This window comes from Opisthocomus hoazin, chromosome 18 (assembly GCF_030867145.1).
Source record: "Opisthocomus hoazin isolate bOpiHoa1 chromosome 18, bOpiHoa1.hap1, whole genome shotgun sequence".
NCBI classification, from domain to species: Eukaryota; Metazoa; Chordata; class Aves; order Opisthocomiformes; family Opisthocomidae; genus Opisthocomus; species Opisthocomus hoazin.
This window is the reverse complement of record NC_134431.1, coordinates 76,119-137,066: the sequence shown is the minus strand read 5'-3', so window position 1 is coordinate 137,066 and position 60,948 is coordinate 76,119. Positions and strand designations below refer to the sequence as shown.

Below are 60,948 nucleotides of genomic sequence, written 5' to 3'. Positions count from 1 at the left end.
CTGCAGGATGGCTGCTTCCTCCCTTCGAGTCCCATTGGCCATTTCACTCCTGGTGAGGGCAAGAGTCAGTGCTTGTGCCTTCTCTCTCCATTTGAACTTCTCTGCTTTCAGTCTGCTTCAAAATAGCAATCGGGCACTCCAATTCTTCCCCCTTTGCTTTCTGCTCATCTTCCAGTTCTTGGGTTAGCTCCTTCTGCTTTGCAAAGAACGGTCTCTCTCCTGGAGAACTCTCCCCTTCTCTGCTTCCTCTTTCTCCCAGTTCTGGAGTCTCTGGATTTGTTTCTGTAGGGTCTCCCTGTCATCTTTCTATCACAAAGCTGATGCTAACCATTTCAGGAGTTCACTCTGCCTCCTCAGTTCTTGTTCTCTCCCTGTCAGAGTCTCCTCTAAATACCTGACTGTCTCTCTGGTACTCGATCTCTTCATCCTTCTTTGTCAGAGTCTGCTGGCCATGCTGGAGATCTTCCCAAAGAGCCCTGATTTCTTCTTCTAGCTCTTTTTACTGTTCTCTCTCTATTTCCAGTTCTCTTTTCATATGACCAAGATCCATCTGCAGATTTCTCACTTGTGATGCACTGTGTTGTTCTAGCATTATTATTTTCCCCTCCTGGAATTTGATCTCCCAGTCTCTCTCCTCCAGCACTTTGCTCATCTTGCTGACGGCACTCCTCTGCATTTCTCGCTCCTTCTCCAGGGCTTGGGTCTGCTCTTGCTGGGATCTGATCTCCTGGTCTCTCTCTTCCAGGTCTTTGCTCATTTTGTGTACAGCAATCCTTTGTTCTTCTTGCTGCTTCTCCAAATCCCGTATCTCTTCTTGCTGGGATTCTATCTTCTGTTTTTTCTCTGCTATGTCCTTAATAGCCTGATTGAGAGTAGTTTTATGCATTTCTTTCTGCTTTTCCAGCACTCTCATCTGTTCCTGGTACAATGTCCTTTCTCTCTCTCCATTCTGAGGGTGACGGAGCACTGGAACAGGCTGCCCAGGGAGGTTGTGGAGTCTCCTTCTCTGGAGATATTCCAGCCCCGCCTGGACAAGGTCCTGTGCAGCCTGCTCTGGGTGACCCTGCTTTGTCAGGGGGGTTGGACTAGAGGACCCACAGAGGTCCCTTCCAAACCCTACCATTCTGTGATTCTGTGAGAGTCTCCTGCAAAGCTTTTCCCTATACGGCCTCATCCTGTTCATGCTGCAAAACAGCAAGAAAAAGATTCAATCATTCCATCTCGATAGGTTTACTGTTCGTACTAGATTTGACCTCCTTCTTCAGTGGTGGTCAAGGGCTGCCCCCTCTCTCCCTGCCTCTCAGGATGTTGTAGACCTTTCCTGCACCACCCTTTTGGCTGCATCTTTCCCAGCTTCCTCAGCCAGTCCTGTCTTCCTTTTTGCCCTTCTCTGAACCTCTTCTGGCTCTAGTGTGTTCTTCTGGAGCAGCCACCAGAGCTGCAGCCAGGATTTAAAGTCCAGACGGGGAGCATGATTTAGGCAGTGGTGCGATGATGTTCTCTCTGTTAGCAAGGAAGGGAGGAGAGAACCACCCCAACATTTGATTTCCCGTTTTTGGCGTGGGTTTTTCTGACCTCTACTGTGTAGTTTTCATGGCACCATCCTCTAGCACCCCACTGTCCCCTCTTGAGGGAGTAAGGGTCAGATCACAGGCGCCGTGCACGAGGCCGGGAGCGTCTCGCCACGCTCCACCCTGACAGCAGGGGTGACAGCGTGATACGGGGTCAGGGTAACAGCCCTGCTGAGTGGGGGTGCGAGGCTCCCCCGGCTCTGCACGGGCGCAGCGGCGGGGTGTGAGCGGAGGGGGGGTGGAGGAGGAGGAGGAGGAGGGCATTCCCAGGCTGGGGGCAAAAGCGAGACTGACTGCTGTCGGTGTGTTTGATCGTTCGGTTCAGTGACACCTGGCAAAGCAAGGCTTCATCACAATCCAAACACAACTTATCAATGGGATAAAGGATCTTGCAATAATTGGAGGTTTTCTTAATGCTTTTTGCGAACTTAAGGACTGTGCCCAACTGAACAGGTCAGAGGGTGAAAGCCCACCAGGAGATATTGCGATTCAATGTAAAGTTTGTAAATGTTTGGAGATGGCACAGAGGTCGTGTTCACTTTGCCGAGATGTGTTAATGCAGGTGCAGCCGGCGGTAGAAATCAGCGCGCAGACGCCGCCTCGTTGCAGGGTAAGCACATCAAGTACCAGACGATTTTGTCCCGCTGTTGGAGTAAAGAAGAATTTTCCTGTGGCGAGGCTGAAGTGGCGTCTGCTGTGCCACTGTCTGTGGCTCCCGCGGCAGCGGGTGGATTCTAAAGAGCTCTTTCTAGTTCGTGTGCCCCGAGTCCGGGAATTCAGGTTCTGGATGAAGGTCTCCATGCGGAATTGCGGGGGGTTTCTCCTCTGGCCATGACATGAAGAGGGGCAGGGTCAGATCTACGTGTGGGGCAGTGGCTGTGCTACCCCCCCTCCCGCTGAGGGAATGCCTGCAGGCAGAGGCACTGTGAGACAGACGCCAGACCTTTAACGAACTGAGAACGAACAGAGATGTGGGACAGGGCCCCACAACTGCCCTGCCAACCTACCGACAGCGGTCGGGGGGGCAGCGGGCACGTTGTCCGCCGGCGTCCCTCAGGGTTCTGGCCCGTTCGGTGGGCGCAGTGTTGCTGCCAGATGCCCTCCGCTTGCTGCTGCCCCTTTGCTGCCCACTGCTGCCCCTTTGCTGCCCGCTGTCTCCCGCCGCCGCTCCATCCCCGTCCAGCTTCTCCTCCGCAGGGTGTTCAAGCGTTTCACCACCCGGCGCACCCCCATCTTCCTCCTCTGCTTAGGTGGGACGCTGTCCCGCGGGGAGGTCTCCTGCGCCTCAGGGGTGCCAGCTGGCGCGGGGCACTTGGCCTGCTCACTGCCCACCTTGCCCGCCCTGGGCACCACATGGCAGGAGATGATGCCCGGCGGCAGCATCAGGCGGGTCAGAGCCACCCGGGGCTGCCCCCGCAGAGCCTCCTCCAGCGGGTCGGCCGTGCGGGGCCGATGGCGACGAGGGGCAGCCGCGGGGCTCGGCAGAGCACTCTGCCGAGGACCCTCCAGGGCACTCTCTGGAGGACCCTCTGGACGACTCCTCACGGGACTCCTCTCCACAGGAGACTCCAAGGGACCCTCAGGCAGCCCGGTGGGGAGGACCGCTGCCCCCCGGCCCTGCTCCCGCTGGGGTCCGGCCAGGGGGACATCGCCACCCCCGAGAACGGGTCGGCGTCCCCCAGCATTGCCCCCGCCACTTGACCCTCGAAGCGATCACCTTCTGCCCCATGCTAGCAGAGGCTGGGGGGCTGGTTGAGGAAGGCGCTCAAGTGGGGGCTGTGGGGTGCGCTGGGGACACTGGGGACGGTGTCCATGGTGTCGAGCCAGGCGAGTGCGTCAGAGATGTCCACAGTGAATGTCGGCTCGTCCGGAAACTGCAGGTTGTCCCCTGCCAGCTTGGGAAAGGCCTCGGCGAAGGTGTTCGGCCCCAGGTCGGGCAGCTCCAGGGACTTCTCCGTGCCTGCCAAGATGCCCACCCCTGCTGAAACAGCAACCCCAACCGCTTGGCCCCGGGGCAATGCGAGCTTTCCCGGGCACGGGACGCCCGCCTGCAGGCTCTGCCATGCCCTCCACACTCACCGTGGGGCTCTGTCTGGGTTCCGCCGGCTGGCGGGGGGGGCCAGCGTGGCCCAGGGGGGGCTGGTGCCGGGGACGCTGTCCTTGATGGCCACTGCGTCGTTGCCCGAGGCCTCCAGCGGCTCCCAGGTGCTGCTGGGCAGGGTGTGGAGCACAGGGAGGTCCTGCACGCAGTGCTGAGCTGTGGGGTACCGGCGCTCCCCGTGGCCACAGCCCATGGCCCCAGCTCCAGGCCTGGGGTCTGTTTCTGTGGTTTTTATCTCATGCCTTTTCCAGCAGACAGTGTGGTTCAGTTTGGCTGTTGGAAGGACCAGTGACTTTGCTGAACAGAAGCAAGTCTTTCACTACCTTCATTTCTAACAAACATATTTTGAGAGCACCAAGAAATTATTAACATCATACAATGACAGAAGTTCATATTTCTGCATGTGGGAGAGGAATTCCTCTTTAAAGTAAAATTTACTGAGAAGAAAAATACGCTATGTGAAAGATGCTGCTGTCTTTTTTGCAGACAGTAACATTATCGGCTTATTCATTTACTGGCTACAAATAGTCATCTGACGGCAGTCTTGTTTCTTTTCCATTCCCCAGATACATTTTAATGTTATTAATGTAGACGTGTACACATTTTTGTATAAAAACTGTTGCTGTGGCTTCCCTAAGGACCAGTTATGGTGTATTTGTCTCCAGTCCCAGCCACTGCAAACCCTGTCGAGTGTAATGGACTAGTTCGACCAAGCTGCTGTTCAATGCCAGAGCGCACGTCGCTGTGCTGAGTTCAGCAAAGAACTCTGGAAAAAGAGGAGGGAGAGCAAAAACATTTGGTTGGTTCTGCACAACAGGCACGTTTGACAGGCGAGGGGGCCGCCAGGAGCAACAACAGCGTCACGCTGTCCGTCGCCAAGTGCCGTTACACATTGTCGATGCAGAGAGCCCAGCACTATCAGAAGGCCGGGAAGCGTAACAAGCACACGAGGCAGGGCACGTGAGAGGAGAATGCATTCACACACGTGTACACGCACTGAACCGGCTCCCCAGGTGCTGGCTTTAAAAGGACGTCGAGACGCCGTGGTAGGTGGGCAAAAGTTTGGGTTTTCACAGCCCAGTCCCCGCCGCAGGCTTCCGCCAGGTGTGAAGCAAGCCAAATTCGAGTGTCTTCCCGAGCGATGCCCAGAAACACACAGAGCTGTCGTGGGACTGGTGCCTTTCCATCATCCGTCCTCAAGCCTTGGAGACATCATGATTTCTCAGCTGAACAGGTTTAAAAATTTGTACAACTTGCCAGGCCTATGTGAGTATTTACTGTTCCTCTGCACAGATCCACTCCCTTGGGAGTACTGACTACCCCAGCCATCGTTCCCCTACATTACAACAGCAACACAGAGCAGGTTTTTAATTCAGCCTTGGCTGAAGCAAGCTTGTGCTCAGGCTGCCTCCCACACGTTTCCCTCCATGACTCCTTCCTCTGGCTTAACAGCAGCATCCACCACTCCTTCTGTGTGACAGTCTTTTAGCAGCCTTGTGAGGACAGAATCCAAAACACTACACATGCAGTGCTGCTGCGAGCACAGATTTGCTCAGAGAACAGCCAACAACTGGAGGTACTTTATTCAAAGGGGACTTGCAAAGCCTTTTGAATTTCAGCAGCTGCCTCATTAGCGTGAGTATTTTTACAGCCTTCCAAAAACTGAGCCAGGCACATCGTGCCTATTCTCTTTTGCAAGTTTGCCAACAGATGGTGGCAATATATCCCTTTGCCCACAGTAGCTCACAAAACTTTGTGTTTTGTGACAAATGTCACTGCAAATGCCACATGGGATGGCAGGTTACAGACTGAACTGCACATACTTTAGGGCTTTTGCTTATTCACCACTGCTTGTACTACAGGACAATACATTTTTAACAATAAAACTGTAAAATAAAAAAAGTAGCAGCAATTTTAGGAAATGCTGCTGGCAGGTACTGGTCACGTGCCCAGCAAGGACTGGAGTTCAAATGCTCCTCAGCTTCTCTGTTACGTAGCACAGCCAGCTTCACTGTTCGCAAGGCAAAAATACCTGGAAGTCTGACAATCAAACTAAACTACAAGGCTACAGGCCAAAAAGCTGTTCTTAAAGAAGGTGAACCAACTCAGAAAAGCTAAGCGCCCCAAAGGGAAAAACAAACAGCAAAAAACCTCCTGTGCTTCCTGCGTTACCATGAAGCAAGGTGGCAGCTTTCCTGCACTTGATACCCTCATGCCTTAGCTCTTTGACATTTGAGGATGCCAAGACAACCTTTTAATTGGAACACTCATCAATATATCACCATCAAGTATCTCGGCCAATATGCCATAGCTGTCTATTTCAATATATTTCACGCTTTGATCTTTATGTCTGGTGTTTGCTACACCGAGTGTTCGGATTTAAGCAAGTACATACACAGAACGACAACATGTAAGACAGAAAAGCCAGAGGGCACAAACTTACCCTTATTCTCCCTGGCCAGTGCATCAGCCTGTTCCCACAGAGCGCATGCAGAGAGGATGCCAGCAGTGATGTTGACGTAGGAAGAGGTGATACTTGGGATGTTACAGGGGATGGTGTTCCCACCACAGTTGTTAGCATTCCATCCCGGCTGAGAACTCACAGAACTGGCCGGAGAGGGCTTTGGGGAAGACATGCCCGTGGTTCTGCAGAAGAAAGAAACACCATCATGAACGTTTAACGTCAAAATCTTGCCGCCAGACGATCTTATAGCAGGAGCTCTCTAGTACAATCCAGGCCTGCAGTGTGGAGTGGAGTGTGGAAAACTGAGACGTGTTCAGCTGTGTAACAAGTAATGGTCCTTGGAGTGCCAGGCCAAGATTTTTGAAGTGATTTGCAACCTAAGAACTTCTCTTGGCAATAGAAATTGCGGGACCAGACATCAGAAAGGGCCACCAATCCACCTTCCAAAATCTACACCTACCTGTGGAAGCTTTCACCAGATTAGCATAGTGTTTTTTCCTCATGACTTACAGTTCAGGCATGATGAAACTCCCCACCTATGGAAGATGGAGCTTTCTGACAGCGGCTCAAAGCAGCCAGGTCAGCCTACACAAACTCATTTAGAGCTCTAGGGAAGCTAAATGCGCTCAGCTGCCTGCCTTCCAGGTGCAGGCAGGCTTCATCACATCACTTGACCCCTCCACCTCAGCCAACCTAATTTTAGTCACTGGTATGAGAGGGCTTCCACCACACTCGCAGGAGACCATTTACTTCCCAATACACTATCCTGTGTAAGGTGGCAAAAAAATAACTGGAATTACAGCATCGCTACTAAAGACCAAACAACCCTCTCTCCAACGCAGAGTTTAGGAGGGGCAGACGGGGGCCGGGTAGCTGTATGCCACATGCGATTACCACGGCACACAGAAAAACTCTTCCTTACTCTTTGTCATTAAAACACAGGCCCAGTCTGCTGGGCGTCGGTTCAAACTGCTATGTGACAGCTTCCCCTCTACTTTTGCTGCCCCATACACAGCAACACTGCTGCAGATACATTGAAAGGACAACACGCTCAGTAACTCACCAGTTAGAAGAATGAGTTTCTTTTGCTTAATTGGTGACTCAGCTAAAGAGACAAATATTGAAGTATCACCTCAAAGTTATGCTACCACAGGGTGAAGGCATAATCCTACTGGGCGGCGGCCAGGGAGATGGGGATGGTATCCCGTTAAGTCTCAAGGGATCGCTAACAGAACACAGACGGCACCGACAGGGGCTCTGAAACAGCACAGTGACAATACCTTTCTTGCTCCTCTGACCTGCTTCTCTAGTGGAAAACTACTTTGCTTGGTACACGGTAACTCTGGACCTCGTAACAAAAGAAAAAACCCTTTCCAAAGAGAAAAGACAGGAAAGAGAGAGCAGAAACATACTCATGCCCCCTAACAGTATGATTTCAGGTGACAAGAAAGAGCAAGTGGTGAGGCACTCTCAAACGCAGCTTGCACTCAAATACTCCAGCTACTGTTTTCACTCACACCCTTACAGGCTCATTACAAAGTATGTATTTTTAAATCTTACCTTGCAATGTATGGAGAAGGTGCCTGTGTTGCTCTGGAAGAACTCTGCAGCGAGGAACAGAACCCTTGTTAGGTTTGGGCTGTCCAGCTGGCAGCTTAGCAATAGGCGTGCCCTACCTTGAAGTGGTCATGCAGGATCCTGGAACACTCCATTGCAGTGTCTCTTTTGTAACGAAACGTTGCCATGTGCAGAATGGACTGGGAGCGCATGCTGTGAACAGAAACACACCCAAGCATCAGTGTTGACACTCGCTGCTACCTGCCAAGCAGCCATCAGCCTTGTGGGACAGAGGCAGGCACACCCCAACTGTACTGAAAAGTCGGGAAAGCTCAGAACTTCTTCTCCTTCCGCTCATCTTAAAAAAAGACTCTGTGAAAACATCACAAGGGGAAAAAAAAAAAAACAAGGAAGGACCATGTCTGCTCTTTTATATAAACAGGTGCCCAACCTCTTCATAGGTGCCACAGGCTGAGGAAGCTCCGGTCCAGAAGTGCCTCAGCTATGTTCAGCTACAGCTTCACTTACACGGCTCAAACACTGGCTTCTGGTTTTGATATTGTGGGTTTTTTCCTTGCAGAACTCTATTCCCATTTAAATAATTTGTTTGCCTCTGAAAGCAATGGGCCTTTCGCTCTATCAAGTCAGACTCTGAAGGTGCAGGAAAAAGTTACGCACCATAACACGGCAAAGGCTTTTTCACGTGAAGATGCTGAGGAGTCCATAAAGGATTTCAATGTCATGATGAATCTAAGGAAACAAAATAACAGAATCTTGTCAGCCATCAGTGCTCTGGAGTCCCACTGTTTATGAAACAACAGTCCACACTGTTATCTCAAACATCGGTCCTAAGGTCAGGAAACCTGCCCTGAGTTCTTAGTCCTCACCCAGAGTGCTTTGTAGGCTTTTGAGCAGAGGACTCTGTCTCAAAATACCTTGTTTTCCATGCAGCGGGAACAGATGTGGCCCCTGATGCGACTCACTCTCCTCTTACACTGATTAATGGGCAACATCCCTACAAGTAGATGCCTCCTGTGGACCACCAGTGAGCCTGGGGCCCAGAAAAGGTATCCCCACTACTGAAGATAAACTAGTAATTCAGTTATTTCTGGACAAGACAGACATCTTAGTGGAAATGTTTCTTTTGGCAAAAAAACAAACAAGCAAATCTCTGTTTTGAAAACAAAGCAACATCATCATCTTGGAAATACAGTCCATCAAGACCAGAATGCAAACAATACATTTCAAAAAGTTCGAAGTCTACCACAAAAAAAAAACCCTGACAGCTTTTTCAGCTCTAAGGCAAGAAGTCAAACCAGCTCTTGAAAACACTCATGTAACCTGTTATTTCAATATGAATAAACTAATACCTGTCTCTCTTCTACCCAATCCATGGTCCCTTGGGTTGCACTGCCTGTGTACGTCATTCTGTCTACATACATCTTCAAGGGCTGTGAAACTAAATGAGGAAGGTTGCTAAAAGAAGCCCCAATAAAGGGTACAGGTAGAAAGACACATGGGAGAAACCAGTAAAACCTGCCTTCAATCAAGCTGCAAACCTTTGGGGCACTAACTGTTCTTCCACACGCTATACTGTTGCTTCACTTTTTTAAACTGAAATATTACTGAACTCACATGCAAAAGCAACTTCAGATCTGGATAAAGTAAAAACTCCTTCACGTCCTTGATTGTCATAATCAGTGTCCTCTGGTGTACCTCAGCTGCAAGGCTCAGATGCAGAGGAGGATGTGGTGCCTACTTCTCCTGACAAGCAATGCTGAAACATTTCGAAGGATTTTTCTCTGGTGCCTTGGGATGGTCTATCTGTCTCGTTCTTGTACAGTGACCTCAACTCTGCTCCACGGTGGGAATCCAGAGCTGCAGCAGCTGCAAATGCGCAGTGCAACTAACCCTTCCCCTCCAGACGTCCTGCCTAACCATGTCACTTTGAAAACTGCTTACTGGATGAGATCTATGGTGCCGCTGAATACGCTGTAAGTTGATTTTGGTGCTGCTGAATCCGATTCCAAGGCGATCCCATACTCAATGAAGGAAAGGGCAGCATCTAGGTACTGAAAGGCCCTTCCAGTCTTGTCGGTCTATTGGGAAGAAAATTCTCATTTTTAGACTAAGATGAAACCTGCTTCTCTCAGGGGTACCTGGATTCCTTTTTCGTCTCTAGTTAGGCAGGATCTGAAGAAAGAAAAAGATGCAAGCCAGGCCTCTGGGGGATAATTCAGGGGTTCTCAGCAGAACCCCCAGTGTGGTCCCAGTCATCCCAGCTTTGTGTGCTCTGGCTATTTTTATCTCTTCCTCTCGCTCAGTATTTTCCTTGAGTAATTTGTTATCTTCACGTTTTTTGGACATTATTGTCTGGTCTTGGAGGCCTGCCTTGTGAGAGGCAGGTGAGGCTTTGCTGCTACACTATTTCCTCAGTCCATTTTCACAGGTCAATGGCAAGCAGTGAATGTACATTATCCAACTGAGTCATAATCAGCAAAAAAATATGTTCATTCATGCACACTGTTAAAACTGCACCTAGCAGAGAAAGCCAGTTACATCTGCAAAGGACACTTCCAAGTCTTGCTCACCAGCAACATAATTACCCTCAGGATCCTGATGTTTCAGAGAAAACTGTCGTAAAACTAACTGTTCCACCTGTCTTCCAAGGTCTTTGTGACAGCTCTGCAAAGCCAGCAGGGTCTTCTAACCTCAGACAACATCAGTTCTGAATCCTGTTCTTTAGGTATCTTTATAATGAAGGGAAATGTCTGAACATTTGGCAAATAAGGACAGCCGCCCCACATATGCCTTGAACATATGCCAGGTATGGAGTACAGAAGTAACGTCAGCCAGTGCATCTTAGTCATATGCATGCAGGTATCACATCCAAATGCGAGAGCTGGTTAACGTTTCTGGCTCCGGGCCAAGGCTTACCGTTGCATCAGCTTTGTGCTTCAGCCTCTTGGCCTCTTCTATGTAGTATTCCACTGGATCCTGTCTGAATTGGGGACAGGGAGAGGAAAAACAGAGAAAAAGGGTAGGGTAATTATCGATTTTTCTTCATATCTAGAGGATGTTGCGAGTCCAAATATCCTGTTTTGGTAAGTCTGTTACAGCCTTATCAAACACATTACAACTATGATAGTCACTAAATGAATGTTGTCTGGATGTTCACAAATACACAGCAGCTGAATGCACAGAAAAACTGAATTCATTTCTTAAAAAGTGTATGTTGGAATAACATTGAAAACTTACATTTCCAGATAAAAAAACAGTGGAGGTTAGGCTACTATGAGGCCAGGTTGACTTCTTCACTCCCATGGGAAAATAGTAGTTGTGGGATCTCCTATCATTCCACAAGTACAATACTACAAATATGTTTTGATTGAAACATACAGTCAACTTTGCAGTACCACACACTCACCTCAAACCAAAAGAGCTTGCATTCAAGTTATCTGCTTACAAGAGGTATGGCCACCAATGCTTCTACAGGTCTTGGTCTCAATCAACATAAAAATGACAATAAAGTTGGAACACGCACGTTTCTGTGCACTGGGATAATCTAGTCACCAGGCAAATGGCACACAGCCACCTGTGCACTAACAAAACAGAGAAGTGGAGAGTCACGCCTTCTCAGAAAAAGTCAGTTGCCAGCCCAGCACCTCGTCACAGAGGAGTTCGCCGCTTGTCAAGAATCAGACAAATCAAAACCCATCACTTGTAGACAGGCACAAGACACACCTCCTTGCAGAGTTACAAAGCACCTGATTTCTAGAGTAGTTTTCCTCAAACTAAGAACTCTCGTAATGAGACCTTTGCTTTGTGGTGGGTGGGCTAAGTCCCAGACACGAGAAGGCAGTACAGACATCTCTCCCTCACTCTTTCCTCCCAGAAGTAGTGCTCATTAACAAGCAGAAACCAGGGTGGCTGTAGGGCCAGCCTTGCCTGGTGTTTTCAGAAAGTGCAGACACGGGGTGTAAAACAAAAACTTACTCTTCAAACTTCAGTTGAGGTCTCCTTGGCTTGGAGGTACCATTTGGGAAAGAAGGCACTGGGAAAGGATCTGTGACATCCCCTGCAGATCCCTGAAAAACCACAGAGCAGAGATGAAGCTGCTTAGAGAGATACATCTAAATCAATGCCAAAGCCTGGCTTTCCTAAATCGCAAGAGAAAATGTTTATTTTCCCCAGGCAATAGTCTATTCTCCAGGCTCTCCCTCTATGGCTAAGATAGCAGCAAGGCTGCAAGCAGCACATTTTTCATGGCCACTAGCCAAGGCAGGAACACATATTCATTCACACTTATTTCCAGCATAGCCACACAGCAATTGCTTTTTCTCCATTACTATCTACATTCTCAGGAAAAAGCAAGCAGTTAGAAGCCAGCTAATAGAGCATGCAAAGTCACAGAATCACAGAATCACAGAATCACAGAATGGTCAGGGTTGGCAGGGACCTCTGTGGGTCACCCAATCCAACCCCCTGCCAAAGCAGGGTCACCCAGAGCAGGCTGCACAGGACCGCATCCAGGAGGGTCTTGAATATCTCCAGAGAAGGAGACTCCACAGCCTCCCTGGGCAGCCTGGGCCAGGGCTCCATCACCCTCAGAGTGAAGAAGTTCTTCCTCGTGTTCAGCTGGAGCTTCCTCTGCTTCAGTTTGTGCCCATTTCCCCTCGTCCTGTCGCTGGGCACCGCTGGAAAGAGTTTGGCCCCATCTATCTGACACCCACCCTTGAGATATTTATAAACATTTATTAGGTCCCCTCGCAGTCTTCTCTTCTCCAGGCTGAACAAGCCCAGTCTGGCTTAACAAACACACACACCCCAACATCCTAGACCACACACACCCAGTAACAGCAATATAACTGAATTTTAGAACCCAAAAATGCAACAATCCAGCTGCAAGGATCATTAACAATTTTGTAAGAAAGTTATAAAGCCTTGTACCCAGGTTATAGACAAAACCACAGGTTGCTTGTTTCGTATCTTGAAGCAATCCAATCTTTCTTTGCTAAACACATTGGATTTTTTACTTCCAGTTGCCTACAGTCAGAAACAGTTACTGCCATAAATACTGCCATAAACATGATTCTGTTGCCTTTGGTGTTTACATTGCCACCCCTTCTCACTGCCTTTCATTGGTGAGATGAAAACAGATGATGGAAAGTCAGTAGAGAAGTTACAATGCAGGCTTTCGGGTTAGCAACACACGGTCACAGAGAGACTTAAAGGGGCAAAAATGCTTCCAAGAGCTTTCTCTGGTGGCTGGTTTATCTTCCTTCCTTTTTAATATCCTCAGAGCACGTTTCTAAAAAGAGTCACACAGCACCCACGGGTCCCAGGAAACATCCTGCCAGTTAGAACAGATACCTACTGCGATGCCCTTGGACAGTTCAGGGTGATTTCTCTCCACTTTCTTGTGCTTGGAGAACAAAGGATCCTTGTGGTTGCTCTTGCTCCTGGCAGTGTTATCCACGCCAGGCAGCTCGCCGCTTTCACTTCTGGGTCTCTTTTGGGCCATCTTGGTTGACTTTGGCTCAGGATGTGCAGGAGACATGGTCGGCAGTGGCAGAGGTAGCCGGAAATCTTTCTTCTGCATTTCAAATGAAGCTTTTGATGCTCTGGGAAGCGAATTCAGCAATTGTGATGAATGGGATATACATATAATGCAGGGATTTTTTAAAAAACTTAGTTACATCGTGTACCAGTTCTGCTGAAATTTCTCTGGAAGCGTGAGGTGACTTGTTAACATAAAGATCCCAGCAGAAGCAAAACAAAAACTTCAGGGACATCATTGTACATTAGGTACCACATCGTCCACTGCCAAAAACATACAAGCAAGTTGCTTTTCAAGTAGGAATAAGCCTCAGGACTTGTCCTTGGAGTAAAGACTTGCAACCAGAACATCAGGACGTTGCCAAAAAGGCACCCCTCTAACACAGCCCCTTTCCATGGGAAGAGGGAGAGAGGTAATTACAGTGACTAAAATCCCTGGGACAAATCACCCAACAAGGCACATGAACTGCAGCACTGCCTCTCTCTCCCCACTACAGTAGAAAATATCTTCTAGGCTCAGAGACGCTCACCCTCACACTTGATGCTGTATGTGCTTTGACAGAATTAAACTGAGTTGTTCTTTAAGACTTGCCAGCTGAACCAGACAACACTTACAAAGTTGAGAGGATTCAAGTGAGAGAGACTTAAAATGCTGTGCTTTTAAATGGCAGAGACTACGACATTTAATAATACAGTAACATATCAGATTTCTGATCATCTGAAGTTAGGATAGCCAGTGAACTTCAGCAGCTCTAAGCAGCACCGAATAGCTCAAAACCTAGTTTGTCTACTGCTCATTTCCATCATTTTTATTCAGCTTTTCAAAGTTTCCAAGAAAACACTGAGCAGTGAATCCCAACTCATGGGGTCTCAGTGAGAAGGCTTCATTCTACTGTGCATGGGACAGTCCTCTCCCCTCTTCCACAACCCACTTTTCCCACAGTACGGTCAGTCCCTGCAGGGAAGCAGTTCACTCGTATTGTCAAGACACAAACCTCAGCACTACATACCAATCCAAGCCAATACCTCAGATTCAAGCCACAAGCAAGCAGGAATTGAATGCAGTAGCCCATGACTGACGCACGAGCCTCCCCTGAGGGGAATGCTGCCCATTCGAAAACATGCTCTTGGAAGCATTCGCTCTATCAAAGACCTAGCCAAAATGCTGGTAGTACACCGGTATGCAAGTTATAGGGTAAGTTTCACCAGATCTACTAGAAGCACTGCAAATGCTATGCTGGAATAAAGAAGAAATTCCTGGCCACCTGAAATTCCAGACAGAGCCATGGTTCAAAAGGCATGCTGGTTGCGTGTCCGTTAGGTCACAGACAAGAAAGACAAGACAACAAAATAATTTTAGTGGAGAAGGGAAAATGCTCCCTACCTCTACCCACCTACACATACAAATTTGTTTTCTGGACTGGGCTTTGCACATTTCACCCCTCTACAAACTCGGGCCAGTCACAGTGAAAAGCCTGCTGGCACTACAGCATCCTGGTTCGTTTAGGGAAAGGGGGAGCTGCATAGCCGTTTGCATAGCCAGTTCAGCAGCCTTGCGTGGCAGCAAGGTCAGAAAACAGAGCTCTGCAAGATCCATCACATCCACCTCTGTGTTCTCAGCTGGGAGAAGACAGGTCCCACCTAGCACAGACACCGTGCGCACCAGCAGCCAGCTGGTAAGTGCTATTCCAAGCCAGTAACCAGTGACAGCAAAAGCAGCTGAAGGAGCAGACCATACTAGCATTAACATCTGACTTTTTTCTTTCATCAGAACCTGTGCAATTAAGAAAACAGCAACGATCACCAAGTCAAAATTTATGGACACAGTTACACTTAGTACAATATCCTTTCGCAAGAGGCTGCCAGAACTCTCCGCTGTGGACATGATGGCTCAGTCACGGGAACGGGAGCCATGACTTCCAGGCCACACTTGCAGCTGTTTCACCTGTTTGCAGTAGGAGTCTGAGCAAGCAACTCAATTTGTCTGCACCTCAGTCTCTCTGCAAAATGTGTTCTTATCATCTTCTCACCTTACAAAGAGCCTTAAATGCATGTCAACTATCATGAGTCTGATAAAAAGCTTTCTGCTGCTTCCCATGCAGTGAGAGCACAAACTTCCCCAAAATAAGCATGGCAGCAGAACCCAGAATGAGGAAGACATGGGCAAAGAAAAAGAAGTTCATAGAATCATAGAATGGTTTGGGTTGGAAGGGACTTTTAAAGATCGTCTAGTCCAGCTCCCTTTTTGAAAGCCTGTTAGGGCTAATTCCATTTCTCACAAAAGCAGATATTTTAAATGATACTTGAACTCTCAAGCCTTACTCACCTAGAATCATAGAATAGTTTGGGTTGGAAGGGACCTTTAAAGGTCCTCTTGTCCAAAGCCTCTGCAATGAGCAGGGACATCTTCAACTAGTTGGCAGGTTCTCTTGCCAACCCCTGAGACCCTATTGTGCAGAACAAGCATACGCTACTCCCCACAGAACAGCTGCCACCTCCTAGACCATCTAGGGCAATCATCTGCTGACAGACTACCACCACTGCAGTTTGGAGAAGAGCAAATGACTCCTGCATCCCAGCAGGCAGGCAGTCTACCACACTGTTTGCAACTCAAACAACGTACAAATTTTTTGCACAAATTTGTTTCTTGCATCTGGTCTGAAAGACAGAAGTGCAGATGGTTGCCTACCAGCTTAGAAGAAAAAGTAGTACAGGCACAACTGGCAATTAAATTTCTTGCAGCATAAACAGATTTTTTGAGCTGCGTGTAACACAGGCATCACAGCATGCAGCAAAGTAAGCTGCAGGGTGGACAGGTTCGTGTTTAAAACGGTGAAGTCTTCATTCTGACCTCAACCGTCAGAAATCAGGACAAATGCCACAACATTCAATGCTTTGGCAGCAGTGTAAACCAAGTATGGGAGGATGACCAGGCGCTGAAGCATCAGCTTACTCTTGAACGATTAGAACCGTAATCCTCAGCATTAAGAAGGGAGAGGAAGATAGGTGACACCCAAATATCACTCCACATGTGCAACAAATAAGAAGTGAATGAATTACATGCACATAGCCACGTGGGTGTTTCCAGGATGCAAGGACAAATCTGCAGCAGATGAAGTTTCAGAAGGCACATTGTTATAAGCAAACTCACGAGTATGATGACAGGATATACAGTTCCTCACCTTAAACTTTTTAAGAAAGACTCAGTTTTATGCATCTTTCTACCATCCCACCAACGTATACTCACTTCAATTTATTGGAGTCTTCGTTAGCTGAAGACTGCAATGATTTTGTTTTTTCTTCTCCTGATTTCATTTTCTTCTTATCAGTCGTCTCCTCCACTTCCCTCTAACAGAAAGGAAAAATAAGGAAAAAAAAAATCACTCTGGTTTCGAAAGTCCATGTAAAGTACAGACCAACACATCTAAACTTGATCGATTCCAGTTAAGAAAAAAAGATAAGAAGATACTGGAACCGACAAAGTAGAAACCCAGAGCACAGCGGATATGGGTTTCAGGCTCACTGACAAGTATCCTACAATGACATTTTATATACTTTTGCTTGGACAGATTAAGTATTTTGTATTGGCGGGGATGGAACTGCTAAACCTCTTGTTCCTAATAGTAACCAAAATGCTGCTGACTGCCTTTGCCGGGGGACTAGGTGACTCTTGACAGGAGAGGGAGATCTGTTTTTGCCATGAGGGACTGAGAGGCGCTGGAGTCCCTCACTGGCAAGAGCAGCTTCTTCTCCCTGATAGCTAAAGGAAGTTTCTCCTTGTGAAAATCTCTGACCACGACGGCAGGCATGTGGCCATTAGTCCCAGTGGGGGTTGTGCCCTGGCCTTGAGGCTCACTCAGAGTGAGATGCTCTTGGGCACTGCCCAGTAAAACATCTCTCATGACCTCGGGGTCGAAGAAGGGCTTGGCTTTGGTCTGGTGGGAGCTTTTGTTCTTTTTGTTCTCAGGCGGCTCTTGCAGTGCCAGCTTCAGGTCTTTTCTGTCATCATATTTTGGCTTCTTTTTCATTTTGGCTTTTGGCTTCTCTTTGGCAGACTGGTCTCTGACCTCAAAATGACCAGGGTCACTCTCCACCTTCAGGTCTCCCTTGGGCCCCTTGTGCACCGGGGCCTTGCCAGGCCCTTGGATACCCACAGCCTGCCTGGGTGAGGGCTCCTCGGTGCGCATAGGGGACTTCTGGCGGTTGTGTTTGGTCAGAAGGCGAGTGTCCTGAGAAGACCCAGCCGCTTGGCTGGAGTTCTTGTGATAAGGCTCCCTCGGCTCACCATGCTGGTGGGAGGAATTGCTGCTGACGCCCTGTCCCTGCTGCTTGCCCTCCTCACATCCATCCTCATAGGATGAGGGAGTCTCACTGAGACTCTGTTGGCACTGCTGGTGGATTCACCTTGGTTAGACAGTTGTCAAACTGCCACTTAGCAGAAGTTGGTGGGTTGGGCTGCAGACAAAAAGAGAAAGGAAGGATGCAAGACTGATGCCTTTATGGACTATTTCCATCACCCTAGCACAGCGTACCAGAATCCAGTAAAATTTCCCCTTAGTGTTAAAAGAGCTTGAAAGCGAAAGAGCATGAGACAGTGGAGGTGCTCTAGCGTGTGCACATCAACACCTACTCCAGAAACACAGACCTTGTTTTTGCACAGGGTGAGTCAAATGTGTTTGCACAGCACTCCTGGATTTCCGCTAGCCCTACCTGTCACTCAGTAAGAGACCAGTATACATTCATCTCACTTTGCCACTATCCAATGTCATTGCACAATCAGACAACATTAAAAAAAGCAGCAATTGTAAAAACAGATTAGGTGCTGTCCTTGTAACACTTTTGGAAAGTTATCTGCACACAGAACTGCTTTCTAAATGGACGAGGAGTTGTGCCAGCTACTACATCTCATGGAAGTCTGACAGGTAGGCTGTCAGGCTCCTGTGGTTTAACCAAAAGAAAACCATTTACCAAAGGAAATTGTATGGCTAGCACACCAAGTCCAGCCTCTTCCAAGTCCTCTGCTTACACAACCCAACACTCGCTTCCCACTGGGTCAAGCAAGGCACAAGCAATGACTGAGGTCTGAAGGCCTCTGGAGTCACGGTCAGATAATATCATGTGGTTCATACAAGCCCTGCCTAATCTAACAGTAGTCTAACAAATTACGAGGAAAGAAAACTCAGGTAGCCCTAAAACAGAAGCTGCAAATCAGGGACACGATTCTCTGAGGCCTGTTCTAAAAATAGCACGTCTGTGTCAGCATCACTCAAATGTGTACATTCTCTGGGCACCATCAGAGCACAGCTACGCTCCTGCCCTCACTGATTCTCCCCAGTCACAACTCTCACTTCGGAAAGGAGCCACAACTCTTCCGCAAAAAGAGAAAGCCTAATACATGAAAGGTTTTCCAAGACTAATGAATCCCTTCGATCACGATTTTCTTCTCTATGCAGACTCAACTTGCTGTCAAACATGTAGATAAACAAGACATGTCTTCAACTCTGTTTGAGTGAGTCAATCTAGAAACCTGGTTTAAAAGACAGAGTTTGGTTTTACCGTGGGTTTGTAAGTAAAACTGAACCACAAATCCATTATACTCTTCAGATAACACAAATCTGCTTTATTTTCATTGGAATTTTAACTTCTAACCCACTGAAGAACAATTTTTTGGTGCAACATTACAAACACATGGCCAAAAGACTTAGTAAGCTTTGGTTTATAATGTAGGCAGCTGTCAGACAGGGCCATACTCTAATCCTTTTCTAGCACTTCTACCATTGGTTATCTTGTTTGTGAACTACATCATGATGCAGGTTTTCATTAGGTTTTCCAAACACAAAGGATGGTAAGAGACGTTTGGTTTTGGTTGTTGTTTTTGGGTTTGTTTTTTTTTAAATAGAAGGAACTTTTGCCTATAGGTCTTAAAATCTGTGCTTTTGCCTGTGAAGAACTGACGATTAACAGAATCACAGAATCACAGAATAGTAGGGGTTGGAAGGGACCTCTGTGGGTCATCTAGTCCAACCCTCCTGCCGAAGCAGGGTCACCTACAGTAGGCTGCACAGGACCTTGTCCAGGCGGGTCTTGAATATCTCCAGAGAAGGAGACTCCACAACCTCCCTGGGCAGCCTGTTCCAGGGCTCCGTCACCCTCAGAGGGAAGAAGTTCTTCCTCATGTTCAGACGGAACTTCCTGTGCCTCAGTTTGTGCCCGTTGCCCCTTGTCCTGTCACTGGGCACCACTGAAAAGAGCTTGGCCCCATCCTCCTGACACCCACCCTTCAGATATTTGTAGGCATTTCTAAGGTCCCCTCTCAGCCTTCTCTTCTCCAGGCTGAACAAGCCCAGCTCCCTCAGCCTCTCCTCGTAGGGGAGATGTTCCAGTCTCCTCATCATCCTTGTAGCCCTCCGCTGGACTCTCTCCAGTAGCTCTTCATCTTTCTTGAACTGGGGAGCCCAGAACTGGACACAGTACTCTAGATGAGGCCTCACCAGGGCAGTGTAGAGGGGAAGGAGAACCTCCCTCATCCTGCTGGCCACACTCTTCTTGATGCACCCCAGGATTCCCATTGGCTTTCTTGGTAGCCAGGGCACACTGCTGGCTCATGGTCAACCTGTCGTCCACCAGGATGCACAGGTCCCTCTCCACAGAGCTGCTCTCCAGCAGGTCCACCCCAAGCCTGTACCGGTGCATGAGGTTGTTCCTCCCCAGGTGCAGGACCCTGCACTTGCCCTTGTTGAACCTCATCAGGTTCCTCTCTGCCCAACTCTCCAGCCTATCCAGGTCACGCTGAATGGCAGCACAGCCTTCTGGTGTGTCTACCACTCCTCCCAGTTTGCTGTCATCAGCAAACTTGCTGAGGGTACATTCTAACTCTTCATCCAGGTCGTTGATGAAGAAGTTAAACAAGACTGGGCCCAGTACTGACCCCTGGGGGACACCACTTGTCACCAGCCTCCAACTAGACTCAGCGCCGTTGATGACAACCCTCTGAGTTCTGCCATTCAGCCAGTTCTCTATCCACTTCACCGACCACTCATCCAGCCCACACTTCCTCAGCTTCCCCAGGAGGATATCATGGGAGACTGTGTCGAAAGCCTTGCTGAAGTCAAGGTAGACAACATCCACGGCTTTCCCTTCGTCTACCCAGCCAGTCATGTCATCGTAGAAAGCTATTAGATTGGTCAGGCATGATTTCCCCTTGGTGAATCCATGTTGACTACTCCTGATAATCTTCTTTTCTTCCACTTGTTTGATGATGGCCTCCAGGATAGGCTGCTCCATCACCTTTCCCGGGATGGAGGTGAGGCTGACCGGCCTGTAGTTCCCTGGGTCCTCCTTCTTGCCCTTTTTGAAGACTGGAGTGACATTGGCCTTTCTCCAGTCCTCGGGCACCTCTCCTGTCCTCCAGGACCTCTCAAAGATGATGGAGAGTGGCTCAGCAGTGACATCCGCCAGCTCCCTCAGCACTCGTGGGTGCATTCCATCGGGGCCCATGGATTTGTGGACGTCCAGATCGCTTAAGCGATCCCTCACACAGTCCTCCTCGACCAAGGGAAAGTCTTCCTCTTTGTAGGCTTCTTCTCTTACCTCCGGGGCCTGGGATTCCTGAGGGCCAGTCTTAGCACTGAAGACTGAAGCAAAGAAGGCATTCAGTAGCTCTGCCTTCTCCGCATCCTCCGTCACCAGGACACCCGCCTCATTCAGCAGCGGCCCCACGTTGTCCCTAGCCTTCCTTTTGCTGCTGATGTAGTTGAAGAAGCCCTTCTTGTTGTTTTTGACATCCCTTGCCAGCTTCAATTCCAGGTGGGCCTTGGCCTTCCTCGTCGCATCCCTGCATGCTCTCACCACGTTTCTGTACTCTTCCCAAGTGGCCTGTCCCTCTTTCCACATTCCATGGACCTTTCTCTTCTGCCTGATCTCCGCTAGAAGCTCCTTGTTTAACCATGCAGGTCTCCTGCCTCCTTTGCTCGATTTCTTTCTCAGGGGGATGCATTGCTCCTGAGCATGGAGGAAGTGTCGTTTAAAGAGCGACCAGCACTCATGGACCCCCCTGCCTTCGAGAGCCCTGGCCCACAGAATTCCTCCCAGTAGCTCCTTGAAGAGGGCAAAGTCAGCCCTCCTGAGGTCCAGGGTTTTGATCCTGCTTATCGCCCTGCTTCCTCCATGCAGGATCCTGAACTCGACCATTTCATGGTCACTGCAGCCGAGTCTACCTCCAACCTTCACATCCTCCACCAGTCCCTCCTTGTTTGTTAACACAAGGTCCAGCAGCGTGCCTTTCCTTGTTGGTTCCTCCACCACTTGCATCAGAAAGTTATCATCGATGCTCTGTAGGAACCTCCTGGATTGCGCCTGCCTAGCTGTATGGTCTTCCCAGCTGATGTCAGGGTGGTTGAAGTCCCCCATGAGAACCAGGGCCTGTGACTGTGAGGCTGCTTGCAGCTGCCTGTAGAAGGCCTCATCAACCTCCTCCTCCTGGTCAGGTGGCCTGTAGTACACACCCACCGTAATGTCACCCTTATGAGCCTGTCCCTTAATTCTAACCCACAAGCTTTCAACTTGTTCCTCATTTGCCCCCAGGCCAAGCTCAATGCATTCTACTTGCTCCCTCACATATAGAGCAACTCCCCCACGTCTCCTTGTTGGTCTGTCTTTCCTAAAGAGTCTGTAGCCATCTATGACAGCATGCCAGTCATGCGAGTTGTCCCACCATGTTTCTGTGATGGTGACCATGTTTCTGTGATGGCGCAGCAGCCCGGGAGTGGCGCAGCAGTTTGCGCAGCAGTTCGCACGGGCAGGGCGAGCGGGGAAGGCGACAGGCAGGGTGCAGCCGCCCCTCCTGGCAACTCAAGTAGTGGGCATCGCTCTTACAGGAGATATTCTAGCCATGGTTACCACCCGTGGTAAAGCTGTTGCTCGAAGGAGTGTGGGGACCCAGACGGAGGCCCCACGCAAGAACGCGGGTGTCCAGGTCTCTGGCTGCAGGGAGTGCCTGAGCCTGGCGCTCGTACCGGCGGACAGCAGAGACAACGGCTGTGTTCGGTGCGAGCAGGGGAATGACCTGCTCAGCCTGGTGGCAGAGCTGAAGGAGGAAGTGGAGAGGCTGAGGAGCATCCGGGAGTGTGAGAGGGAGATCGACTGGTGGAGCCGCACCCTGCCCTCCCTGAGGCCGAGGCAGCAGGAAGCAGCTCCACAGAAAGCAGAGAACCCCCAACCCTCTTGCCACCGAGCAGAAAGAGGGGGCCTAAGAGATGGGGGGGAATGGAAACGGGTCCCTGCTCGGGGGGGCAAGCGAATCTCCCCCCGGCCTCCCTCACCTGCCCAGTTGCCCTTAAGCAACGGATATGGGGCTCTGGAGTGTGAGGGACCGGCCACAGAGGATGTGGGTGAAGGTGAGGCTCCATCCAGGGGGTTGCCTAGAACGAGTCAGTCAGCCCCAAGAATTACGACTGCCTCAACTAAGAAAAAAAGGAGGGTCATTGTCATAGGTGATTCCCTTCTGAGGGGAACAGAGGGCCCGATCTGCCGACCGGACCCATCCCACAGGGAAGTCTGCTGCCTCCTTGGGGCCCGGGTTAGGGATGTTGCGAAGAAACTCCCTGGTCTGGTGCGGCCTTCTGATTACTACCCCCTCTTGGTAATGCAGGTTGGCGGGGACAAGACAGCAGAAAGAAGTCCCAAGGCCATCAAAAGGGACTTCAGGGCACTGGGGCGACTGGTTGAGGGATCAGGGGCGCAGGTGGTGTTTTCCTCCATCCCATCAGTGGCAGGGAACAGCACTGAAAGGCGCAGGAAAACTCACCTGGTTAACAGGTGGCTCAGGGACTGGTGCCATCAGTCAAATTTTGGCTTCTTTGATCATGGGGAGGTGTACACAGCACCGGGCCTGCTGGCGACAGGTGGAACTCAGCTATCTCAAAGGGGGAGAAGAATTCTTGGCCACGAGCTGGCGGGGCTCATTGAGAGAGCTTTAAACTAGGTTCAAAGGGGGTCCATCAGCTGTGGTCCGTAGGATATAAGCACGCCCTTCCCACTGGCCTGAGAATGTCTTGCAGGCTGGAGGAACTGTTTGAAACCAGGGGACATGAGCGCTTCTGCAGCAGATTTTTAAAAAATGCATAGTCTCGGTTATGAAACATTCAGGCACCAAGTTCTGTTTGTCTGCTTTTCCCAATAAAAGCCTCAGAAACGCCAGTGTAGCACTATCCAAGCCAAATTCAAGAGAAGCAAGTCTAAGCACATTCCAGACCTTCCTGCAGGTCTGATCACTTCAGCTGCGATCTGGGAGAAGCTGAATCTGTCACTGATGCACAGCAGCTGCAAGGAGGCAGGGGGTCCTCTACACATATCAGGAAACTGGTCTGACCCTGAAGCAGCCCATAGCCTCAGCACCCAGAAAAGCTGCACTGGCAGAGGTGGGCCCTGAACACCCCAGATAAGCCGTGCTTCTCATCTGGGCCTTGCTATGTCTCGTCAGTGAAGGCACTAATTCCTCCAGGAGTGCTAGAAAATGACACCAAAGGAGAAAGGGGAACACTTCAAGGTTACGCATGTAAAAGTCTAATTGTGCTGTTACTAAGGGTTCTTGAACTGACAAACTCTGGAAGGGAAGCAAAGGGCAAGAGAAGTCTGATGATGCAGCAGAGATGTCAAGGGGATACCTGAACAACGACAGTATTTCATCTCTCCTGTCCTGATCGTATTCAGACAGCAGAGAGTCTGAGGCAAGAGCCTGTATTAAGCCACCTCTGCATTTTATTTGCGCTCACCTGAGGCACTGACGCTCTCGGATGGTTGTTTGCTTCACTGTCACTCGAGATTCCCTCCATCTCTGAGTCTGAAGAGCTGTCTGAGTCACTGGTGCTCCCTGACTCCAGCCTGCTGGAATGTGCTGATGCCACACTCCTGGGCAGGGACTGTAGGGCACTCCAAGGCCACCATGAGATAAAACTAGAAAGCAGCATAGGTGAAGGTTACTTACTTGTTACAGTGACATGGCAGGATACAAACAAAAAACTGAAACCCCATGTTTTGGCACTGAGAGGAGAGGGGAGAAGGCCAAAGGAATACATTGCCATACTCAAAAGATAAAGCACCAGATCTTCAATTCCAACCCAGTCAGACAAATACGTACGCAGGATGCCATTGCTACGACGTGAAGCTGCATTTAGCCAACCAAACTTTAAAAAACAACTGGAACTGACAAGTGAAAGCCCCAATCCTCAAAAGAAAAATTTCCAATAAAGGCTAACAAGACAGAAACATACATTCCAGGGTGGTTTCTCTTTTTTGTATTCTCCCCCCTAATTATTCACTTCTTCATCTGTGTTACTTGGTCAAGGTGCTGTAACGGTCTTGTTAACAGCCATGTCAAGCAGCAGCATTTTTTGCAACACCCTCCCCTACCAGAAGTGTTTTCCTCCAGCACTGACAATGGGACCAGATGGAACTGAGGGAGAGCCATGAATTTTATATACAGCTTCTTTTTGTTTTGAAATTGGCTTACTGTTGGGGTCGATGTAGTTTGAGAGTTAGCATCACTAGGCCGCTTAAGCAAAACAGTTCGCATAGGCCGCTGGAAAGGGCAGCTAAGAATAACAATTGAGAAAGTTCTGATGGTGCACATGATGTGGGTTAGCAAAAACAAGATGTGTTCAAGGACGTGGAGGCGGCCTGTTGCTATTGGCGTTAGTGCATAGTTACCATTCGTAAGGGAATGTGGGGTGTGTGAACAGCGCGTGATTTATGTCTGTAGCCTATCCGAATAAGCATGATTGCGTGTGCAGATATGAAAAATGTATATAACCACGCAAGCAGACCAATAAATCGGGAATTGGCTGTGCATTGTATCAATGTGTGAGAGTCACTCCTGTCCCTGCATGGATGCTGAAACTCGGCAGCTTACAAAATCAAAATGTTGAGGGTTTTTTCTTTTGGTTTTTTTTTTGGTGGGTTGTTTTTTTTTTTTTTTTACTTTGAAAACTGTTTCCCAGTTTGTATGATTTGGAGGCAAGCTCCTTGCTGATCCAGACTGATATTGTGAGAACACTCTATTTCAACAGCTTGCAGAGATGCAGACCATGCCAAGAACTGGCGTGCCCTTCTGCAAGTCTGACTTTGTAGACCCTGTGCTTTAAGAATATAGATATCAAGGCAAAACTGTACGTCAGTGCTCTCCTCCAGGAAAAATTCTGGGCTTCTCCACCTCTCTTCCTCTAATGCTGGCATGTGTCTGTTCAGTCTACCTTGAATATTGCTTCTAACTAACAATACATGACAGGAACTGCTTACAATAAGCTGCCTTGTCTGGAGGAGCTGAAACAGCCTCAGTAAGTCCTTTTCTGTTTTCCACCTGCTTCCCTGTTTTGGGCTTCCTTCTGAACTAAAACTGGACTCACACCTCACCCATTACTACTACAACTGAAAATCCCATTAGCTCCAGTGTGATCTCCACATACGCTGGTGGAAGGGGAGAACAGGAGGGAACAGTTGGGGAATTACAATTCTGGTTCACAGGCAAAATCCAGCATGCCTGGATTATTCATTTCTAATTGGAGCTTTCCGTAAAACCCCACACAACTGAAGCCATTTTTGAACAGCAGCCTCAGGCAGCTAGAAACCAAAGCCTGTATCTACAAGAGAAACCAGGAACCCTCACCCATCTAACCCATATGTAAAAAGTAGTTTTGTTTTGTCTCCTTCTTTGGTCTAGCTAGTAGTTTGGTAACAAAACTGTACCTTGGAGGAGCAAGTGAAGAAGGTGGCTTTTCAACAACCTGTTTTGTTCACAAAAACAAAGAGGAGGGAGGAAAGGTTAGCATCAGGAACTCAGGACAACGCAACAAGTCATGATGATTTAAACGGATGTCTGTGTGCCTAGTGTATAAAACATCTAAAACTGACTTGGTCATCACCACTCCCTTCACTATTGCTGAGCTGCAGGTCGTCCTGGAGCATTCTGAAAGACAACCAGAAGATAAGTATCAGCCAAGGCAGACACATTTTCAAGCAGCAGACACTGAAAAAGGCTTGGTTTGCGCTTGCCAAAACAAATCAACAACCCACATCCTTTTTGAACATTCAGCATGCTCAGTCTGCTAAACTCTTGTCATTTACCCGAATGAATGATAAAATGGTAACACACAACCATGCTTTCCAACTCAGGATATTTTGTGATACAGGTCAGTATCACTGGCTGCCATCTACAACCAACCAAGGTGAAGTTCTGTGAGGGAAATGCTCCTCAACAAAGGTCGCCTAGCACACTAACACAGCAGGGCAGGGTAGAAGAAGTCTGATGCTTGTACAGCAAGAGACTAGCACGCTGTTAGCCTGCACTGGCTCCCCAAGGGGCAGAAAGCATCATCTTTGCACCAGAAGCTGTCCATGTTTACACACTCTGCTCGCAAGGGCTGTGAACATTTCTCCTGTCATAGGGGTTTTCTTTTTGCTGCTGAAGTCTCCTATCACACATACATAAGTAAATGCCAGCATCAAGCCTATCTCCTGTTTCTTCTCTACACAATGAACTTCATGCTTCTGCACATCTCAGCGGTAGCCGTAACATCGAGCAGTTCAGATACTCAAAGCAGTTTACAAGTGGGGACGCACGAACTCCATCTTACTATTGCTGAACTAGAGAGCAGGCTGCCTGAAAATGTTCCCAAAAGCACAATTTAGTCCTCTGCCTGCAGGTGGTAACTAGCGCTTGCAATTTCAGTGCATTATCGAGGTCCTCAAAAGGCTGGAATGGAAAGATCTGTGGGGAAGGACCCAAAATTCTCCCACATTGTTATCCCCCCCTTTGGCAATCATGCAGGCATCCCAAAAGGAGCTGGAAAACAGAAAGATAAAACTTTTGCTATTGAAAAGTATAGTGATTCAAATCTTGAAACTAGCTGGAGACCGACTCCTCAACGCAGAGAATTACACAAGTGTCATTCCAAAAATGGGATAAAAAGCTTGGGAAGCAAGACAGGGATTTTAATCATTCAGGTCAAACCTCTGTGTCTTTCAACCCCATTTCAAACTAAGGGCTCTCTGTGAGAAATTGTTCTCTTGCCCTAATAAGAAAAATAAGCCTCCAACCCCTCATAACAACACATTTGATAGCAAGAAAACAAATATGAGAGATCCCGAGTGATCCACATCACCTTAGAAAAGTGGGGAGAGGGTTAGTGTTCCTGATGCTTGTTAGGAAAAGGAAACTACACAAACCTTCACACTCTTTCAAGCCTTCATGTCAAATTATTAAGCAAGCAACAAAGATTTATGGCTCTGTGGGTCACCTCTAACGCCCCTGAGCAGTTTGTTTTTACGATTCCATGACAACAGAGGAGTAAAAACCTTGACCAAAGAAGGGCTACTTCCATTCCAGCGCAGCCAGGTTCTAACTTCCTTCCAGGTCACCCTCCCTCCAGGCAGTGCTGGGAAGAGCCTGTCCCCATCCCCTTGACGCCTTCCCCACAGGCACCAGGCTGTGCTGTGAGGTGCCCCGACCTCTCCTCTGCTCCGTGCTGAACCAGCTCCATCCCCACAGAGTCTCCTTGCCTCCCCTGAGCCCCTCTGGTTTGTCAGCCTGTCTGCAGGACCCCAAATGGATTGTGGTGCCCGGAGGAGGCCTGGTGGGTGCTGAGGAGAGGGGATCACCCTTGTGCCCTCTGGCTAGGGGAGAGAAATGCGAGAAAATGCAAGAGACCAAGACATGTGCTGCTTGCGACTCCCCATGGGACAAATCAGGGGAGCCCCGAGGGCTGGCCAGCAGTGCCAGGGTGTGGGGAGACCCGCGGGGCTTTGTCCTGCAGCCCCCCCAGGGAGGCACGAGGTGTTACACAGCAAACTCTCTTGCCATATGTGCCTGGAGACGTCTGCCCCAGCCAGAGCGACCTGACGGGGCCCTGGGAAGACACAGCCGAAGCCTCGGTGCCTGGCGGGAAACACCGATGCCGAGCCCAGGGCGACAGGTGAGGGGACGGAGTGGGTTGTGGTAACCCCCGGTGCATGTTCTGGGGCTGCGGTGGTGCCGGGGCGAGCGTCGTGGGCCAGGGTGGCCTGTTGGGATGTCCTCGAGTGATGGGTTCTGATGTCTTTGAGACCCCAAGTGACAGGTTCTGTTGTCACCAAGGGGTGGGCTGTGATGTCACCTAGAGATGGCTTGTGACCAGGAGCTCCTCGCTGCTTATATCCAGGCACCGAGCCCACCCGGCTGGCTCGTGCCTGCACTCCAGCTGAGCAGTTCGTGAGGCTGGAATATTGAGCAAAGCCTTTGGTGCTGGTGTCCTGCTCAGGAGCTGTCCTGCTCAGCTCTCCACGCCTGACCCCAGAGCCTCTCAAGGATTATCCCTGGCCCTGCCAGCTTCAGGCAGCCGCGGCACCCAGGAGCCGCCCTCGCAGCAGCAGAGGTGAGCTGGGGGGAACCTCACCCTGGGCACCTGGGAGGGTTTCCTTCTGGAGGGACCTGGGCATTTCTTCCACCCCTCCCCAGGCCGGCCAGTGACCGTGGCCTCTCTTCTAGCACAACACCTGCTGTTGCAGCGCCCGTCACCCATTGGAGGGAGGGTTTGGTCCAGCTCCCCCCAGCCCACCGCAGTGGGTGGAGAGCATGGCCACAGAGGTGGAGGACCGCTGCCCAGTGTGCCTGGACAGCTGGGATGATGCCGCCTACATGATGCCGTGCCTCCACCGCTTCTGTTACCAGTGCATCCTGCGGTGGGCTGAGAGTACGCCCGAGTGCCCCCTCTGCAAGAGGAGAGTGCAATCCATCGTGCACTTGGTGTGGGCGGACAACGGCTTTGAGGAGCACATGATCACACCACCTGCGGAATCCGCCGTCGTCGTCCACCAGGCAGGAGATGCTCGTGGCCATCCATCCGCCCACAGTCCTGCAGCAACAGAGACAGATCCTGCAGAGCGCCGGCTGCACAGGGCTCCTCCGGGCGGTCTCGAGCCACTCACCTGGGCAGCCCTTTTCCGGTTCCACCCAGCTCTCCTCGAGCATCTCCTGCCCTGGGTGCATCAGGAGCTGGGAGGGATCCTTCCTAACCATCATTTGTGGGTAGACACCGTGGAGACCCTCATCATAGTTACCCTTGGCCTCTTCGGGCTGGATGAAGAGATCCTGGTCCAGGTGCTGGCGGCCAGCCTGCAGCACTGCACGGCGGCGTTCGTCCAACAGCTCCTCGATTTCGCCGTGCAGCGCTGCAGCTGGGAGGCCCACTGCCTGCTGGGCCTGGAGGGCAGCCCCGCTGCTGAGGGGTGGGAGGGCAGCCCCGCGGCGGCCCCTTGTCCTGCTGCCTCCCATGAAGAGGAGTGCCCCTGCACCTCCACCGCTGCTCTTGGCGGGGGTCCCAGCAGCCCCCCCGACGCCCCCGTTCCCACCCACAGGGAGCAGGAGGGGCAGCACAAGGGGCCGGGGGAGGCCGTGGCAGGGCCCTCCTCTCCCAGCCGGGGCAGGGACCGCCGCCCTGCGAGGCCACGGCGAGGCCAGAAGAGGAGGGCCAGCAGCTCCCAGGACCCCTCCCGGCTCCTCAAGAGGCCACACCGACGGCACCGATAGAGCCAGGCCCAGGGGCTGCCAACACCAGGGCCGGGCCAGCAGCTGGGGCGCGTGCCGGCCCGACAGTCCATCTCCAGGCTCTCCCTAGTCTAGATATCTCAAAGAAAATAAATGGATGAAAACTACAGAAAGCGTCTCAGTGTTATTAACGATGTCACCAGTGCTGCCTCCTCCCCCTCTTCCTGGTGCTGCGTTCTCCATTGACCTTAACAACAGGCTTTAACCTTTGGTCAGCCCTGCAACGGTCAGGCAGCCGGGTTAGGTGATTGTTTCAGCTTCCTTTCCAGCTGGAATTATTCTATTATATTCTACTTCTAACTTTTTTAAGGGGTTGCTGGAAGATCCTAGTGATCCCGTCAAATCCATACCTGCCTGATTTAGAGAGAAGGATGTTGTGGGGGACTGTGTCGAAGGCTTTACGGAAATCCAGGTAGATGACATCCCCTTGTCTGCTGATGCAGTCGCTCCACCATAGAAAGACCGACCACTATGCTGGTCAGGTAGGACTTGCCCTTGGTGAAGCCATGCTGGCTGTCTCAAATCACCTCCCTGACCCCATGTGCCTTAGCATAGCTGCTAGGAGGATCTGTTCCATGATCTTCCCAGGCACAGAGGTGAGGCCAACAGGTCAGTAGTTCCCCGGGTCCTCCTTTCTACCCTTTCCAAAAAAGGGCACGATGTTTCCCTTCCTCCAGTCACCAGAGACTTCACGTGATTGTCATCACCTTGCAAATATGGTGGAGAGTGGCTTGGCAACTACATCAGCCAATTTCCTCAGGACTCTGGGATGCATCTCATCAGGTCCCATAGACTTATGTCTGCTCAGGTTTCTCAGATAGTCACAAACCTGACCTTTCCTTACAGTGGGAGGGGCTTTGCACCTCTGGTCCCCATCTTGCAGTCCATGGACTTGGGACAGGCAAGCAGAGAGGCTGCCAGTGAAAAGTGGGGCAAAAAAAGTTGCTGAGTACCTCAGTCATCTCCTCGTCTGTTGATACGGGGTCACCATTCTTGTTCATCAGCGGGGTACGCTTTCTTTAACCTTCCTTTTCTGGCTGACGTACCTGTAGAAGCCCTTCTGGTTATTCTGTGCATCCCTTGCCAGGTTCAGCTCCAGCCACACCCTGGCCCTCCTGACCCCGTCCCTGCACAAACCAGGCAGCATCCCTATACTCTTCCCAAGACACCTGTCCCTGCTTCCACTGCCAGGGCAGTTCCCTCTTGCCCTTTGGTCTGACCAGACGGTCTCGGCTCAGCCATGCCAGTCTCTTCCCTTCCCTGCCTGACTCCTTTCACCTGGGCACTGAGAGCTCCTGCGCTCTATGGAAAGCATCCTTAAAGATCCGCCAGCTCTGTTCTGCCCCCCTGTCCCTGAGGACCATTTCCCAGGGGGTCCTACTGAGTAGCTCCTTGAAGAGCTGGAATTTTGCTTTCCTCAAATTTAGGGTCATGACTACACTCCTCGCCTTTCCCATATCCCTCAGGACTGTGAACTCCACCATTGCGTGGTCACTGCAGCCCAGGCTGATAATGAAATGATAATTCATGATAATGAAAAAATTGTTTGGAGAGAGAATATAGGAGATGCTGTGAATTAGCTTTCATCACAAAAAACAGTTTCAACTGGAAGACAGTAGCATTTATGAGGGGAAAAGTGTGGTTTTCTTCCTTTGTTCACCAACTACATACAGCAAATGTATAGTTTCAATTTGATTTTCATGGCCTCGATAATTTTCAATAAAGGGACCCAGAAGAGGAGCCGGCCTGACAGTCCATCTCCAGGCTCTCCCTAGTCCAGATAGGGCACACGTCACCAGCCGGGGGGTCTCCAGGGCCAGCCCGTGCCCCACTGCTCATCTCCCCAGCCCTGTCCTCCTCCCCACCGCACCCTCTGCCCCCACATCCCGGGGCTCTGCTCTCCTACCAGCCTGCGCTGCCCACTGCAGCCTTGTGAAGGCAGTGCCCAAATCCCTCCTCCTGCACGGAGTCACGGCTTGGGGCTGCTCTCAGCATCACGCCAGGCTCATACCCTGCCGAGGCAGGAGCCCCAGCAAGTTCAGCCAGGGGAAGCGCAAAGTCCTGCACCTGGGGAGGGACAACGCCAGGCTCCAGCACGTGTGGTGGGCTGCCCGGCTGGAAAGGAGCTTGGCAGAAGAAGCCCTGCAGGTCCTGGTGGGCACCGCGCTGACTGGGAGCCAACAACGTGCCCTTGCCACAAGGAACACTAACCGTGTCCAGGACTGCATCAGGAGGAGTGAGGTGAGGAAGGTGAGCCTTCCCCTCCACTTGGCACTGGTGATGCCACAGCTGGAGCACCGCGTCGGCTTCTGGGTTCCCCAGTAGGAGAGAGGCATGCACATACTGGAGAGAGCTCAGCAAACGGCCGTGAAGACCATTAGCACACTGAAGAATCTCTCCTCTGAGGAGAGGCTGAGCAAGCTGGGACTGGGGAAGAGGAGGCTCAGAGGGCATCTCATCAACGCAAAGAAAAGGCCTGAAGGGAGGCTGCAGAGAAGACGCAGCCAGGCTCTCTCCGGTGGTGCCCAGTGACAGGAGAAGGGATACTGAAGAGCAGTCTGGACACGATCCTGAGGCAGTGGCTCTAGCTGTCTCTCGCTGCAGCAGGTGGCCCTGACAGGATGACATCCAGAGGTCCCTTCCAACCTCAACCTTCCTGGGACTCTGTGAAAGTACTTGAGCTGTGTAAAGAATCCATTCTAATAACTTCATTTTGGTTCTCTGCATTAAAGAAGGAAAGTAGTACAATTCTGCTCTGCTGACACTTATCAGCCATCCTCAGCACACACCAGGATGGATGGCACAGGTGCAGTTTCCGCTACGAAGTCAACGGACTGAAATCTAGGACTGTTAGGAAAGACTCGGAACCCTTACACTACGATTTTTGCCTGTCGAGTCGCCGGGGTGTTCAAACAGCATGGCTGCATTTTCAGCTGCTCCGTACGCAGCAGCTCCTGCTCCAGCTCCCGAGAGCTACCCCAGGGTGGGCTGCGTGGCACAGGTCCCTCTCTTCACAGCAGTTGCTGAGTCTGTACCAGGATGTCTGAACTAGATGGAGAGTTTTGGAAAATGCTGAGGGCCTTCCTGGTCACACTCGTACCACGAGGCATTCCTCTACCATCCCCAGCAGGGGAAGAGCTGAGGGACTGAAAAAGCTGAAGCTGTAGGAACTGAAGATTTTGATAGTTCAGCACACCAAGCGCAATCTTAATCTTATCGCTGCCGTCTCTTTTGTACGTCTTTACTTCATGTTGCCTAAGGAAAAAATCTCCTCTTTAAACAAAGAGATTTGCAAACTGCCCTATGAGCTTAAATAGTCCCCCCAACTACATCTTCTTGTATCTTACTGGACGACTCCAAGACAGATTCACTGCTGGCCAAGGCAGAGCCCATCAGTGATGGTGGTAGCGCCTCTGTGACAATGTATTTAAGATAGGGGGAAAAAACCCCTGCAGCAGGAGAGAGGAGTGAGATGACGTGAGAGCAACAACTCTGCAGACACCAAGGTCAGTGAAAATGCAGAGGGAGGAGCTGCCCCAGGTGTCGGAGCAGGGAGTTTTCCCCTGAAGCCCGTGATGCAGACCATGGTGAGGCAGGCTGTGCCCCTGCAAGCCCATGCAGGTCCATGGTAGAGCAGATCTCCACCTGCAGCCCATGGAGGAACCCATACCAGAGCAGGCGGATGTGCCCAAAGGGGGCTGTTACCCCGTGGAGAGCCCGCGCTGGAGCAAGGTCCTGACAGGACCTGTGGCCCCATGCAGAGAGAGGAGCCCACGCCGGAGCAGGGTTGCTGGCAGGACTTGTGACCCCGTGGGGGACCCACGCTGGAGCAGCCTGTTCCTGAAGGACTGCACCCCGTGGGAGGACCCACACGGGGGCAGTTTGGGAGGAACTGCGGCCTGTGGGAAGGACTCCTGTTGCAGAAGCTTGTGGAGGACTGTCTTCCGTGAGAGGAAGCCCATGCCAGAGCAGGGGCAGAGTGTGAGGAGTCCTCCCCTGAGGAGGAAGGAGCGGCAGAGACAGCGTGTGATGAACTGACTGCAACCCCATTCCCCGTCCCCCTACACCACTCAGGGGGAGCAGGGAGAGAATTCAGGAGTGAAGTTGAGCCCGGGAAGAAGGGAGGGGTGGGGGGAAGGTGTTTTTTAAGATTTGTGTTTTATTTCTCATTACCCTGTTCTGATTTGATCGGTAATAAACTAATTTCTCCAAGTCTACTCTGTTTTGCCCATGATGGTAATTGGTGAATGATGTCTCCCTGTCCCCACCTCAACCCGTGAGCCCTTTGTTGTATTTTCTCTCCCCTCTCCAGTTGAGGAGGGCGAGTGATAAAGCAGCTTTGGTGGGCACCTGGTCTCCAGCCAGGCTAAAGCATGACAATGGAATAAAACATAACATACAATAAGGTCTAAAATGTCATAGCTGATCTGCCCAGAATCTGTATTTTAACACTCTTAAACTCTAGTAACGTTCTCCTAACATAGCTTTTTGAGTGTAACTTCCTGGGGTTGTACAAAAAGAAAACAGAAGAAGTTTTCCATACAGCCTCAAACACCCATGCCAATTATCACCCAAGTTAAAATCTTTACAGCTACCACATATATGTGGCAGCTGTCAGAGCAGAATAAAAACGGTAGCAGCTTGCCATGCTGTAGGGACCTGCTTCGAAGAAGCAACCCATTTTGTCAGTGTGTTTCAGATGTACCAGGTGGCAGCAGAAACCTACTGAGGCCTCTTCACGGCTACGGCTCTCTTCTCAGCTCCACTGCCCCGTCCGCCTTTGCCTCAGAGCAGCTCGAAGTAAGCACTATAAGAAAATACTCCATTCACCCATGAAGCCTATGGTTGAAGTGGGCATATATGGCTTCTCTACTTGAATGACATATGCAAAATTCCTTCACTCATTCTTCCCTTTCTGATGACACAAAGCATGATCAGTTACTATTTGGATGACAGGAGCCAAAAAGAGATGAAATAGTGTCACTGCTCCACAGGACTGATGCAAGTACAGGCTGATCAGGAAAAAGTTGTGATAAGCTCAAATACACTCAGCAAAAATAGTCCTCAGAAAGGCTGACAGGAATAATGAAAAAATTCCTCACTCGACATACCCCAACATGTTTTACCTTTAAAAGGCATTGTAACGTGCTGAAATCTGTCCTATTTTCAAGGAGCTGAAGACAAATCATTATTTTAGGATGAGAAAAAAAAAAAAAGATTTTTCAAGCTTTACTCTTCGAATAGCAATAAAATACTCTAAATGAAACTCCTAATGAGTCAGTCACCGAGCATTTTAAGGTGAAAGCATTACAAGTTTGAAAAATTGAATTAACTAAAGACAAGGAAACATGAGATAACCGAAGTAAGTTGAATACTGAGAGCATATGGAGAACATGAATTTCTTCAACTGGAGAGTATGTCTCCAGTACTGTCCTGCAGAGCTCCTTAGGAGAAGGTGGAGTGGGAGGACAAATGGGAAAAAATGTCAACAAAGGTAAATCACCTCTTTTTCTATCTTCTTCTTCACTAGTACTTCTTGTCAAGGCACATTATTTTATGACAACACCACCAGAAGGAAATATATCCTGAAAATCATCTACGTTATTACCTTTATCCACTGCTAAAAAGAGACCAGTAACCACAACTCAGTTTTCCTTATGTAAACTGACCACACAGAAAAAGAGAGGGGGAGAAAGTATTGACCAAAATCACAGCTTCATAATAGCCACAACAATAGGGCATTTGAAATTGCACAGTAATTGTCTAGATTAGGGATAGGATGGGATAGTTTCTTACACAAAGTTCATACCAGTGCTCCCATTATGGTAGTTTTTACTGTTCTCTCTACACGAGGCAGAGAGTTCTCCATTAAATGCAGCAGTATCCATTAAAGTTGGATACAGTGCTTTTGAAATAGGTGCCACCCATTGGAAACAAAACAGGGGCACAGAAAGGGTATAAGGTTCCCCAGAACTTCCAGAAATGAAGGCTAAAGCTACGTGGAGTCACAGCTATGCACTTGTTTTCCAGTCACTGCTTTTTCCCCAGAAAGGCAGATATCTTAATTCAAGTGACGATGATTTATTCATAAAATAAAACCCAAAAGGCTTCATAACACAAAGACCTCCTTCTACATTAGTCATTATATAACTTTCACTCACCCTGAATCCAGGACAAGCCAGTCAACAACAGAATTGGAATCCTAAAGTACCAGATGTTCTGTAAAAGTGGATCATTATTTAAATTACCATTTTTGCACAGTGGTAGTTAACTCTCTCTTTTTTCCTAGTCTGATCCTTAGCAACATTATTCAGCCTTCAGGTCAAGACATCAAATGTCATTTACAGCATCACTCAGTACTGACTTAGTTAATGAAGACTTTGATAAAAACATAATACACAAGTGCCACTTCCTAAAAATGAGAAATACATATTTTTATTAATTTTTGTAAGTAATATGAGCAATAAGCCTTAAAACTTGCCACGATCCTTAGTAGAAATATAAAAATAAGCAGAAATTCATAAACAACAATCCAAAATCAAATATCAAGAGCACGTGTTATTTAGGTATCCACAGTAACAAAAGCAAAACTTTCATACCTGCACCTGGAGCGACTGCCAACTTTGTTTCAGCTAGGCCCATTTGAGCAGAAGAGGCTAAAAAACAGGATGGAAATGAGTTCTTACTATAAACTACAAGAAACTTTGCAAAATATGTAGTCATGACCTACAAGATTGTTCATTTATTACACTTCCTTTATGAAGAATAAATCACTCAAAAAACATTTGTTTACAAAAATCTTTAAATAGATTTGACTGATCTGCCTTTAGTAAAAGATCCAACTATTCCCATCAAGGCAGCTCTGCACCAAGTAAGCAATTACAGTGAGTAACAGACACTTCTCTGCAAAATGTGAAATACGAACAGAAAAATACTGTTATTATTTAAGGTCCTAATATGGGGTAGAATTCTGTATCTGATTATTATGAATTCTTTCGCTGGCAGACTATTCTCTAAGGGTAGAACAGCTTTGTATACCGTAAGTTACTGGCAACTGTTCAGAAACAAGTTTCCATTTACTTTCCATCCCATGGCTTTACAGCTCTGACCGCCGGATAGGCCAAGGTTCCTCTTTTCAAGCACTGTTGTCACTTTGCTTGTGTAACAGCTTGCTTACTTGTGTAATAATACTCTCACCAACAACTTTTGCTTTTTCCCTCCAACCTCTTTAGATAAAGTCAAATCTCCATCTAGGACACTTCAAATACAGAAGAGAATACTTTAAGAACTACATAAAATATCAAAAGAACTACATAAACTGTCTGGCAATACTGATAAAATGAAGGTCATAAGAATAAAACATGTAGCAACAACAATCCAGCTACCAGTGGTCAGTTCTCCAAAACAAACATTAGCAAGTACCTAGACAGGTTTCTGCTAAATCCTTTTAAAACAATTGGTTATAAACAACATCAAATACAAAATAAGTTTGATAACATTGTTGCCCAAACAAGGCTTAGGCAAGCCACCTGCAACACTAACAATCCTATGTCCTGCCAACAGGATTGAGACCTACCTGCTACTCTCCTGTCACGGGCTAACGCGAGTTCTGGGCCACCACCTCATGCACTTCCACCTACTGCAGCAACAGCAGGTACAGGCAGATGAGCTGAGAAAGAAAGCACCAATTCACATTGGCCTCGTAAAGAACATCTCTGAAACACCATTTCACTCCAATCACGGTTTCTATTGAATTTATCATCAGTGTTCTGCCATTTCAACGTTCAGCTTAAGTCACTGCTCTTCAGCTCCAACAAGTTTAAGTTCTCTTCCTCACCACGAACTCAAAGAAGTTTGAGGAAAAATGTATTTTTCACTTGAGAAATCAACTTGTACATTATAGCTTTCATTACATTTAACATAACATTTACCACAAGCTATCAGTAATTTTAAACTATACTCCAGCAATATTTCAGTACGACTGTCGCCTTTGTTGGCGTGGCGACCTGGTTCAGGGACGGCTCGGCGACCCACCCCTCGGCCGCTCGGGTCATCAGCACGCAGACACCAATGTGGTGGACGGCAAATGGCGTTTATTGATAAATAACACAGCGTTATATAGCCTAGGTTTACAGCATCACTTCCGTCTGCTTACTTCACGGGTTAAACGCTATTGGCTATTAGGAGAGGGGGGGGGACACTACCTTTCCGTACAGCGCGACATCTTCAGACCGCCAAGCCTTAACTACCCACATACGACACTTTTGCTGCTAAAGTTTTCAAGATAGTCAAAAGCAATTCATTGCTCTACCATCCCCAATGGGGGAAGAGCCAAGGAATCACATTCGTGGCTTCAGACAACTTACTCCATAGTCGTGTTCTCTCCTTTACAGCATCTCCAACCTTTTCCTCCAGTCAGGACCACAGACCAATCCTTCCATACCGTGCCAGTGCACCATACAACCAGCCCAGGCTTATGTCTTCCAAAGAGAGTAAATAAAATAAAAAAATCAGTATGTGAACGGAACAAAGTCTGTAAGCTTAAATAATCTAATCTAACTAAATAATGTATCTATTAATTAGTCAATAAAATAAATTGTATGGAGAAAAGGAATGCCCTACAGATACTTCTAAAAGCTGAACACCATACTTATGCCTCAGAAAACATTCATACAAAAATATGTGCGCCTGCGACGCTGCGGACGTGCAGTAGCTCTGTGTCTGAGGTGACAGCTCCATCGCTTTGTTGTCCCTTTTGCTAAAAAAAATGACCCCAGACCAGAGCCAGGCAAACAGAATGTGAGTTCAGGCTGAGGAGAGCTTGGCACAGAATGACTCTCCTCAGGCAAACAAATGTAGTCTAAGGTCTGATTGCCCATTAATTAAGACACGGCTGGAGGAATTGTGCAGTTCTTTCAAGCTAATTGCTCAAATGCCCTTTCCAAGACTTCAGGGAAAATATCCCAGAGCATACTGACTGACTGGACTAAGTCAGTTTCTTTCTGATCATGCAGAGATACAAATCTGGATACACAGGCAGCAAAATTCCACTGTGTGAAACCTGATGAAACACAACCACCACAGGAAATCTAGAAAATACACTGTTCTTAGCAATTGTTAATGTTTTTTACACATGGTATGCAGGTTTCTCTGGTTAATTCCTCAGAATAGTTTATGCCATGTATTTGGCATGTGCTGCTGTACAAAAGAAATTACCACATGTGAAAATAAGCATACATCTTTTTTTATAATATAGAAACAGGTTTGAAGTAAATTGTCCTGTAAAAGCTGCAATCTAGTGAAATCTAATATTTGGTGTGTTTTATTATCTGCTCCAGCCAAACTAGCGGCACCTCAGCATACACCACTCAGTGCCTTCGCAGTTTGTACATGTGCCTTACATTGGTCTCCATGGGGTGAATTAACCTACGTGAGATGGAACTTGAAATACCAAGTAAGGATAAATGTTTCCTCCTCTAGAACCAAAGAGACCTTAGCTTTTGGATTCATCCGATGCGGGTTAGGGAACAAAATACAATTAACACTTCCTATGTTTGCCTAGACAACAGAGAGGCATTAACTCCTTATTTCCTCACAGGATCCAGCTCTCAGGCAGGAGTTCTCAGGCTACAATACAGTCGACACAGAGGGATCCCCTCTCTCCACAAAGACGGCTGCACTGGCAATGCTCATCAGAGGAGGATGTTGTGCAGTTTAAGTGGCTGGATCAGAGATACCAGTGACTTGGCACACAGTGAGGTCCTGCGACGGGGCAGGGAGTGCTGGGTGGTTGGGACAGAAGTTCTGCTGCTGCTATGTGTAAATTGCCCGAGTAGCCTTGAGAACTCTAAAAGCCTGCAGGGTGGAATACCTGCGGGAGCCATCCGCGGAGGTGACATCACCCCGCGTGCAGACACAGAAATAACTTCCCACGCTGTTGGAGCATTCACCGCCTTCACGGGCTCCTGGATGCTGCTGCATTCATCAGCACCTATCCAAAAAGGAAAGGACCTAGGATAACGAGCACAGCACTTGAACACATTGTATTAAAAAGAGGAACAGACAGCTTCTCTGAAATAAAGTTGTTACTCAACTCAGACTGAATAACATATTGCTGGTATTTGCATACTGCAGATAATTTTGTTTGACATCTAATGGAGGCTTTCCTCATCCACTCAAGCGGTGCACCATGTCAAGTCGCAGAGTACGTCACAGCAGTCTCGGATTCGCTCTAAATGACACATACTGAGTGCCGTCTCTACGAAGCACACAAGAGCTACAAGGCAATCTATAAAAATCTGACTACTAAAACCAGCACGCACCTGAGAACTGGAAGTTTCCCCTTCATCTTCACTCCGTTTGCCACAGGTACCTGCTACTTCAAAGGCAGTAATCTTAATTACAAGAACACAACATCTGGTCTTCTACCAAAGGAAACCAAACTCCCAACCAGCTGGTCAGGCAGTACAAAGCCCACTGAGGTCATGTGTAGGTGGATTTTGTAGCTATGGCAAGTGAAAGACAGAGGAAGGAAGTAGTTAGCCACTTCTGCAAAGCTGCAGGACACAGACCATCCTTCTCACCTGGCTACGAGCACAGGAGTTTAACACTGTCTAGGGCTCTTGTCCAAGAATGACAGGGAGCTGGGAAGGGACGCAGGAACTTCCCGAAATCTGGGCAGTGACCAGAGTGGAAGGAAGACTCCTCAGTCTTCTTCACGCAGATAGAAAACCACGTTTTTAACCAACTAACATGGAGAACCCTTGTGCAAGCATAACTCTCTTACTTACTGGAGCAGCACCAAGTCAGTGAATTTTTTCTTCCATTAGTTTTTGAGCTCAAGCTCTGCCTCTCTTTCCCTCTCCCTGGTTCTTGCATGCACAATTCTTTCAGCTAGATCTCTGTTCCCTCTGAATCGGAATTCTGAGATTTTACTTCAGGAGGAGCTATTTTTAGGATGGCTGATTGAAAAAGGTACTCAATTTCCTCCCTTCCCCCTTCCAAAATACATAAATTAAATGCTCCCGGGGAAAATGTTTCAGAGACAGTAAGAGGAGATGTTGTCTTAAGGGTAAAGAAGACTGGTGGCATGAACAGCTGCGGTTCCAGTGTTGCACACAAGAGGAGAAAGCCAGTCTCAGTGTGAGAACCAATCTAAATGTATGGCATAAACTCTGCAGGTGTGAGTATTAATAGGTGAGCTTCTGCCAAAATACCCAGCCTGGCTACCTCCCATCCAGAATTCATCACTTCTACTGCTACACTAACCAGGATTTTATAAATAACTGAATTAAAAGTACCAGAAAAGGGACACTCAGCTGCTGAATTCTGAAAAAGAGTTCCCTGAAAATAGTTTTAGTCTCTAGTAATACCCACTAGTATCAAAGCTGAATAACACAGAGTGTAGTGAAGTTAGACATTAAAGCAGGAAAGCCAGAAATGGAACTGTCTCTTTGAAAGGGTTCTTTGCGTTTTGGTGCCACGATTTCACAAACAAGGAGCCAGCCTGTGCCATGGAGTCCTAGCCCTGGCAAGTCAATACTACACCACCTCTCTTTCTGGAAGAGCATCAGAGGCATCCGACCTCCTAGAGTACCTTGGACCATAAAGGGTGTCATAACTCACTGCATTTAGTCAAGGAACATGATGTATTTTCGGTCTGAGAAATTTAACTGGAACACATCTACTAGATCCTTGAAGCACTACTAAGTAGTAGTCCACCTCTTCTGTAAACCAGCAAGCACAACTGAAAGCTTACTTTGCCTATCAGTTTATCTATATACTATCCATCTCCGAACAACCCACAGATCTAAGTTCCATTAATTCTGCAAGATAACATCTCAAAAATGTACAGAATTTAATTCTGAAAAAGACAATGAAAACTCAGTATGTTGTCAACCAAAACTTTCCAGCCAAAAAAGAGAAAGGTTTAGGTTTTTCTTTTGTTCAGTTAAGACGTCACACCAGTGAAAGCTGGAATTTGGTACAACCCTTGTAATGGCCTTTTCCACGTTTTTTTCAGCTCTGCGCCCATTCCTTGAGTCCTTCCAAGACCTGCCCAGCAGCGGAAGGAGTTGTCCTGACTACTGGTGAAAATCTATAGATCAGCAATAAACAAAAGCCTATAAATAATATCAGTAACATTGAACGCTGAGCTGGATTAATTTTAAAGGCTGTATTTTCCCAAAGAGTCTAAGCTGCCCAGTTACATTTCTACACATGAGGGCATGCACACAGTTGCACACAGCAGCTGTTCTCCTGTGCTTTGCAAAGCCTTTCAACCCCCTTTACTGATATACAATTGCCATTAACTTCTGCAAGGTCCGTGTCAGTAAGTTGTAATATGAGGCTCCAAATAAATTCAATTAGCTGAATATATGCCTTTTTACTGTGGTTTGTTTTAGGTTTTTTCTCCAGAAAGAAACACGGGAATATAATGCCAGCAAATAGCCTAGCCAAGCAGTGTTTATTGCTCAGCATAGTTCTAGCAAAATCCCTCATGGCACAAAAAGCATAACATGAATATTTCTACTTACTGTAACAATAGTTTTTGTTTCCAGGAGGAACAACAGGAAAAAAAATCCTAACGCACAAAATACATTTGAATGTTTAAGGGTAAAAGACATAGCAGGAGATCTCAAATCCCTCCTTCGTAAGTAGAAGACTTGCTGTTAAATAAAGCAGCTCTCAACAGTTAGCGTAAATTTCCAGCCTCTGCCTCTGAACACTGGAGCCTTGCCTGGTTACAGACTCCAACTTGGATTTTGTCCTTTGTAGCCAGCAAGTAATATTTCACCTGGTTTTCCATACTGAAAGAAGAGAATGGAGTCAGCAGGATACTCCATACTACATCACTTCTACGTAATGCTTTAATTAAAAAATTCCATTAAAACAACGCAGTTTCTGTGAAGCCATTTCTCTGTGCACAGGTTCTAACTCACAGGAGACCAGTTCCTTCTGTCCTTCCCAATGGCCCAATCCATCTACAGAGACGATGTGACTTCACTCAGATGACCAGTCCCACTGACTGGAAGTGTAACTGCGGGAAGGACTGGCTAGAGTTTTTTCCTATAAATCTCACACTGAGACATTACGAACTCTCAAAGCCTGAATGAAACTATGGCTTGGCTTTCATTCTCTGCTCCATTCCTGGAATAATGTCAGCATGATATTACGCTGGTATAATTTTGGCATTACCACCTTGGCTGTGAAGCATGGAGAAATGGACAAGTAATAGCTTCATTCCTTTTTTTTTTTTCCAGAAAAAATGCTACACAGTGGGCATTGTGGGTTGCTACCTGCACAGTTCCCTGGGGGGAACTATGTGACTAGGGAAGATCGTGGGGAAGCTGTGAGCAGGGACTAATTAGTGCCTAATTTTGGCCACAGACAGAAGTGGCAGGGGCTTAGAAGAAGCAAAGCCAGAGCATATGACTTGTTCTGCAGTAGGCTGCCAACAAAGCAGGAACGGAAAACCCATTGATTACTGAACTATGAAATAAGAGCAAATATTTCAGACTGCAGATGATGGTTCACTTCGATTACACATGGTCCCACAAGCATCACAGAGTTTTAAGCACGTACGTCTTAAAAATACGTTCACCTTTTCCTGTGGATACTATCGGGAAGAACTGCTGAATAACATTTTTAACAATTAACGCAGAGTTTTAGATAGGCTGAAGAAGTAGAATGCAGAGAATGCTTTAATTACTGTTCTCAGAAGGAAGGACACAGGTCACTCAGTAAGTTCTCCTCTTGGCATCAAAGCCTGCACGCAGATGCCAGGCAGAAACACAACATACACAAAACGACCTGCATTTTTCGGATCTCTGTGAAAACATCTATTTGATGTATTCTAACTGCATCCTTGCCTGAGAGGAGGTATCAGGTCTTCTTCTCATGGAGCTCTTCTAGGGTTAACAGCAGTAGAGCATGAGCACTGCCATGGGCAGATCACAGACCTCACAGAACGTGGACTTCATTTGTTGAACTGAGACAGCAGTCCATCACAACAGCTATCCAAATGCTGTCTTTGCTCTGACGATACATTTATCGCACTACAAATGCCTTTTTTTAGGACTAACACCTCAACAGCCGGCTTGGCCGAAGGCACTACTGCCCTACTCCTGCTGTACAAGCCTCATGGAATAATAACAAATACACCATGATTGAGAGAATCAAAAGCCCAAGTGTGCTTCTCGTGAACAAAGCTAAGTAACTATTCATTAAAAAACGTAAAAGTTACTCTCTAACATGAACATAGCTAAGTAACTATTCATCAAAAAACGTAAAGGTTACTCTCTAACATGAAAGTAACCGTGGCATTCAATACTATAAGCAGTTCTATATAGTCTCAGCCTGAAAGAGTCCTGCTAAAATAAACAGATGTAATCCAAAGAACATCAATTTGAATCAAAGCCTTCCAATGAAATGTCTGACAACTGGCAACACAAATCCAAGACGAGTAACAACCAAGCATACGTTTCTCATTTACACGTTCCCTGCACAACCAAATGCACTACATGCTTGTTCAGCAACCACAGCTGGTTCTGCCTCAGCTTTGAAATGGCGAGTTGATTACACTTCTAACATCTTCAAATCCACTCTTTCAAAGAAGGCATCACAGTCACGTTTTGGGAAACATTCAGTATCTGCAAAGATTTTTTCAGACAGTTGTTTATATTTAATGGCATCATGACAAGAAAGTGTTTCTGAATTTTCTGCACTTTATGTTGTGATGCTCAGTAAACTTAGGCTTGAATTCTCCTGAAAGACAAACCGTATTAACAGAATTTTTCAAAATCCCGGTAACTGTACTTAGTTTTTGATATCCCACATAACACAAAATGATGGTAAAACCAGCCAGTTCTGCAAAGGCAACTGCAAACAGAAGATGCTTATTCGCTTCCTCAATGGTGTAGAACCTTTGCAGATGTACATTGCTTAGAAGGCAATGACAGCAATAAGATACTAACAAAATTAATGATGTCAGCTATATGTCAGATTTGAGGTGGGTACAGGTAGCTGTGAAGTTCACTGCGCCTCTGCTCCAAGCTGGGAGGATACAGGTTAGCTCTGGTGTGCAAGTTCCACATCCACGTCAGTACAGCACCATGTCTGGCCTGATGGTAGTGCCACACGTCGTTATATAAACTTAGTCATAAACTGAGCTGCATGTAATTGTTAATGGTATCTGCCAGTTGACCTTTCCAAATGATTAGTCTACTATCAGAAAAAAAGCAAGTAGTGTTGGATTATCACCACACCCTTTCATACTTTGTATTTGGATTCATCCATTACTAATGCCCCTGCACCCCTCGCCACTACTACTCAGAAAGGAAATAAAAAGGAAGTTCTAATTTGAAAAGCCAGTGATTGAGCGGCAGGCAATTCCCACAGCAGCTGGGGGTTCTGCAGTTAGCAAGGAATGGAAAGGGACGCTCCACCCTCTGGGCTTCTTTCCACACGGGCAGAGAGGAGAAACAAGCCAAGTAAAAGGCCACAAGCTGATGAGCATAGTGTCCTTTGCTAAAAACTGCAGCAGCAGTGGCAGCAGTGGACACATGGTCTCAGTTACCTCCTTCCCACTTCTTCCAACACATAGAAGCCCACAGGAGAGCTCTTGTGGAGGCAAAACAGAGCACCCTGCCCTCTTCCTCTTCTTCTATTACGACTCTCCTTCCTAGATGCTGACACCTCACTAAGGGCCTACAAATGTCCCGTATCCTACCCAGCCACTCCTTCCTCTTCGCCTCTCTGCCAAGAAAAATCCCACTTACGATTGCATTCCCACTCTGTCTCCCACAAAAAACCAAAAGATTTTACTAGGCTGCGCTGCCCACTCTGTGCTCAGCCCTGTTCCTCACAGGTTGCCATGCAGCACAGGGTAGATGAAATGCCTTGGATTTCACTCTCCCAAGGAAAGTGGCTCTGATGACAAATTCCTTTCCAGCCATCTTCCTTCGCAGCATTCCCCACTCCACTTGGTACCTTCTGGTTTCTCCCTTGATCCTGCAGAAGGCTGTGGAGATAGTGCCACACGGTTCTACTGCTCTACACCTCTTCCACTGTTCTGCTGTCTTCAAGGTAGGGAGAGATTCTTTTTCTCAGCGTCCCTGCAGCTGGGAAATTCTGCAGCTTCAAGTTTCACAATGAGTTCTAAGAAAGCAAACTTCAATGCTTTCATCACCACCAAAGCTAAGTTACAATACCCGTATGTACCAGCATCTCCTAAACAAGTCAACCTGTTTCAAGTATAAGCACAGTTCTTAAAAACTCTGAGCCATCATCACAGCAAGAGTCTGTCACACGTATTAACACGATTCCACAGTCCTACGCAGAATAGTAGTAGTAGTCTCTTCTTTTAGCTAGAAGGCAGGTGTACATTCCACAGAGACTGATTGCTGAAAATGGCTGTAAACATTAACAGAGGTGTTAGCAGAATGATGCTTCCTATCTCCCACTCACCGAAACACAACCGGTTGGAGTCCTTGCGCTGGGTTCCCAAGAAGCAGCTCCACAGAATGGGCTGGATGTAACACGGAACAGCAACAACCTCAAACAACAGCCAGGAACAGAAGTCCCTAAATCTGGTTTTAAGAATGAACGAGACAAGCAATTAAGAGACAAAGAAACAAACTCATCCTTTACATTTCTCTGTTGCTTGTGACATCTAGTGGGTATACAAAACAGCCTGGAACAGCAAATAGAAACACCAGCTTTTGCAGTGTCTGGACTAGTTATTTCCTTCGTCTACATGGAAATTATTTCCATTTCGCAGCCAGCAACTGTAAAAACATGGTGCAAGATATTCTCACAATCTTTTTAAAGCCTTGACCACTTCAGAGCTGAATTTGAAGCCATTTCTAAACCCATAAATGACAAGCAGGTGTTTGGGAGCAGCCCCAGTTCATCAAAGATGAGGAGCTACTGGAGAGAGTCCAGCAGAGGGCTACAAAGATGATGAGGGGACTGGAGCATCTCCCCTACGAGGAGAGGCTGAGGGAGCTGGGCTTGTTCAGCCTGGAGAAGAGAAGGCTGAGAGGGGACCTTAGAAATGCTTATAAATATCTGCAGAGTGGGTGTCAGGAGGATGGGGCCAGACTCTTCTCAGTGGTGCCCAGCGACAGGACAAGGGGCAACGGGCACAAACTGAAGCAGAGGAAGTTCCACCTGAACACAAGGAAGAACTTCTTCCCTCTGAGGGTGACGGAGCCCTGGCCCAGGCTGCCCAGAGGGGCTATGGAGTCTCCTTCTCTGGAGATATTCAAGACCCTCCTGGACACGGTGCTGTGCAGCCTGCTCTGGGTGACCCAGCTTCAGCAGGGGGGTTGGACTAGATGACCCGCAGAGGTCCCTTCCAACCCCTACCATTCTGTGATTCTGTTTACCAAGGGCAAATGCCACCACTGTTTTCAACCCTGCGGTCACTGGTGCCGAGGACAAGGCGAGGGCAGTGGATCTCGCCTGACTTCAGCAAGGCTTTTGAGACAGGCTCCCACAAAGAGACAGTGACTGGTGAGACACAGGCAGAATAAGTGAACAACAGGGAAGGGGAGTGGAAAACAGGCTGGACTGCCGGCTCCAAGAGCTGGAGTTAGCAAAGTCCAGCTACAGGCCAGGAAACTAGTGCAGTCCCTCAGGGATGATTCCTGGGACAAAGAACAGTTGAACGTCCTCATTAACAACCTGGCTGATGGTACAAGAGCGCACGCTCAGCAAGACTGCAGATGACACCAGACTTGGGGTACCAGTCAACAGGCTGGAGAGCAGGGCTGCTACTCAGAGGGATCCAGACAGCTTCGATCCGGACAGTTCTCTCACGAAGCTCAGCTAAAGCAAAGGAAGTCTCATGTCTGGGACGGAATAACCTGAGGGAACAACACAGGCTGGAGGCTAACTGCCTGCAGAGCAGCTCTGAGAAAAGGATGGTGGGGGTCCTGGCAGACAACCACCTGAACACGAAGCAGCAGCGTACCCTTGCAGCAGACAAGGCCAGCTGCATGGGCTGTACCACGATGGGTGTAGCATCCAGCCCAGGGAACTGGTCCTCCGCCTTCTCCTGGCCCTTGGCACACTGCATCAGAGTACTGTGCCCAGTCTGGGACTCCCAGCACAGGAAAGAAATGGACGTGCTGAAGACAGTCCAGGGCAGGGCCACCAGATCGGTCAGAGAGCTGGAGAACTTGCCCTGTGTGGAGAGGCTGAGGGACCTGAGCTCTTCCAGCCTTAAGAAGAGAAGGTTTCAAAGGGACTTTATCGATGCCTAGAACCACCTGTTCGGAGGATACAGCGCAACTGAAGCCAGACTCTTCTTGGAGCCTCACAGCAATCAGACAACAGGCAACAAATACAAGTTGGAACATGCAAAATTGCCATTAGATATTAGGGAATTTTATTTTTTTTACCATGAGGATGGTCAAATACTGGAACAGGTTGTCCAGAGATGTTGTGGAATCTCCATCCTTGACAGTGTTCAAAACCCAACTGGACATGGACCCGAGCAGGCTGATCTGATTAGACCTGCTTTGAGCAGGTATCGGACTAGATGGCATCTGCATGTCCTTTCTGGTTTAAATTACTTTATCAATCTAAGAAGTCATCTTCTGCCCTGAGTGGGTGTCTTGTCCACTGCTAAAGTGAATTAAGAATGTGCCTTTCTATTTTTCTATTCATGCAAATGATCCCATCCCCCTTCTTACTACCAACAACCTTTTGAACATTTTCAAGGAGTCAGATAACAACTCATACCAGTATTCAGCATTTCATACTACGGTTCCTCAGTTCTCCAGTACCCTTTTGATGAGAATAAGCACGTGCAAACACACCAACTTGGAGAAAAACAATAATATTTCTGCCAAGCTCTTCAGCACCGTCTTTGATTATTTTTGAAAACTTCACGTTAAAAGATGTACAATGTTACTGCTTTGATAAGCAATCCTCACTACATCCACTCCTCAAAAATCCATTCTGAATAGACAGTCATTTGGGTTACACCTGTCCGTTCGACGCACACAGTATGTTCTACAGTTTCATCTAATGCTGAGCAGTTCTACATTGTTATATTTCCACAGTCTTGCTTTCAAAATACAAACAATGCTCTGATTCATTAAAAAGCAAGAAGTACAGATTTTCAAGAGTGGAAGCAGGTTTATTCTAAATCACTATCTATGGACTTAGTGCCTTCATTATTTGAGCGCTAATCCCATAGCGTAAGGCTAAAAAGGTTTTTGTTCAGCATCATTAAAACTGACTTTGTCAGTATCTCTTAACTCCATAAAAGAAGGCTGAGGGATTTCTCCTTCGAATTTTAAAATAAAATCCCGGTTTAGGCCCCAGTTCACAAAAGCACTAGAAGTTAAGTCAAGTCTAAGATGTTTCCTTCAATAAGAATGGGTTTAGGAACTGATCTCAGGATTATGGTAATTGGTTATTTTTCCACTCCGTCTCTCACTTTCTCTTCTAGGATCGAACTAACCAGAGCAAAGAACTTCCCAAGTTCCTCTCATGGAAGAGCTGTTCTACAGAAAAACAATCCTTCAACTAGTTACACTTCTGCAATTCTAACACCACCGGCAATTCTGCGGTAACCGTATTTCACATAGCTGGGGGCAAAAGACAGCTCATCTTTTAACTATTATACAAACAAAATAAGTAGTGTAAATTAGCTCCAATTCCTACCAATTGTGACAGTTTTCTACTTACCAATCTGAAATGTGGCTACCACACTGAAAATGAAGACACTTTCTAAAATTACAAATACTATATGGCTTACTGGAAGCTTACTGGCTCACCCAAAAAATACACAGCATCAAATATGTACATGCTGTCTTGTTGTGCAGAACCGCTCAAAATTTCCTTCCTTATTTCCTTCTCTCACCTCTTTCATGCTGAGGGCCAGCAAATCCATAGACACATGCACAGAGATTAGGTCCAACACACCGCCCTCCATCCCGGCAGCCATTTTCACAGACAGCCTTAATTAACAAAGAAAAACTTTTAAATGTCATAGGAATGACATTTCCAAGATTATCATACGAGGTATTCAAAAATTATTTTTTTCCTCTCAACTGCTGGACGCCAAGAATAAACTGATCTCCTTCCTACCCATCATCACCAACAGTAATGGTTGTTCAAGTCACCTTCCATTAGCCCAAATTCCATTAGCACCTGTTTAATGGTAATTGCAAGCAGAGGTTTAATTAAGCCTATTCAGCACAGATTCTTGGCAGATGTTTAACTTAAGTATAGTGTTAAACATGTTTTCTGGATTGCTTTAGAGCCACTGCTTGAAAATTCAATCCTCTTTTCACTTAGTCACTGGAAATGTGCCCTGTCTGACACCATCCAGTATTTTAAAATCAGCAGGAAGGGGCCAGCAAATCTTCAAAGTACATCTGACTGTGACTAGGGTCACATTTTAGGATTACAATTATTACCTCAAATTTTAGAGAATTTTATTCAGGTAGAAATAAAGCAAGAACAAGACTGCTCTCCAGCATCTGCAGAAATGACTGAGACAAAAGGATGCTCTTCCACACTATTCCATCGGACTGTTCTTTGCATAGCCGCCTTTTGTTTGTCCTGCTTCCTTCAGACCACCTTCAGCAATTCCTTTCCCAGCTAACTAGCAGCCAGCCAGCCTCAGAACACACCTGGAGTCTCTCTTCGTCCCTGCAGCCTTTAGCGATTTTTATGGTTTTGCTAAATTTGTATAGCTTGGAAGCTCTGTACTGGGACAGGTAGAGCTGTGCAAACAATTGGCTTTCCAGCTTGTCTGCCAAACCAAAACAGTCTCCAAAAGCCTGAACCCTACTTCATCTTTTCCCTTTGTCAAGCAGAAAACTGAAACACGTGCCTCAGCCTAGCAGTTAGGCTGTTCTTCTGAGACACAGAAACTTCACCAAAGAGAATGAAAAATCAGTGATCATCTGGTGAGAGAAGGAGAGTGGGATATATACTGCCTTTGCTCCCAAAGGCTTTTCCAAAACTATTTGGTGAGTTTGATCTCAAATTTGAATTTCAGAGAATAAAATTCACTTCACGCACCAACCGACTTCCAGCTAAACACACCTCCAAACAGCACTCAGTTTCTCACAGACATTTCACTCTATTTCAACATATGGGCTTTTTCATCTTCCTACTCTACCTAAACTGAGAAGGCCAACTCGCAGGACTCGTGTGGATGTAATTTCAGGCGCAGCAGAGCAGTGACTTACGCTGCCCGCAGCAGGTTCCGATGCAGCCCTTCTGGCACCGGCACCGGTCGTCCGTGCGCATGCCGTCGTTCGCGCACCTGACGCTGCCCTGCCGCGCTGCAGAGACAGACAGACCAGCGTTCAGCAAAAATGCCACAGCAGGAGGAAAACGTGGATAAAAACTGAGACCCTGGGGAGCAGGCATGAGCTTCGTGCAGTGTGTGCTGTGCAGGTGTCCGTGTACGCCCAGGTATTCCTGCAACCAAAGCTGCCCAAGCTGCAGCTAAGAGTCAGCCTCTATCTTAAAAGCAACCACCCAGAGGTTTCGAGAGTTTTCCATCACTGTTTTAAGAAACCCAGAACTTTTAAGCCTCTTGGAGGCTGTACACTCATCACTTCTTTGACTCGATGAAAATGTTAATGCCACTCACGCTTGTATTTAAACTTGCTCATCTCTTTAAACACATGTTTTTTTTAAATTTGTCACACTCAGTAAACATGCATCCCTGGTATATCAAACTTTACCGAAAACTAGAGATTTAGCAAGATGTAAGTTACATGTGTGTATGCAGTAATGACAAGTTATTTTTGAAGGATTTACACAGTACTTCTTTTTGCACTGACACTGAAAGAGGATTACTTCAAGGGAAATCTCTAATGAAAACGAATACATAAGCCCTTACTAGACTTTGATCCACAAGCAGGTGATATCTGTCCACTTGCACAAGTGCACTTGTTAGGACAGGAACAAAATCCATCCCCACAGTTATTTCTACAAATTGCTCAGGAAGAACGCAAGTAAAATGACAGTGAGAAACCTTAATCTTAAACTACAGGGGAAAAACGCTAAAAGTAGGGTAAAAGCTTCTTTTTTTTAGGGAAAAAACAACAGAAAAAACACTTGAATGCTCAGTTCATTGGGACAGTTAACGCACACACAAAAGTCACTTTAAGTTAAATAAAGCAAACTGAATTTTGGTATTATCAGTATCCCTGACAAATTTAAAGACAAACACAATTGAATACGGCATATTTAAACACCAGTCTGACTACAGAAACCAGATAATCAACTCCTTCCCGAATGAGAAATACCAGCCTATTACACAAGTAATGTAAAATTATTAAAATGATATGTTTTTAGACCTCAAGACCTGTAGAAAACCTTACCAAGAATCCGAGAGGTGAATGAATATAAACAATACAGGCCATAAATGTCAGTTTATGGTACGGCTTCTCACCTATCATCACTATGTTAGAATGATTTAGGGTCTCTTTTTTCCAAATAAAGAGATCCTCTGCGGTGCAACGATGCGAGGCAAAGACATCCTCTGCGGTGCACCTTGGGCTCCGAGCGCCCGGCCAGACGCCCCGGCTCCCCGGCCCGCACCGCGCCCGCAGCCGGGGCAGGGCCGGGCTGCCCGCCCTCCGCTGCCCGCATGGAAGCGGCTCCACCCCCCCCCCCCCGCCTATGCCTCGGCCCCCGCCGCCCCCCCGACACCACCCGCTCCTTCGCCGGGCACCGCCGCTCCGCCCCGCCCCGCCCGCAGCGCCCCGCGCCGGCCGTTGCCTCCCACGCGCCCGCTCGCCCCACGCCGGCCATTGCCCCCGAAGCTTCCCGAAGCCGCGCACCCGGCCCCGGGGAGAGCGGAGCGGGAGGAGGGGGGGGGGAGCGGAGGGAGCCCCGGGGGAAGGGGGCGCCGACAGCCCCGGCCAGAGGCGAGAGCGGCCCGGCAGAGCTTCCCGCCAGGCAGCGCCCGCCCACAGCTCCGGCAGGAGCGGGCACCGCGGGCAGAGAGCGGCGCCCGGGGCAGAGCCCAGCCCCGGGACCGGCCCGGGGGCAAAGCCGGGTCCCGCCTGGCCCCAGCGGCCCCAGCGGCCCGGCCCCAGCGGCCCCTCGGCCCGGCTCCACCCGAAGCCCCGCCGGGGCCAAGCCCCAGCCCCGCGCTGCTGACCTGCTCCGGCCGCTCCCGGGGAGGGCTCGCCGAGGCGGCTCCGCCCTCCCGCAGCCCCGGGCACGGCCTCCGGGCCGAGCCTGCCCGGGCCCTGCCTCGCCGCTGCGCGGGCAGCTTCCCCCGAGGGGCTCCGCTGCGTCCACGTCGCCTTGGCGACCGCCCCAGCCTCTCTCTCCTGCGGCACCGCGCCGCCCCATTGGCCTGCAGCCTCGATGCCTCTGGGCGCGGCCAATGGCGAGCGCCCTGCCACCGTTGCTAGGCGACAGGGCCCACAGGCCCAGCTGGGCCCTGGCCCTCCTGCCCGGCCCGGCCCCTCGCCAGCCCCGGGCCAGGCCCGGCCCAGCCGCCCGGCGCTGCCTCGCCCGACACAGCCCCGACGCGGGGGGAGAGGGAGGGCTCGGGGCTGCGGGGAGGGCTGAGCCCCCGCACAGCTCGGCGCAGGAGTGGCCAGGCCCAGCCGGTGCCAGGTTCGATTCCCCCTTGGCTTTTCCCCCCAGAGGAGCCTCTTCCCAGCAACCGGACGGGCACACGAGCCCGTCAGAACACACGGCCGGGGCCTGGCACAGGCTGTAACCACGTCCACAAAGACCTCCTCGCCCCTGACCAGGGACTTGGCCAAGCCCTGTGACGCTCTTCCACATCGGTCTCAACAACGTCCGTGTTGGCTCCCTGGAGCAAAACCACCAAGGAATAAACTGGGAACAAACTGGGTAAAACTCCCTGCTGGCGTGTGCCGACATCTCCTCTTCCCTTGCTGTCCACACACAGCTTTGGTGCAGCACAGGCAAAGCATCCACCAGTACCCCTAAGTCCTTCTCGGCAGGGCTGCTCTCAGTCCCCTCATCCCCCCAGCCGGTATTGATAGCAGGGGTTGCCCCGACCCAGAAGCAGGACATTGCTCTTCACCTTGTTGAACCTCATGAGGTTTACAAAGGCCCATTTCTCTAGCTTGTCCAGGTCTCTCTGGATGGCATCCCGTCTTTCTGGCGTGTCATCTGCACCACTCAGCTTGGTGTTGTCTGCAAGCTTGCTGAGGGTGCACTTGATCTCGCTGTCCAAGTCATTGATGAAAAGATTAAACAGCACCTGTCCCACTACAGACCCCTGAGGGACATCACTTGTCACCAGTGTCCACTTGGACATTGAGCCATTGACCACTACCCTCTGGCCGCCACCTTCCAAGCCACCGCATAGTCCACCCATCCAATCCATGTTCCCCCAATTTAGAGAGAAGGGCGTTGTGAGGGAATGTGTCTAAGACTTTACAGAAGTCCAGACAGATGACATCCATAGCTCTTCCCTTGTCCACTGATCTAGCCACGCCATCATAGAAAGCCACTATGTTGGCCAGACAGGACTTGCCCTTGGTGAAGCCATGCTGGCTGTCTCGAATCACCTCCCTGTCCTCCATGTGCCTTAGCATAGCTTCTAGGAGGACCTGTCGCACAATCTTCCCAGGCACAGAGGTGAGGCTAACAGGTCGGTAGTTCCCAGGGTCCTCCTTCCCACCCTTTTGAAAAACGAGCATAATGTTTCCCTGCTTCCAGGCACCAGGGACTTTGCCTGACTGCCGTCACCTTTCAAATACCATGGAGAGTGGCTTGGCAATGACATCAGCCGATTCCCTCAGGACTCATTAAGCCCAGAAAGTATGGGCTGGATGAGTGGTCGGTGAAGTGGATAGAGAACTGGCTGAATGGCAGAACTCAGAGGGTTGTCATCAGCGGCGCTGAGTCTAGTTGGACGCTGGTAACGAGTGGTGTCCCCCAGGGGTCAGTACTGGGCCCAGTCTTGTTTAACTTCTTCATCAGTGACCTGGATGAACAGTTAGAGGGTACCCTCAGCAAGTTTGCTGATGACACCAAACTGGGAGGAGTGGTAGACACACCAGAAGGCTGTGCTGCCATTCAGCGTGACCTGGACAGGCTGGAAAGTTGGGCAGAGAGGAACCTGATGTGGTTCAACAAGGGTCCTGCACCTGGGGAGGAACAACCCCATGCATCAGTACAGGCTTGGGGATGACCTGCTGGAGAGCAGCTCTGCGGAGACGGACCTGGGTGTCCTGGTGGACGACAGGTTGACCACGAGCCAGCAGCGTGCCCTGGTTGCGAAGAAGGCCAATGGGATCCTGGGGTGCATTAAGAGAAGTGTGGCCAGCAGGTTGAGGGAGATTATCCTCCTCCTCTGCTCTGCCCTGGTGAGGCCCCATCTGGAGTACGGCGTTCAAGCTCTGGGCTCCCCACTTCAAGAAAGATGAGGAACTACTGGAGAGTCCAGTGAAGGGTTACGAAGATGATGAGGGGACTGGAGCATCTCTCCTATGAGGAGAGGCTGAGGGAGCTGGGCTTGTTCAGCCTGGAGAAGAGAAGGCTGAGAGGGGACCTTAGAAATGCCTACAAATATCTGCAGGGTGGGGGTCAGGAGGACGGGGCCAGACTCTTTCCAGTGGTGCCCAGCGACAGGACAAGGGGCAACGGGCACAAACTGAAGCAGAGGAAGCTCCAGCTGAACCCGAGGAAGAACTTCTTCCCTCTGAGGGTGATGGAGCCCTGGCCCAGGCTGCCCAGGGAGGCTGTGGAGTCTCCTTCTCTGGAGATATTCCAGCCCCGCCTGGCCGCGGTGCTGTGCAGCCTGCTCTGGGTGACCCTGCTTGGGCAGGGGGTTGGACTGGGTGACCCACAGAGGGCCCTGCCAACCCCTACCATTCCGTGATCCTGTGATCCCCAGCTGATTGAGGGAAGGGAACCGAGACCACAAGTAGCTTTAAGTCTGAATTTTCTACTGAAATCTGTTATCTCTCTCTGTCTCCGGATTTCGAGCGCTTCTTGGAGACCAGCATGGTCTGGAGCACGGATGCTTTTCTCAAGCCAAAGGACCGCTACAGTTTTTTAATTAATCCAGAGATGCATGAGCTGTGGCAGGTGAGACAGAATTTCTCTTTTCCTGCTGTGGGAGCATTTCCTTTTGGGCCCACATAAGGACTGGACTACACGTGACTCGTGACACCTGTGTGCCTGCACATTCTGGCTCTGTCCCCTGTGACTGAGTGGGAAGGAGGATGAGAACATTGCCCCATGTAACAGAGCAGTCTGGGGAAGAAAAGTTCCTGAAGATGAGTGCTTGGATAACAAGATATTGAATTGCTGTGACAGAGCTCTGGTGAAGTTCAGGCGGAGCTGGGTGCAGGGAAGGGAGTGAAATTTGTGCACTAAGGACACGAGAGGAGGAGCGAGGCAGCGCGCACCCTCCCCCCCATCTCCCCCGCTGGCCGAGGGAGCTGAGTTTGTTCCTCGGCCGCTCTGCCGCAGCAGCCGGAGGGGGTTTGGCCCCAGGGATGGGGGCTTCCCCCCCCCCCCCCCCCCCCCCGTACAGGAGGCTGCTCCTGCTGCCGCTCGCGGGGCTCAGCTGCTGCTGCCGGCTGTGCCGGTGCTCGCCCCGCCGGCCCGTCCCCCCCTTCTCTGTCCCAGCGGCTGTCCCGTCGGGTTTCCAGCCCCCGCCTGCCCCCGGTCAAACCCCCGCAGGTGCCTGCGGGGCCACAGAAGGTCGCCCGTGGGGGGCAGCTGACGGCCCCCCCGCCCTCCCGGCGCTTCCCCCCGGGCCGCGGCTGCTGACCCGCTCCCGGGGGGGGGGGGTGCCTGCGGATCGCCCTCCCCCGCCGCCTGGGTGCGGACACCGCCTCCGCGCCCCGGGGCCGCTGCCGCCCGTCGAGGCCCGGTCCCGGCGCGGGGGCCGCGGGCGCCGGGGCCCGCCCGGCCCGTTGCGGTGCGGAGCGGCGGGGAGCGCGGCCCCGTTCGCCGGGCGCCCCGTTCGCCGGGCGGGCGCGGCGCGGGCGGTGCCGCCGCCTGCGGGGTTCCCGCGGGTCGGGCCAGGGCCAGGGCCGGGGCGGGAAGGGCCCCCCAGGGCCGGGCCGTCTCCGCTCGGCCGAGCCGCGGGGCCGCGCCGCCCCCCTCCCCGCGGGCTGCGGGGCTGCGGGAGGGGCCCGCCCGAAACGCCTCGGCGGCGGGGCTGGGTGTGCGGCTCTGCGGGGCGGGCTGCGGCCGGGAAAGGTCTTGTCCAGCGCGGGGCGGCGGGGGGAGCGGCGGAGACCCGGGTGCGGGCAGCGGCTGTTCCGCTGCTGCGGGACCGGCCCCGCGGGCGGGGGCCGGGAGCGGAGGCGCGGCCCGGCCCCCCCCGGCCTGCGGGCAGGGCGGGCGCGGGAGGCCCCGGCTCAAGCCCTGGCTGCGAAGGCGGCGTTTGGTTTGCGGTGTGTAGTTACCAGCGGCTGCGGTTCTGACTGACAGGAACCAGCCCCGAAGCGTCTTTCACCCGGGGCTGTTTTCAGCGCGCTCTTTTGTGCTGAAAATGGCTTTAAAATTGTTTGAAATGGACGTGTGCGTGTGCCTGTGTGTCTGTGTGTCCGTGTGTCTGTGTGTGTGTGTGTGACACCACCACCCGCCTGCCCCCCTCCCCCCCGCCACAAAAAAACCCAAACAACAAAACGCGCCCACCCCACCCCGACACGGCCGTGCGGTTCCGCCCCGGCGTGCGTGTGCAGGACGAGTCGGGTCCTGTGGCGCGGGACTGCCCAGGGCGCGGATGGTGTAAACCTCGGCTGCGCGGGTCGCCTGCTTGGTCGGTGTTGGAATAAGAGTTTCCGGTCAGACGGATTGGTATCTGCGTGCTGGTGGGATTTTATCTGGGAGATCACGGATGGCCTTCAGCTTTGAGGATCAGATTGAACTGGGAGTCTAAATGAGAACTAGAAATACCTTTTTTTTTACTTCCCCCTTTTTTAAGTTTTTAAGTGCATTGGCCTGCGCGCTCCTCGTGCCTCTCCCGCACGCTCCCCGTGCCTCTCCTGTGCGCTCCCCGTGCCTCTCCTGTGCGCTCCCCGTGCCTCTCCTGTGCGCTCCTCGTGCCTCTCCCGCACGCTCCTCGTGCCTCTCCTGTGCGCTCCCCGTGCCTCTCCCGTGTGCTCCCCGTGCCTCTCCCGTGTGCTCCCCGTGCCTCTCCCGTGTGCTCCCCGTGCCTCTCCCGTGTGCTCCCCGTGCCTCTCCTGTGTGCTCCTCGTGCCTCTCCCGTGCGCTCCCCGTGCCTCTCCCGTGTGCTCCCCGTGCCTCTCCTGTGTGCTCCCCGTGCCTCTCCCGTGCGCTCCCCGTGCCTCTCCCGTGCGCTCCTCGTGCCTCTCCCGTGTGCTCCCCGTGCCTCTCCTGTGTGCTCCCCGTGCCTCTCCCGTGCGCTCCCCGTGCCTCTCCCGTGCGCTCCTCGTGCCTCTCCCGTGCGCTCCCCGTGCCTCTCCTGTGTGCTCCCCGTGCCTCTCCTGTGTGCTCCCCGTGCCTCTCCCGTGCGCTCCTCGTGCCTCTCCCGTGCGCTCCCCGTGCCTCTCCCGTGCGCTCCTCGTGCCTCTCCCGTGCGCTCCTCGTGCCTCTCCTGTGTGCTCCTCGTGCCTCTCCTGTGCGCTCCTCGTGCCTCTCCTGTGCGCTCCCCGTGCCTCTCCCGTGTGCTCCTCGTGCCTCTCCCGTGTGCTCCTCGTGCCTCTCCTGTGCGCTCCCCGTGCCTCTCCTTGTGCGCTCCTCGTGCCTCTCCCGTGCGCTCCCCGTGCCTCTCCCGTGCGCTCCTCGTGCCTCTCCCGTGTGCTCCTCGTGCCTCTCCTGTGCGCTCCCCGTGCCTCTCCTTGTGCGCTCCTCGTGCCTCTCCCGTGCGCTCCTCGTGCCTCTCCCGTGCGCTCCCCGTGCCTCTCCCGTGCGCTCCCCGTGCCTCTCCTGTGCGCTCCCCGTGCCTCTCCCGTGCGCTCCTCGTGCCTCTCCCGTGCGCTCCCCGTGCCTCTCCCGTGCGCTCCTCGTGCCTCTCCCGTGCGCTCCCCGTGCCTCTCCCGTGCGCTCCCCGTGCCTCTCCCGTGCGCTCCTCGTGCCTCTCCCGTGCGCTCCCCGTGCCTCTCCTGTGCGCTCCTCGTGCCTCTCCTGTGCGCTCCCCGTGCCTCTCCCGTGCGCTCCTCGTGCCTCTCCCGTGCGCTCCCCGTGCCTCTCCTGTGTGCTCCCCGTGCCTCTCCTTGTGCGCTCCTCGTGCCTCTCCCGTGCGCTCCTCGTGCCTCTCCCGTGCGCTCCCCGTGCCTCTCCCGTGCGCTCCCCGTGCCTCTCCCGTGCGCTCCCCGTGCCTCTCCCGTGCGCTCCCCGTGCCTCTCCCGTGCGCTCCTCGTGCCTCTCCCGTGCGCTCCCCGTGCCTCTCCTGTGCGCTCCTCGTGCCTCTCCTGTGCGCTCCCCGTGCCTCTCCCGTGCGCTCCTCGTGCCTCTCCCGTGCGCTCCCCGTGCCTCTCCTGTGTGCTCCCCGTGCCTCTCCTTGTGCGCTCCTCGTGCCTCTCCCGTGCGCTCCTCGTGCCTCTCCCGTGCGCTCCCCGTGCCTCTCCCGTGCGCTCCCCGTGCCTCTCCCGTGCGCTCCCCGTGCCTCTCCCGTGCGCTCCCCGTGCCTCTCCCGTGCGCTCCTCGTGCCTCTCCCGTGCGCTCCTCGTGCCTCTCCCGTGCGCTCCCCGTGCCTCTCCTGTGCGCTCCTCGTGCCTCTCCTGTGTGCTCCCCGTGCCTCTCCTGTGCGCTCCCCGTGCCTCTCCCGTGCGCTCCTCGTGCCTCTCCCGTGCGCTCCCCGTGCCTCTCCTGTGTGCTCCCCGTGCCTCTCCCGTGCGCTCCTCGTGCCTCTCCCGTGCGCTCCTCGTGCCTCTCCCGTGCGCTCCTCGTGCCTCTCCTGTGTGCTCCTCGTGCCTCTCCCGTGTGCTCCTCGTGCCTCTCCCGTGCGCTCCCCGTGCCTCTCCCGTGCGCTCCTCGTGCCTCTCCCGTGCGCTCCCCGTGCCTCTCCCGTGCGCTCCCCGTGCCTCTCCCGTGTGCTCCTCGTGCCTCTCCCGTGCGCTCCCCGTGCCTCTCCTGTGCGCTCCTCGTGCCTCTCCCGTGCGCTCCCCGTGCCTCTCCTGTGCGCTCCTCGTGCCTCTCCCGTGCGCTCCTCGTGCCTCTCCCGTGCGCTCCCCGTGCCTCTCCTGTGCGCTCCTCGTGCCTCTCCTGTGTGCTCCCCGTGCCTCTCCTGTGCGCTCCCCGTGCCTCTCCCGTGCGCTCCTCGTGCCTCTCCCGTGCGCTCCCCGTGCCTCTCCTGTGTGCTCCCCGTGCCTCTCCCGTGCGCTCCTCGTGCCTCTCCCGTGCGCTCCTCGTGCCTCTCCCGTGCGCTCCTCGTGCCTCTCCTGTGTGCTCCTCGTGCCTCTCCCGTGTGCTCCTCGTGCCTCTCCCGTGCGCTCCCCGTGCCTCTCCCGTGCGCTCCTCGTGCCTCTCCCGTGCGCTCCCCGTGCCTCTCCCGTGCGCTCCCCGTGCCTCTCCCGTGTGCTCCTCGTGCCTCTCCCGTGCGCTCCCCGTGCCTCTCCTGTGCGCTCCTCGTGCCTCTCCCGTGCGCTCCTCGTGCCTCTCCTGTGCGCTCCTCGTGCCTCTCCCGTGCGCTCCCCGTGCCTCTCCCGTGCGCTCCCCGTGCCTCTCCCGTGCGCTCCCCGTGCCTCTCCTGTGCGCTCCTCGTGCCTCTCCCGTGCGCTCCTCGTGCCTCTCCCGTGCGCTCCTCGTGCCTCTCCTGTGTGCTCCTCGTGCCTCTCCTGTGTGCTCCTCGTGCCTCTCCTTGTGCGCTCCTCGTGCCTCTCCCGTGCGCTCCTCGTGCCTCTCCCGTGCGCTCCTCGTGCCTCTCCCGTGCGCTCCTCGTGCCTCTCCCGTGTGCTCCTCGTGCCTCTCCTGTGCGCTCCTCGTGCCTCTCCCGTGCGCTCCTCGTGCCTCTCCTGTGTGCTCCTCGTGCCTCTCCTGTGTGCTCCTCGTGCCTCTCCTTGTGCGCTCCTCGTGCCTCTCCCGTGCGCTCCTCGTGCCTCTCCCGTGCGCTCCTCGTGCCTCTCCCGTGCGCTCCCCGTGCCTCTCCCGCGCGCTCCCCGTGCCTCTCCTTGTGCGCTCCTCGTGCCTCTCCCGTGTGCTCCCCGTGCCTCTCCCG

General features: G+C 50.6%; 1 protein-coding gene and 1 pseudogene across 3 annotated transcripts; both read right to left on the bottom strand.

Annotated features, from left to right (window-relative positions):
- Nucleotides 1-3,184: 3,184 nt before the first annotated feature.
- On the bottom strand, nucleotides 3,185-26,875 carry LOC142363571 (AF4/FMR2 family member 1-like; annotated as a pseudogene).
- Nucleotides 26,876-30,717: 3,842 nt separating this feature from the next.
- Nucleotides 30,718-53,214, bottom strand: LOC142363531 (uncharacterized). 3 transcript variants are annotated; one of them, XR_012765785.1, is made up of 7 exons: nucleotides 52,978-53,214; nucleotides 46,296-46,417; nucleotides 38,195-39,819; nucleotides 37,405-37,497; nucleotides 36,428-36,484; nucleotides 35,990-36,047; nucleotides 30,718-30,874 (listed from the first exon to the last, which is right to left on the bottom strand). XR_012765785.1 is itself a non-coding variant. In XM_075438555.1 (4 exons), the coding sequence occupies exons 1-4, from the start codon at nucleotides 53,172-53,174 to the stop codon at nucleotides 38,244-38,246; spliced, it is 504 nt and encodes a 167-aa protein (XP_075294670.1). In that variant the 5' UTR covers nucleotides 53,175-53,214; the 3' UTR covers nucleotides 37,905-38,243. The 3 variants fall into 3 exon arrangements, 2 of the variants coding, with proteins under 2 accessions (XP_075294670.1, XP_075294669.1); XM_075438555.1 differs by lacking the exons at nucleotides 30,718-30,874; nucleotides 35,990-36,047; nucleotides 36,428-36,484; nucleotides 37,405-37,497 and having other exon boundaries at nucleotides 37,905-38,308; nucleotides 39,700-39,819; XM_075438554.1 differs by lacking the exons at nucleotides 30,718-30,874; nucleotides 35,990-36,047; nucleotides 36,428-36,484; nucleotides 37,405-37,497 and having other exon boundaries at nucleotides 37,905-39,819.
- Nucleotides 53,215-60,948: the final 7,734 nt, after the last annotated feature.

Bases quoted from the DNA above. Each gene is read 5' to 3' on its own strand.
- LOC142363531 (XM_075438554.1), bottom strand. From the start codon at position 53,174: ATGGGGCGGCGCGGTGCCGCAGGAGAGAGAGGCTGGGGCGGTCGCCAA. The intron at 46,418-52,977 runs GTCAGCAGCGCG...TCTTAAAACCAG, and splicing joins CCCGGGAGCGGCCGGAGCAG to ATTTAGGGACTTCTGTTCCT. The intron at 39,820-46,295 runs GTGAGTGGGAGA...CTTTTTGGATAG, and splicing joins CTCCAACCGGTTGTGTTTCG to GTGCTGATGAATGCAGCAGC.